The 52,100-nt window shown below is 40.2% G+C and overlaps 7 protein-coding genes across 8 annotated transcripts in view; all 7 read left to right on the forward strand.

The window, feature by feature from the left end:
• The first annotated feature begins 325 nt into the window (after positions 1-325).
• On the forward strand, positions 326-11,467 carry scel (sciellin). The gene is made up of 25 exons (XM_069663750.1): positions 326-388; positions 1,663-1,699; positions 2,016-2,082; positions 3,067-3,129; positions 3,213-3,284; positions 3,377-3,409; positions 3,624-3,653; positions 3,881-3,952; positions 4,042-4,107; positions 5,291-5,362; positions 5,442-5,510; positions 5,595-5,651; positions 7,163-7,231; positions 7,320-7,373; positions 7,456-7,494; positions 7,580-7,648; positions 7,732-7,791; positions 7,899-7,946; positions 8,313-8,381; positions 8,492-8,545; positions 8,655-8,717; positions 8,802-8,873; positions 9,695-9,803; positions 10,767-10,869; positions 10,987-11,467. The coding sequence occupies exons 2-25, from the start codon at positions 1,684-1,686 to the stop codon at positions 11,001-11,003; spliced, it is 1,443 nt and encodes a 480-aa protein (XP_069519851.1). The 5' UTR covers positions 326-388; positions 1,663-1,683; the 3' UTR covers positions 11,004-11,467.
• A 1,359-nt stretch (positions 11,468-12,826) lies between these two features.
• On the forward strand, positions 12,827-27,503 carry slain1a (SLAIN motif family, member 1a). Its single transcript, XM_069663038.1, has 9 exons — positions 12,827-13,332; positions 16,021-16,157; positions 19,633-19,749; positions 21,731-21,841; positions 22,080-22,229; positions 24,270-24,602; positions 25,836-26,024; positions 26,155-26,491; positions 26,653-27,503. The coding sequence occupies exons 1-9, from the start codon at positions 12,878-12,880 to the stop codon at positions 26,726-26,728; spliced, it is 1,905 nt and encodes a 634-aa protein (XP_069519139.1). The 5' UTR covers positions 12,827-12,877; the 3' UTR covers positions 26,729-27,503.
• A 300-nt stretch (positions 27,504-27,803) lies between these two features.
• LOC138592887 (p53-induced death domain-containing protein 1) lies at positions 27,804-29,023 on the forward strand. Of its 2 annotated transcripts, XM_069663784.1 has the most exons (4): positions 27,804-28,097; positions 28,191-28,260; positions 28,348-28,511; positions 28,778-29,023. In XM_069663784.1, exons 2-4 carry the CDS (start codon positions 28,195-28,197, stop codon positions 29,010-29,012), a joined length of 465 nt encoding a protein of 154 aa, XP_069519885.1. In that variant the 5' UTR covers positions 27,804-28,097; positions 28,191-28,194; the 3' UTR covers positions 29,013-29,023. The 2 variants fall into 2 exon arrangements, with proteins under 2 accessions (XP_069519885.1, XP_069519884.1); XM_069663783.1 differs by having other exon boundaries at positions 27,804-28,260.
• A 738-nt stretch (positions 29,024-29,761) lies between these two features.
• On the forward strand, positions 29,762-33,551 carry kbtbd7 (kelch repeat and BTB (POZ) domain containing 7). Its single transcript, XM_069663215.1, has one exon. It carries the CDS (start codon positions 30,127-30,129, stop codon positions 31,987-31,989), a length of 1,863 nt encoding a protein of 620 aa, XP_069519316.1. The 5' UTR covers positions 29,762-30,126; the 3' UTR covers positions 31,990-33,551.
• A 1,147-nt stretch (positions 33,552-34,698) lies between these two features.
• LOC138592277 (ras-related protein Rab-33B) lies at positions 34,699-36,999 on the forward strand. Its single transcript, XM_069663023.1, has 2 exons — positions 34,699-34,962; positions 35,713-36,999. The coding sequence occupies exons 1-2, from the start codon at positions 34,705-34,707 to the stop codon at positions 36,157-36,159; spliced, it is 705 nt and encodes a 234-aa protein (XP_069519124.1). The 5' UTR covers positions 34,699-34,704; the 3' UTR covers positions 36,160-36,999.
• Positions 37,000-37,789: 790 nt separating this feature from the next.
• Positions 37,790-45,130, forward strand: katnal1 (katanin p60 subunit A-like 1). The gene is made up of 11 exons (XM_069663263.1): positions 37,790-37,871; positions 38,453-38,626; positions 38,921-39,081; positions 39,424-39,583; positions 39,668-39,795; positions 39,890-39,995; positions 42,878-43,036; positions 43,118-43,244; positions 43,487-43,621; positions 43,743-43,869; positions 44,203-45,130. The coding sequence occupies exons 1-11, from the start codon at positions 37,866-37,868 to the stop codon at positions 44,399-44,401; spliced, it is 1,482 nt and encodes a 493-aa protein (XP_069519364.1). The 5' UTR covers positions 37,790-37,865; the 3' UTR covers positions 44,402-45,130.
• A 4,196-nt stretch (positions 45,131-49,326) lies between these two features.
• LOC138592461 (tetraspanin-7-like) overlaps positions 49,327-52,100 on the forward strand; it is a 12,865-nt gene continuing 10,091 nt past the window's right edge. Inside the window, exon 1 of the mRNA XM_069663276.1 lies at positions 49,327-49,453. Within this exon, the coding sequence (XP_069519377.1) occupies positions 49,388-49,453 (66 nt within the window). The 5' untranslated portion in view covers positions 49,327-49,387. The remainder of the gene's footprint in view (positions 49,454-52,100) is intronic.

Genomic DNA, 52,100 nt, shown 5'->3' on the forward strand with positions numbered 1-52,100 from the left:
CTTAAATGATGTTCCATTACTGAGGCCACTGAAGGTTAAAGAAATGCAAAACCCCACACCCACATCGCATCGCTGCTTCCTCACGTCTAAAGTTGAACGGCAGGTCTTTCGGCTCTCCACCCAATTCCTTCCTTTTTTTTTGTTCAACCTACTCACAGAAAGCCTAATTAATAACAACAGCTGATGACGGACAGAGAAAGATCTAGAGCAGGAGGAAGAGAGAGAGAGTATTCTTTGATTGTTGTCAGAAGCCACACCCTTGGGTGGCCTTGGAATCTCCTCCCTTAAGGTTAAAAGGCAGAAGGAATCACAAGGGTGTGATTGTACTCTGCAGAGTGACAGGTGTTACCCAGTGACAGTTTACTCTAATCGTCCGGCTTCTGTAGAGGTAGGTGCCTCGTCTCTTTTCTCCGTCAGTATAAAGACTAGAAGTGCTTTGAAAGAAATGTGTTGAATGCCTGTGTGAGTCTGAGTCCTTGTGACAAAATGTTTTGCGTAATGGTCTTGGGACAATGTTCATTAGGACAATGTAATGATGTACGTTTTCAGCAGCTTTAGTGTGAGAAATAAATGCCTTCCTCATGCACTGATTCATTACAGACAGGGTCTTAGATTTTAGTTTGAAGCTGTTATCTCTTATTGCTTAACGTGAACCTTATACCAAGAGAAATGATGTCAAACATTAATGAAGTGCTAACTGTCCTGACATGGTAGACTTTTCAGTCCAAGCAGCAAACTATTGTCATCTTGTCTGCTAAATGGTTTAAAGATGATAATACAATTTTTAAAGCATCTTGTAGAGGGACAAAAAAGGACTTATTTCAGATTTCAATGTGTAGATTTGGATGTTAACTGTTAATTTATGTTCCTTTTTTTAAGCTAAAAATGTGTGGACTCTGAAACAACAGATTAAACTTCTTCTTTTTGACATAAAACTAATTTCAACGTTTAAGAAAGCCCCAAAACAACCTCTCTTTTAACTCTTTACCTCTCAACATGTTTTACACAAAGCGATGACAGAGAACTATTTCACACAAGCCAAAATATCTCAGACAAACCCGACTTAAAACACTCCGGTTTTGGATTGACAGCACTAATCAGGGTGTATACTGTGTGACTGAAAGTTTGACATATGTTGCAGTAACAGAGCTGTGCATGTCTGCCTTAAGGCTTCTGATATGGAAGTCCTTGTGTTAGAGTGTTCCTGGGTCGACAGGGCACAAGCTTTATCACCGATAGCTAATGGCACGACACAAGTAAGCCCCTCTGTTTTGCTGACAATGGTGTGTTTGGAGAAGGTGTGTTGTGGAGGGTGGGTGTGACATGTCGGTACAGATCAAGACAAACCAGTTTAGAGCATTAATCTGTCAAGCGGTTCAGCAGAAATTTTGTCGATTTCCTCGGCCTCGGCGACAAACCCAGCATGACATTTTCATAAAAGCAACCTGAGCAGCCTAAGAGTGTGAATGTACAAGAGTACTGTAGATAAAAAGTGTTCTTTAGCTTTTGGGTTGAGTTTACATGTGCTCTGACATGATGTTAAATTTTAACCCAGAACATGTGCTGTATTTGAAAGCTCTCAGCCCACAGTGCCCCCTAGTGGTTAACTTACTGTACTGTAGCTTCATTATGTGATGAATTTCCTTCTTGTTCTACTTCCAGACTTACAGGCAAAGTTGCAAAATGAGCAGGTTTTCAAGTAAGTATTAAAATAATCAAATACAAAAAAATGACTCTGAATCAGCACATAGTATACTACATTTTTTAGATATATTCAAATGTGTAAACGGGTCATGAAATTTGTCAGCATATAAAAATGTTCAATGTATGAAGGCAACCTTCACGCTTTCTTTTTAACACACTTCTTAAGCTAATTGTACAGGCAAAACAATATGTTTTTTAATGCATAATGGCTGTTTTGTATTAAAGTGATTGAATATACCTGCTTAAAAGATGTGTAACTGCCTTGAATATGCGAGCTGCAGACACTTACGTTTTTTGTCTTGTGTTTGCAGACAAATCAAGTCTCCTGAAGGACAACAGCTGGATCCGAAGAGATGAAGAGGAAGAAGAAGATGTCGAGTAAGTCATGTAAACATAATGGACAAACTTGTTGTTCGAATCTCCGTTCCTTGTTATAGGAGAACAGTCTAGTACTGCACTACTGAGGTGTCTGATCCAGGAGTGACGCGTTTCGCAATCTCGTGTTCAGTCCTCGGTGCAACTTACTTGTGAACAAACCTGCACTTTTCCAGTCAATCCCCTCACGGGATCACACACCTGACCGAGACAATGATTTTCCTGTCTCTTATACCTGAACTTTAGCATCACAGCGACACCCTCGGTACATGCAAAAAAACACATTTAAAAACATTTTGCTAAAAGATATAATCTCGAAGGCCTCAATTTTGTTCTACTTTGCGACACCTTATGGCGATAAACACTGTACACTTCCCACATAACCAGACATCTACAGTCGGCTCCCTTTGTTACGGTTGTAACTCTTGATTGTCCTCGCCAACGGTCGTTTAAGTTTTTAGACTGTTTGCCTTCATCTGAGCGTCGAATTTGTTTCTTTTTCTTTGGATTTTCACTTATTGTTGAAGTTGTATCTGTAGTCGTCGATCTTTTCTTTCTTTGTTCAGCCATAGTAGATTACTGTTTACTCGCAACACTTGCAGAGAGCGGAAAAGCAGCCGCTTAGCTCCGCCTACCCTCTCTGGCAGACCAACCACTGCTGGGTGAAGGAAAACACGTCACTAACTGGGCGCCGCTTGTGAGAATTTCCGCGAATGTCGCCACAGACACCCATTCCGTAATAATACTACATAGTGCAAATGCAAAAGCTTCCATCAGTGGGCCAATGTATTACCTCATTCAGCAATAGATAGTGATTTAACAGACATTTATTTAAATGAAAATCTTCGAGATTATTACATTAAGAACTCCTAATTTGGCTCTTACATTCCTCTTATAACACTCCTCCTTCTACACGTCAAAGTGATGATTAATTCATGATCGTACGAGTTAATAAATGTTTTCCTTTTCCTTTTTTTCCTCCTTCAGCCGAGACCCAAACTTCGGCAAATCTATTCTGAGCCAGTACAAATCTGGTGAAACTCCTCAGGGGTAAAACAAATGTTTCATTTTTCCTCATATAAGTCAAATTAAATCCTTTTACATCATGTAATTAATTGTCTTTTTTCTTATAGTGTAGACACTGAAGAAGTCAAACCCCCCCAAACTAAACCAACGTCTTCATCTGTGCACGCTCTCTCCAAGAGGTATTATTTTTATTGACGTTATGTTACCTTTTTATAATAAATTAAAGTCATGCGAGCAGTTCATAACACGTGATTTTTTCTTGTCATTGCAGATTCGGCGGAAGTCAGGATGAGCTGAGTGGCAGGTTGGTACAGCATTTATACAGTCTAATCATTTTTTCATTTCAAAGCCTCTTTTTTTCTCTTTCGCCAAAACTGTGACTTTAAATAGTTTGTCTTCTCATGGCAGCACCCTGCCTTCCAAGACTACATCCACAGTCACCAACATTTTCATATTAACACAACTAATGGCACAATATCCACGGATATATTCTGAGTAATCTGCATCTTTTTTTGCAGCCCATATTCATCTGTGAAGTCTTCCACCACGTAAGCAAAGCTCTCATCTACTAAGCCTCACGCAAAAAGAAGCATAGAAAGAACAAAAAGAATGTGTTATTTTGTATGCATCATTGTACTACAGCATCACAACATCCAAGACTACCATCATAGAGGAAGCAAAGACGTGTTACACAAAAATTCTTGCAATAAACCAACAAGGAAAAGAACGACTTCTGAGTACCTTGTAAACATGTCTTTTGTTTCTCCTCCTTTAGCACCACAACCACCAAGGTCACCAAAGACGGCAAGACCACTGAGACCACCTTCACGACCACCGAGAGTCCAAAGTAAATAATACTTGAAATTAATATTACAGCATTAATCTTCCTGCAGATTGAGACCGTGTCAGATTGATGGCAACTGGATTTTCTTGCAGATCTCCTGTGATCAAAAGTCCCACCAGTACGTTCACCGAGCGGGTTCTCAGGGCCTCGAACAAAGGGTAAAAATAATCTACTATATCAGTCAGTGGTGGAAGAAGTACTTAGATCCTTTACTTAAGTGCTATTTAAACAGTGTAAAAAAATATACTCCATTACAAAAAACAAAGTCTGGCATTGAGTAAAAGTAGAAGTATAACCAAGCAAAACGTAAGTAACAGTATTCTGCAGGAACATTTATGCATCAGAACCAGAAGTGGAAAGTAACATGAAACGTATTTACCCAAGTACTGAACAAGAATCGATAGCCTGAAATCTTTTTATTTTATACTTATACCTACTATAGCTACACGTCTGATGGAAATATTTCACTTTATGCTATCACTTTATAGCATTATTTAAGCTAACAAACTTAACATAAATCAGTATTAATTAGTCTCAAACTTCAAGTACAAAATTTAACAGTTTAAATCCATTTAAATGAAATCATCTGAGAAGTCTGTGAAGCGAGATGGTTCTTTGGTGCAACCGCTAATAAATAAGACAAGAGTGAAATATGAAATATGACCCTTCACGAGCCTAAAGGATTGGGAACCATTTGTTTAATCTGTTACAAATTATTGTGTTTTCTAAGTAAATTCAAATGTTTCAATCCAAAATCTTTATCTAAAAAAAGTACTGTAGCTGTCACATAAATGCAATACTTGAAAAGTATAACGAAGTGCAAGTACTTCAAACTGTACCTAAAGTGGTAATCTCGAAGATCTCAGTTTGTTCTCTTTGGCGACATCTATGGCGATAAACGGTAATTGCGGGAGCACACTTCCCAGATATCCAGACAGTGTTGCATGTGTGACGTTCACGGTTGGCTTCAGTTGTGACTCTTGATTTTCCTAGCTGACGGTCTCTTTCCTTTTTAGACTGTTTGCCTTCATCTGAGCGTCAAATTTGTTTCTTTTTCTTTGGATTTTCACTTATTGTTGAAGCTGTATCTGTAGTCATCCATCTTGTCTTTGTTTGTTCAGCCATAGTAGATTACTGTTTACTCGCAACACTTGCAGAGACCGGAAAAGTGGGTCATAGGCTCAATCACCATTGTGTTACCTCATTCGGCATTCGGCAATAGATAGTGACCTAACAGACCTTTATTTAAATGAAAATCTTCGAGGTTATCACTTTAATAACAGGACTGTATTAGATGTATTTAAAACTGAATTATAATTGATGTTACATGTTTTCACATAGGCAACAATACGCACCCTTCTCACCTACCAAAACAACCAAAGTGACGGAGACAACTGTTACCACCAATAAAGAGTAAGGTAGAATACAAAACTATAAAAACGAACACAAGGTTTTAAATCTATTCCTTACTTATAATTTAATTTCTGTGCAGCCCGGAGGACAAGCTTTTCGACACACTCATCCCCAAGTCTGTCAAGTACGATATCCCACCGATAGACAGGTGACTTTAAAATATATTATATTGATCATGACAGCAGGCATCAGTAACTATTTACTGTATTAAAGTGTATTTTCTTCTTCAAAGCAAAACAACCGTCACCACAACTGAGACTGTGCCGGTGAAAAGCAGCCCCGACACCGAGTGAGTTCCATCTCATAGTGGGAGTCATGTGGTGGAGATGTGTACTGTCTTTTTTTTTACACAAACACATCCATATAAGTTGTGCAAGCACCTTATTAAAACCTATATTATTTATATTATATTATGACCTCGAGTTTCCATAGGAAATATGACTAGGGCAAAGGAGGAAGTCGTGTAGCGCTGTACAGAAAAACGTGACTTTCACCAAGAAGACATGTGTTTACAACTCTCATGTCTACCTAAATCAAAATTACGTCACATACCTGATAAAACTCCCCCCCCCCCCCTTACCTAACCAAGTAATTTTGTCTGCAAAAAAAACCACAAGACTTTCAATAAGAGACTATTTTCTATGTTCTGTGTGTAGCAAAAACAAAGTAACTAACATTAATTTGAACCCAAACCTCCTCCTTTTCCTAAACAGAAGCTGTTAATTGAGTGCCAACACATAACCAAACTGTAACCATCTGCTTACCAAACTGTAACCATTTTAAATAAAACCCCAAGATTTTCACCCAGACTAGTGACTGGTGAGACAAGTCTTGTCCCGTTGGTAGCTAAATCAAACTAACATCAGTTACGTAACATAACTTAGGTAATAAAACTAATGTACTTACTTTAACCTGATCCATCTGGACCTAAACCTAACCAACTGTTTCACAACCTTTACCATCTATTCCACCTGTCGTTTGGCCGCGTCTGTCACTAATACTCTCCAACAGTCATTTATGTCATTTTGGGAGTCTTTGACAATCAGCAGTCAAATGAAAGTATGATTTTTCATTGATGATATTAAATTGGTAAGTGGTCATATCCAAATGTATTTTATTGCCAACAAATCCCATCGAAATACAAAAATCCAACAGTTGACATTGTGGTTTATTTTAAGTCCATCACACAAACAATATCCTCCTGCCATGAATGTTCAGTAGAGCACTGAACGTGTATTAGTCCACTACTGAAAATAGTCCCCAATGAATGTAACATTCACTCATGTATGGGTTATATTTGCTTAAAACTACAATGCCCAACTGCTTAAGGAAATGACTGAGCTTCTTTAACAAATAAAATTTATATTTAAACCTTGAATGGGAACCAATCGGCCTGGGGCTTGGAGTGACAGAGGCAATGTAGAGATGGATCAGCACATTGTTGCTTTCATGGGATTTGTTGCCAAAAAACTATTGCTGGCCTTCTCCTTTAAAACTTTGACTTCATTAAGGTTCCTCTATATACTGTCAGGTCAATGAGCCATTGCATAATGAATCCTTATCACCTCCTCTAGAGACACGTGCTAATTTTAGGCCCAGTTGGCCTGTAGGTGTGCGACTGGTGCCCCTTACAGCCAAAGAGCCAGGAAAGAAATGTATATATCATCACTTGTAGAATGATTATCCTACCAGTACTGGTTTCTTTTTTCCTTTAAGTAAGACTATGTAACTTATAACATAAAAAATACCTCAATATATATATTTTTTAAAGACTTACAATCTAACCTGTGTTTTGTGCAGTGCGGAGGACAAACTGTTCGACACACTCATCCCCTCATCCACCAGAGATGATTACTCACCCACTGACAGGTGATATTTTCATTCACCAAGCCTGGAAAATGAATTTTATTGATCATGATTCCAGGAAAATCCATAACAAATATTTTCTCCTCTACAGCAAAACAACCATCTCCAGCACTGAGACTGTGACCGTGAGAAGCAGCATTAATGGGTGAGTTACTGCAGGACCATTTTAACGCAGTGACATTTAAATCCAGACAGTCGGATAATAAATATTTTGCTGTGTTTTTCAGAGATGTGAAAACTTCAACCACAACAAGGACTTCCTCTACGTAAGATAAACCTTTATTAATCGGGAGTCAGAGGGTTGCACTCATAATCACCAGGCAGTTTAATAAAATGAAATTGTCTTTACAGGCCTGAAGATGATCTTTACAGCACCCTCCTGCCTAGAGCCATCACATCCGGCCTGAATTCTCCTATCAGGTTTGATGCTCAGCAAATATAATCAAACAAAACACACAACCATTTAATAATCCTGTCAGTTAAACGTGACATTGTTGTTGCAGCAGTGACCGCAGCAGCAGCATCACAAAGAGGGAGATCATCACAGTGGAGAGCAGCAGAGGGTGAGTGCTGGAAATGAATGAGTGAAAATATGCAAAATAATTGCGTCTCAGAGTGTACAGTACAGTCATCCCAGTTTCCTCTGACATTGTCTTTTTTTGCCATTTAGAGTGGAAAGCCCGACTCTGTCTTCCCCATCCTCCACCCGCAAAACCAGGTGAACATGCTGACGACTGTGCAGTAAACTTTAAAGAGATAGAGACTTAAAAGGACACTCTAAAGAAAGTCTACGTTTAAGGCCTTAAAAATACAAAAGAACAAACAGTATTTGAATTCTGTTACCATTACTTCAATTTTAAGAAAAGGAATAGGACCAAACAATCCATACTTAGCCTGTATTTAAATTTCTATCTTAATGCTAAATGTAGTTAGCTTGTAGGCTTTTCTATGAGCGCCTAAGCTAGCAGCGTTTTCAGAGTTGTATTGACTTCCAGTTGTTTTTAGTTTCGTTATAAAAATCCAAATGAATAGCTTACAATCTCCAGTCGACACCAACTTACTCCTATGCCTCTTTGACCTACAGCTACAGCTCGTACGCTGATGACATTCCCTCCACTCGCACCACCTCCTACACTGTCAGTACCAAGCCCAGGTAAATATAAATGATCAAACCTCTTGCAGGGATGTCTCTGCCGATGAGAAGTTGATAAAGATTACTGCACTCTTTCTTATATCACTAATCTGATCTGTGTTTCAAAACAGTGACGACTATGACAGCGACCGCAAAAGCTTCTCTTACACCAGACCAGACTCCAGGTAGGAAGCAGAGCAAATAAGAATCAATTTCCTTTTTGTTTTTTTTGAGTAAACTGTAAAATATTCTAAATCTCACATATGATCTGTGGTTCATTTTGTCTTTGTATAGTTATGAGTACAGCAGTATCAACAGCCCCTCTTCCTACACCTCGACAACATACAGGAGCAGCAGGTATTCGATGATATGAGATATGTCTGGGTTTAGTATTGGTGACTCTGTTACTTGTACAAGCTGATAACTGTGTGACTCTCACAGCAGGTCGGACGACAGCCTGTCAGATCCTATCTACTCCAAATCCTCCAAGAGTCTGTATTCATCGTCTGACAGGTAGGACAAGTCTGACTTTGGAAGCAGTAGTTTGACTAAACATAATAGAAATCTAAACCTGTATGTGAGACTGTATAGCAGGTGCTGCTGTGCTTTGTGCTAACTGTAAGCATGCTATCAGGCTAACAGTGACAATGCTAACATGCTGATGTTTAGCGGGTATAATGCTTACTATAATCACTATCTTATTTTAGCATGTTAGCATGCTAACTGCTAATTAGCACAAACTACATTTTTGGCCGTGTGTGAATTTCATGAATTCTGCTAGTTTTTGGTGTAAAATCAAAGCAATGGACACATTTTAATTTTGAACAGAGGGTGGTGCTAATTCATTGCAGTTTGTCCTGAACCAGGCAGGACCAAATTTCATTGCATCCCAGGAAGTAGATGTCAAGACATTTAACTTAAACCATGAACCTCAGGATGACCCTTGAGTGAAAGTAATGGGACCTCAAAGTCTTGTTCCAGTCCTTCTAATAGTTTTAATATTTTACTAAAGGCAAAAGATTTAAACCTGAACACCAAAGTAATAGAGATTCAAGGGAACCATTAATATATGTGCAAAATTACCTGATAGTTAAATAATGTTGTGATAGTTCAGTCTGCACCAAAGTGGTGGACATATCTACCAACAGACAGACACTGTCATCCCTATAGCTAGAACATGATTAGAAAATAATAACTCAATGTCCAATCATTAGCTTATTCATTTTCAATCCAAAGTTGCTAATACCACCATCAAGATTGAACGTGAAATGAATATTTATGATGATATCCTTTAATATACTATTCAAATATTCATCAACTTCTGTCCCACACAGGACGGTGCATGAGAAAGACCTGTGCACAGTCTGCCGTCGGCCCTTCACCGGTGAGGCCAAGATGGTCCTGGAGGACATAAAGATCAACTGCCACGCTACCTGCTTCAAAGTGAGCCGATAATTTTATCCTTTTATACAAGATAGCAACAAGTAGTGGTTGAAGAAGAAGCTTTTTTATGCTCTCAAATAAAAGTATCACAGTGTCAAAATGCTCTATTAAAAATGTATTTATTAAAAGCATTTTAGTGTATTTTAATGTGCTAATTATATTGTTTGTAGGTTAATCTGTGATAATATATCATATTATAGTTTATATGTTAAATCTTAAAGCCCATGCAGACACAAAATCCAACCACATGTTTTTTCACTTTTGTTAATCAGACCTCTTCTCCCTCACTTTTCAATTAGTGCCTATTGAGGTTCGAAAACTTACCCCATATGTAGTGGGTGACAGTAAGTCAGGAGAGGTTTTACAAAAAGATGGGAGCATGCATGCAAAATACCAGGGGTCCATTTCATAAAAGGGATTTGTATTGCACTGTGTAACTGCACTGTAGCATCTTTTTTCTTCTCAATAAGAAATGAACTCTTGCAGTATGAATGCAGCAAAGTAGGTCAAACAATCCTCTGCACCCTTTAACAAAAGCAGCTTATTGGAATCCAGCCATAATTGATTCTAATACTTACTGTGACATGTCAAAACATCCTCTGTGAAATTTGTATTAGTGCACAGAGTGTAGGGACATTATGTCATTCCTGGCATTGCTTCATGCAACTTACCAGTCTAATCAGTTGGATAATTGAAAACACCTGCGTAGGTGTTAAGAGCCTTTAATCTGCAAAGTAATAAATACCTCCAGCTGTCAAATACATAAAGTGTGGTGGATATTTTCCATCTGAAATGTATGGTAGTAGAATTATACACCTGCAAAAATGGAAATGCGTAAGTAAAATACCTCAAAACTGTAATTAAGAACAATACTTTAGTCAACAAGATGCTACCAGGAACTGTGCAGCTGACTGCTCAGCGTGTATCTCTGTCCTCATGCGAGTGTTTGTTTGTGTTTTGCAGTGTCAGGTGTGTAACAACACTCTGGCACATCTGAAAGCTGGAGACAGCATGTGGGTCTACAAACAAACGGTGCACTGTGACAACTGCTTTGAGAACACCAGAGGTAAAAATGAACTTCTCTCTCTTTTTCTTTTGTCTAAATGTTTTTTTCTTCAATTTGTTTGCTGAAAATGTTAAACACCTTGAGTTAAACATGTAATATTACATTTTTTCCCAACAGAAAAGTGGCAACGCTGAGTTTCTCCAAGGCCTCCAAATGAAATATATTAAGCAGCCATAAGAACATGTGCTTAAAGATCAAATATATTACTTTTTATCAATATGTTTTGGGTGACATGGGATCTACTGTACTTATGTTTTTTCAAGCTACTAAAGCTTTGTCTGTATTGTTTAATGAATGACAGTTACATTATGAACAGAACTTTTTTAGTAACATGCATGCTAGTTGTCAACCTTTGTATCTAACACTTTGACATATTTAGATAGCACTTCTTATATTCTGTTAACCTGCAACTTTCAGGGGGATGTTTGTGTGTACTATCATAAGAGATATTGCAAAATATAGGGCCGGGGGCTTTTTCTTTGTGCAATAAAGCAAATCAATATATTTTAACCTGTGGGAATTGGTATATTTTTGTTCTGAAGTTCCCCTGCTCTTTTTTAAATCATTTTTTACTTTTTGCTTACTTGTCTGTATGAAGAGTGATGATCTAAGTGATATTCTGCAATTAATACTAAATAGATCATTATTTTTGATGAATAAAAATATTAATATTGATTTTTTTTTTTCCTATAAATTCTCACATATTATTTAGAGTTCACTAATGTGCAAATAAGTTGTTGGAGAAATATTCAGCACTCATCAAAAACAATCAAGTTAACAGAATTTAGTGTAGCATCACTCTACCATTATTGTCATAAATAAGCGGGGAATATTATATACATTAATCTTTATAAATTAAGATATAGGCTTATTTAAATTTTTAATATGTTCATGGAGAATTGTATGTTTCAAAGTTAGCAGCATTAATAATGCTTTTAAAGTGAGAGGGAACTATGTGACTATGCTAACCTTAATGCTAGCTAGTACCAACTTTTATAAAATGTAATTTACCTTTAGTACTTATTATTAACAGTAGCATATTTCTTATGGCCAGTTTATGTAGTAAGGTAGGTTAGCTACCAGTTAGCACAGCTAGCTATGCGTTGCAGTTAATGGGTGTAAATATTGAGTAACTTATAATTTCTGAGCAAGAAGTTTGTTAGATGACATGAGCTTTATTTTCAGAAAAAAAAAATCTCCAAAAAAGAGGCTAAATAAAACTTATAAGCTAAGTTAGCTGACTTTTATTAGCTGCTAACTCGTTGCTTGCTGCTTTCAATGGGTACCAGTTTGTTTGGACTAATTTGTATACCTTTCATAATTTAAAGCTGCTGTGAGGAGCTTTTGGTTTGTGTTGATTTTAGTGCCCCCTGTGGACAAAGCCATACCTCTTATCTCTTTGCCGATTTTGTCCTGTACATGCTAAAGTTGTGGTTTTTTTTAACAAAAAATCTCATCCTGCTTTCTTTAACAGTAATTTGTATCACACAATTTAAATGTCTACCCTGGAAAATGTAAACAAAAGCAACGTGCAGTTAATAGCTTTGTCTGACACCTACCCCTGCCAGCAGTTTCAGGCAATACAAATAACTATATAGAAATAATCAGTCTTGCCGCTGATGGTCTGCTTTGCTTTTATAGGTCATTTAAAGTAATCACAATTAATTTCAGTCTGTTTCATAACCAGCAAAAAACTCCTCACAGGAGCTTTAAAAACGTCAAAGAAACATACACTTTTTATGGGCACTAATGTGTGCGTTAAAAGAGTCCATAATTAATACTTCCTCAGCAGTGGTGTGATGGGAGTTGGACTCCATGCTGCTGACCAATCAGATGAAGGCTGTGCAATCATCCCAGAAGCAGCAGCAGCATCAGTGTGTGTATCTGTGAGTGTGTGAGCGTGTGTAGCAGCTCTAAACGGGGGAATCTGGACACCCTCTCTGAATTGAATAGGACCCTCTGCAGGCAGGCCGTGCTTATTTGCCCCTCTCAATGTGCTTTTTACCAAATGGAAGCAGAGGTGTTGAACCCCCAGATGATGGCAGACGTCAATGGCAACAATAAAATCACGAACGCGGAGCTGGAGGTGTTAAAGCTTCAGGAATTGGTCCGAAAATTGGAGAAGCAAAACGAACAATTGCGGACTAGAGCTAACGCTGTAAACAATTGCTCCGTCGGCCCTCATCTCCAGACCTCGTTGTCGTGTCTGCACGTTGGTACGTCGTGTCCGAGTGACAATTTCTCCAGTAAATATGACATTTCAAGTCCAACACAGTCGCATCCGTGTGCCCCCGCCGGACCCAGGGGTTCACTGGAGGAGCCGTTCGCCTATTTTCAGCCCAGCTCGTCGTCTCCTGACGCGGCTGGGGAGGACAGCGGCGCCGATGGAGAAACAACTGTTTTGGATGAGGTTGATATTTTGGACCTGAACATCGTGCTCCCTATAGGAGAGCCTGATAGCTGGTAACTACTCTGTTTATATCAACCACTTCACTGTAGCTACATATGTGTGGATTTACAGCATCATTATCTGACTATTGTGTTATCCTGACCCTAATGGATGCCTCTTAAACCACTGGATTGCAATTAGCCACAGTTTTGTGACATGATGTGAAATTCTACCCTACCATGTATCCCATTATTGATTTCACTATTGATTCCTCTCCTGCTGGTGTAGACTTGCAGACACCTTGTAAACAGACTCTGTGACTCTTTCTAGGAGAGGAAAAAAGAACAAAAACAAATTTGACACAAGCTTCCCAGAATGCATTGTGCATGCAGCATAGGTATTTATTCAGCGAAAGACAGCACTGAGATGAAATTAGAAACAATGACCCCCTTGAGCCTGTGATCAAACAGCTCGGCTTAGTGTATAGTGTTTAGCCCCAGGCTGAACTACTTTGAAGCTTTGTATCTGCTGACTTAGGTAGCTCACACTGACATGCTGACTACTGAACCGTCTCCAGCTTTATGTATCTGAAGTGATGATGCGGAAAATGTAGCACACATCGGAATGCAGTGTCGGTATATCATCTCTCCATTTCACATAGCTAATTGACCCTGGGTCAGTGTAACACCATGGCCCACATGCAAAGTAAGAGGTCAGCGCTGCTTGTTTCATATTTGTCTACTTGGACAAAGAAGTGACACATCAACCTGTAGTTGGGTTGATCTTTAGAGATAACAGCATTGTAGCATACACACCTTTATATTTGCTTTATTAGTGTATTTTATAATTGTGTCCTTATAAGCAGAATTCAGAACCAGATAGCTTGTTTGAACCTCTTTATAAACTCCATTTTGTTGGGTTTTTTTGTCTCGCTGCTGTACACATATCTTGGGCTGCAATCACAAATTATATTTAGTTGACTTTAGGTTATTTCCTTGATTAATTTGGTTCATAAAATGTCCAAGAAGACTTCTTCGAAGTCACAGTTTAGATGACCAACAGACCAAAACCCCAAATTTATATGGTAGCAAATCCTCAAAAATTAGAAGCTGTATCCAGAGAATATTTGGCTTTTTTAGTTGGAAGATCACCAAACCTAAAAATCGACTATCCAAATGTGGCTTATTAATCTTCTGCAGATTGTTTTGTCTATTAATTGACTAAGCTTTTCCCTGCTACACGTGTCTGTCTCCCATGATAAGAAGAGGTACCATCACTAACCCTCAGCACGTACTCACATGCTATACATCACTGCACTGAATGAAGCTGTTACTTGCCACTTGAATTTTTATAGTACACTGCTGGTTTCATAGCTTATGTTGTTGCCTTCAAAATGGCAATTGCTTTTTGTGGAAATTTTGAACTTTTATTGTGTATCTGCAGCTTGATTTTATGAACCCCCACTGCACTATAAGCAGTGAGAATGTCCTTACCTGTCTGGGTCACTCATGTGAAAAATATTGCGCCTGTAAAACTCAGCCGTACAGATCTATAAAGATATAGAGAAGCAACACTGTACAACACGCATTGTAAAATAACACAATTTACGATATTCACACGACAGCCATTTAACCTTTGATGTCATACTCAAAAGCTGTAATAGTGTTATGCATTATTACAGGTTTGCAAATCATAAGTAGGAAATCTGACCAGCTTTTATCATTACATTGCTTCTTGATTAATTAGCAACTGAAAAGGCAAAGTAAAGTGAAAATCAGTAGGGACAAATTAGGCCATATTTCAAGCATATTTGATAACACATTTGATACAAATAGCTAAGTCGTGCAGCTGACTTTAGCATTCAACCAACTTTAAGCTAACATTACCATTAGCTAGGGATTTACGCCTTTCCTTTTGTAAAGTGTAACAATGTCAAACAGCAGTATTGCCAAGGAAGTGGTTGAATGCTAACTGTAGCTGTTGTCTTGCAGTAGCTAACTCATAACATTAGATAGCTAACATGACTGTTATCTAGCTATCTTTATAGTTAGCTAACTAACATTACCGTTAGCTTGGAATTTACACCTTTCCTATTGTATAGTGTAACAATATCAAACGCCTGTGTTGCCAAGGAAGTGATTGAATGCTAACTGTAGCTTTTGTCTTGCAGTAGCTAAGTCATAACATTGTATAGCTAACATAACTGTTATCCAGCTATCTTTATGGTTAGCTAGCTAACATTACCATTAGCTAGGTATATAAGCCTTTCTTATTGTGTAGTGTGACAGTATCAAACGCCAGTGTTGCCAAGGAAATGGTTGAATGCTTACTTTAGCTGTTGTCTTGCAGTAGGTAAGTCATAACATTAGATAGCTAACATAACTGTATCTAGCTACCTTTACGGTTAGCTAACTAACATTACCGTTAGCTTGGAATTTACGCCTTTCCTATTGTGTAGTGTAACAGTGTCAAACGGCAGTGTTGCCAAGGAAGTGGTTAGCTGTTAGCAGAAGTTAAGTCATTAAATATGTTGGTTTAACTTAAGATATGGCCAGAAAAGACAATGGAATTTGATTTTCCACAGATTTTTCAGTTGCTTAACAATCACAAAGTGGTAAAATCGAATGTATAGGTGTAAAACTGGAACATAGCAATTTAATAGCTTCTCATCCTGACTGGAAATGGCTACAGAGGGAATATGGTGAAGTGGCTACATTGTGAAGGTGTCAGGACTTAACTGTGGGTTGTGTTATGCACTCCAGGTTGTACGTGAGCGCTAAAGCCAGGCTGCAGGGTGAGAGTTTCCTCAGCCCTCTCCAGTGGTGCAGGCAGGTACTGGACCACCCGGGGCCTGAGGTGGAGCTGGCCAAGATGACCCTCTGTCACAGACTGGACCAAGGTACAGTGTATTTACTACTCTCAGATTAACAGCCTTCATCTGCTTCCACATCTGGACATCTGTCCCTCTGGCTGCTGACATGTGATCATAAGCCGTGACACACTTCGCCCACAAAATGTCTCCACGTGCAACGGGATTTCAGCAGCAGTTTCTGAGCCGTGGGAGCGTTTCTCTGCACCCAGCTCAGTTGTTACTAACCATTTGACCGTTTAACTCGCTCTCATTAAATTTATGGGTTTTTAAGTACCTCAGCAAGCTTCCCACAGAGTGATTTTCTGTCTGTGGTAGCAGAGTTGGAAGGACTCCCATTTACACCTATCACCATCTCCAGAGGACGGTGAAGATTAGTTTAAAGGATTTGTTACTCGGCTGTTATTAAAACACGATTCCATTTGGAGGAACTCATGCTGTGCTGTTGGATAGCATTACACCGTGTTAAGTGGGAAAGCAGTACAGAGAGGATTATAAAGCTGTTGTAGAAGAATCACCATTATACTGCAGCAAAAACATGGTTCTACACTGAAGTGTTTTTAGCTTCAAATTAGTGGTGTGAAGATTGTGTCTTTTTCATACTTCAATCACAACCTAGCCGGAGCCTGCAGTTGGTTAGCTTAGCTTAGGATAAACACTGGAAACTTTATTAGAAAGTTTATTAACCAGTAGTCATCCCCTTAAAGCCACAAATAGTCTTTACCTTTTGGGTTTTGTAGCTTTACAAGTGCTGGTTGGTGGATTTTGCTGCTGTCTGAAAGAGCCAGACTAGCTTTTTTCACCTGCTTCATGTCTTTATGCTAAGCTAAGCTACCTGGCTGCTAGCTCTAGATTTATTTGGAACAGACAGACATAAAAGTAGCATTTATCTTATCTCATAACTCTGCACAGGACAGCAAATAAGTGTATTTCTTTATGTTATTATATAGCTTCCTCAAAAACTGTAGCATCTTAGCCTGAAAAGTAAAACAACGTACCGTGCATCATTCCTTGGTCTAGCGTTAAGTTGTACATGTACTGCTCAAAGTCCAATGATCTTGTCTGCACAAGAGTAAATTACAGTAGTCAGCAAAGTTCACAATAAATCTAGCATTTGTAATGATACTTAATAGTAGCAAAAAACTGCCTGTCCATCCTGCAACACCGGACACCTGATACATCATTTATTGATCACAGCGCAAAGGTGACACACCAGCACAACTTGGTGTATTTACACGGACCTCTCTTTAGGAAATGGCTTTTACACAGTATACTTATGCTCACTGGTGTCCTGGCTATGAGTCTTGAAGCTAATGGAACATTTACAGTGTTTGTACAGGATTTCTAAAACAAGGATATGATGCTAATATGCGCTTACACACAACCAGGATACTACAAAACCCCCTTCCCAACCAGTGTGCAACTGAGTCACGTTTGCTGCCAGACCCACTTTTAGATTTTGTGTATCACAGTTTTCTACACTCGTGCACGGACGGGGATATGGTTGCCATGGAAACCGTGCTTATAGTAAGTTGGTTTCTGAGGCAGAATTGACCAGCACTCGCTCAAACTCGCCTTCACAAGAGGCTCTTGTGCTGCTGCATGCATTGGGAATATACAGTGTGCATGTGTCTGTGTGTTTGCTTTGATTTTGAAATTGCAAAAGAGCATTCTGAGATCAATTATCCTCGTGTTGTGGGTGTCTTGTGTCCAAACTGTGCGTATTTGTTAGTGTTTGTTTGGATGTTCATTAGTGTGTGGGTTCAAGGTCCTCTTCTTCCTCTGAAGCCGTATTCAGTGAAGGTTGGCTCTCCTCCTCTGGGTCATGAATACATCCTTGTCTCAGAGCTGCACTAGCTGTTGTTTGTGTAACTTGCTGTGAATGCTGGTTTTATCCAGTAGTGGTTGAGCCTAATTGTGTCGGGAATGCCAAAAGCTCCACTTTGTCAGGTGTGTGCCTCTCTGACTATCAATTAGAGGGGATGGACTCAGTGTTTACAAACTGAACACACATTATCTAACGTCAGTCGTGTCTCTGAAAGCCAAAATTACTCACTGCTAGCCTGCAATTATTGAAGAAAAAAAACACTTTCTTAAAAGGCATACTTTATTCACAGCTTATAAGTTGTAGGAGGTAATGTGCTTTGCATAAGCCAATTATAAGGATGTTATATGAGCTGACTGACAGAGCATTGCAACCCAAAATCAATGTGTGTTTTAAAAGTATGGAAGCCCAGAATGGACATGGTTGCAATCATTTTTTAATGCCATTTTTCTCACAATACCAAGGCTTGTTTTCTCGTGATAATGTGTCTGCATCTTAAGAAAACAAAAGGCTACTTTCTCAAGATTACTTGATAATTTATCAAGAGAAAAAAACATTTATTTTCTTCCTTAAAGACCAGCTCCAGTCATGTTTTAAGACATATAAAATCATTAAGAAACCACCCCCTTCGACACGAAAACAAAACATGTCTCTGCTATCGTTTAGTGGCAACTTGCTGAAACTTAGCTAGCTTGAAATATAGTAATTAGTAATAATAACGTTAACGCTAGTAGTCAATAGTGAGTTCGCAAACATTGGTTGCCATAGGTTGCACATAATGATATGCATAGCGTCACCCCGTCCATTAACGGGATTGGCTCCTTAGGTTTGTGACGTCTCAAACCTGCGAATCTGAAAACGTGCTGTTCAGCCTGTACTTAGTACACTGCAGTTTAAAAGCAGACAGGCGCAGCCATGGAGATGACTGCTGATGTTGTCCCTGATATGTCTTGTAGCACATGAAAAAAAACCACACGGAGAAACAAGGTTAAACACTTGATTTTCACTGGAGGGGGTCTTTAAGATCTTTACATAGAGAACTCAAAAATAAGGTTCTGGTTCGTATGATCATGCCTGATTTCAGCCTTCATATTACTGTCATTATTAATGTACTGACTGAACCACCTGTTGTTTATTGTAATTAAAGGTTGATTAACTTGTTGTCTTGTGATAAAAAGTTTTTCTCAAGCAAAAAAATGTAGTCATGATCTCGAGATAACACTAAACATAAGTGCAAGCACGTCAGATCCTGGCTTCCATATTAAACGTATTGATGGTGTTTTAACATGAAATCAATACAGCAGAAAAATCAAATTTAAGCAGTACATATGAAACCTGAACACCCAAAGTGGACTGTAGTAAATCTAATTCTGATTTTGGGAATGGGATGAAGCCGACATGTTCAATCCCTGCTTATCCTGAGATCCCTCCAAAAACAAAGTTTAGCCCAATAAGCCGCGGCGGTAAGCTAAACCTTGTCTTACTGTATCAGCCTCTGCTGCCCGAGCCGTGACCCAATCATTTAAAACATCAATACTGATCTGTCAAAAGCAGATTAGCATCAGATCAGAGTGTGGAGATATAAACGGTGTACTGTATGTGTGTGGTTGTGTATAAATGTGTCTGTGTGTCACTAGCAAAGCCATCGGACTAACATCCTTCCCTTCATCTCGTGTCCAGTTAAGCGGAGGCGGGGAGTCTCCTCCGTCCGTCCATACAGCTGCATCGAGGGGCTCTCCACCCTCAGCTGCCCCGTCCTGCCTTACTCTAAATCTGCTGCACTAATCGAATCCCCAGGTAACACAAACATATGCTTCACATGCATGTCACTCCTGCTAACACAGACCTGCTGTATTCTGATAGGCTTTGAGGATTATAGATTATATATTTCAGAGATTACGGATGGCAAAGTTTCAGTATTTGCCTCACAGAGCTACACGCTAATTCCATAAATGCTAAAATTGATTATCTGCACATCACATATCTGAAGATGGCTGCCTATTATTGTTGTTATATGAGCATTTAACAGTTTTTCTCAATTGTTTGACATGTAATGATCATCTTTACCTAGCGTAGCATCGAAGCCAAGCTTGGTTCAGTTCAGACCAAAATGTCCAAAAATATTAGATTTATTGCCTTGAATATTCTTCGGACATACATGGTCCCAAGAGGATAAGTCTTAATGACTTAGGTGATCCTTTTTTCTTCCTCTGGTGCCATGAGCAGATCAAATCTTTTTATAATCTCAAAAATATCTCCACATCTACGAGCAATTTGGATGGTTGTCAATGGATGCATAATTTTGAATTAGGTGAACTCTTGACTTTTTCTTTTGTGCAACATTTAGTTGCCCACAAGCGGTTTTAAAGTGGTAATCTCGAAGATCTCAGTTTCGTTGTTTTTGGCGGCACCATGACGATAAACGCTAAATGCGGGAGCACACTTCCCAGATATCCAAACAGTGTCGCTCCATTTGGCTCTGGTTCCTTTATTTTCCTCACTGACGGTCGCTTTCCTTTTTAGACTGTCTTCCTTCATCTGAGCGTCCAATTTGTTTCTTTTTTTCACTTATTTTCACTTATTTTTGAAGTTGTATCTGTAGTCATCGATCATCGACCGGAAAAGCAGCCGCTTAGCTCCGCCTACCCTCTCTGACAGACCAACCACTGCTGGGTGATGGAAAACGTGTCACTAACTGGGCGCCACTTGTGATTTTTTCCGCAGAAGTCGCCACAGACGCCCAGTGGGCTTTCATCAGTGGGCCACAGGCTCAATCACCATTATGTTACCTCATTCAGCAATAGATAGTGACTTAACAGTTATTTGAAAATCTTTGAGATTATTACTTTAAGTAAAATTTCTTCACAACTTTTCTATGAATTGCCATGAACTTTGGTATAATATTCCCATCCCACAGGCCTTTGTGTTTAGTGCAAATTAGCGACATGCTAACATTTATCATGATGAGCATGGTCAACATTTGGCCGCTAAATGCTTACAAGTCAGCGCTAATTAAGGGCATGTTAGCATATTGAAGTTAGCATTTAGCTCAGAGCAATGCTGGGCTGATCACAGCCTCACAGAGTCACTAACAAAGATGTAGACTGAACCAAGGTACTGCTGTCTTATTTTTAGAGCGCAATTCTCCACAATCACTCAGTAACACTCAGTCACACCATGAAACATTTCCAGTACAGTCACAGTCTGACCAGTTGCTGCTGAACCGTGCAGATTTAATTTTCCTCACTAGATGAAAAGCTGCCTGTGTGGGGACTCACTTCTGTAACCTTCAGGCTTCTGCTGCCCTCGTCCCAAAATCTAACATCAAAGCAAAACAACAGGAGTGTACAAAGAAGGTTACTTATTAGCTTACAGGTTGGGCAAACATTTTAAGGCTATTGAACTAAAGATGTAACAATCTTCATTGCTCATTTTCAAACTCTTTAACCTGTAAGTCATTGCTCCATTTGAAATCCAAAGTAATAACAACACAGAGCCAAAAGCATCTGTTGCTGCCATAACCCAGATCCTTAAACAACCTGTTACTTGCAGTTTACAATCAGATTACAGCAAAATCTTAAGAAGGAAGGATTATCAGGTCGCACTCTGCGACAGATGGAGACAGAAGCAAGCTCAAACTCCTACAGGAAAATAAACCTTCAGCTTGTTCATCCATATTTTATATTTACACAAATGTCAGAGAATCAAGGTTAAGCTTTGATTTGCACGTTAGCCTGGTTATCATCATGATTAAATATCCTCTATCTTTCTCTCCAAGCCCCGTTGCTGTCCCCCAGTCCGTCTTTTCTCCCGCCGACTCTCCCGCTCAGGCCCAGCTGCAGCCTCGGCGACAGAGCACCCACCTTCCTATCCAACTCCGCTCTCCACAGTAAGACCTCCCTGACAATATGTCCTCTCTGCTCTGTCATTTATTTCTGCGGTTTCATCCTGCGTGAGTCACCATCCATCTGTATTAGTTAACTACACGACACACCAATTGAAGAAATGTCTTGTCTGTGCGTTCAATACTTAGATAACATGCACTTTGTTCAAATAACTGCTTCCCTTGGCTGTAGAAATTGACATATCTTGGTGAGAGTGATGAGGATCTTCTGTTTGTTTTATAGACGTGGGTCGCCGGCATGCGGCCATCAGCCCCCAGTCTTCCCTGGACAGTGAGGTGGGTGTGTCAGAGATAGAGGATGACACCATCTCTATGAGCTACAAACTGCAGGACATGACAGACGTGGAGGTCATGGCACGACTTCAGGAGGAGAGTGAGTATTTGAATGCCTCTAAGGCGTTACGGGGGGGAAGGGAAATAAAATATACCCCTCATGAAACAGGACCTGTTATGTTGGTGCTCGATTCCTGGCTCCTCCTTACACGTCAGAGTCATGAGCAGAATACTGATCGTCCAATTACACCAAATCTGCATGTGGCCAGGGCTGCTACTAACGATTATCTGCTTTATCCATTAATCTATAGATTAAACGTTTGATCTGTATAATGTTGGCAAATTGGGAGAAATTGACTTGCCTTTAAACTACGCGGCATTAATGTTGATAAATCACAATGTTAGGAAGTTTATCTGCGGTAATATTACGTATGGAGCTGTGAATCATGGTTGGCCTCCTTTACACACACTGTTAGATCAGGAGGTTGAAGATGAAATGAATAAATTAGATCTTTTGAAATGTTTATTGCAGCAGCAGAACTCAGCTTGTGTTTGGCGTCTCAGCTCCGACCTCATCACTCCTCGCAGATTTATTTTACATGCAGAAATTTTACATGCAGCTCCTTAGCCGGAGAGTATGAGCGGAGCAGAGGGAGAGACCGGAAATGTTGCAGCTTAAATAGACCGCCGAATTGGGAGGAAGTGTTTGTCAGCGGATTGTGGAGAATGGCGCCATTGTCAAGTGAGAAATCAGCGCAGCTCGAGTTGCCTGCCTGATCCAGCTCATAAGCAGCGCTCCATTAAGCTGTTATGTTATGGATGTTATTCCAATTATATGATATTGCTCTGATAGCTGAACATCCAACTGACTTATGGTCAAAAATGTGATGTGTAATCTGATTGGGAGGATTACCTGGTTACCTCAAGTCTCATTAAATCCAGTAAATTATCATGTTTATGCTAGAAGTTCAAAATGAGTCATTTTTACATATATTTGGAGTTTAGCAAGGAGACAATGTCACAACTTGGGAAATGGATGTTTTATTGCAAGTTTCTTCTCAGATCAGAATCAGCTTGATTGGCAGGTGTGTACACACAAGGAATTTGACTCCGGTTTAACTTCCCTCTCTATGTACAAGCAGTAAACATTAAATATATACCGATACCAGTATCGGGTATCGGATGGTGCTTGAGCTTAAGTACTCGTAAAACTACGATGAGTAGTGAGGAACATCTGATGAAAATGAAACTTTTAAAGTCATTATGAGAACTGTAATGATTTTATTAAGTACTCGTATCGGTACCCAAATGTAAGTACTGAAAAAAGTGGTATCAGTGCATCCCTATTAGATATCAAACTAAAATCCACAAGCCTACCTTAAACATCAAATATTAAACTAATATGTACAAACTACGTGAGACAATAGTGCAATGATGAGGAGTGCAAAGGATGCTGAAATTATATGATAAAAATGTTTTAATTATGTTACCAAAACATTGCATATAAAAAAATTTGCATATTTAAAGATTATATAGATTCTACATACACAGATTTTGATTCAGTGGAGCTCTGCTAGCTGGCAGGCGTCTTTTACAGCTGACACATTTGCATTTCTCATATTTAACACCTTCATAACAGTGTTTGTAAGTGTGATCTGATACTTGAAAACATCATTTTAGTTTACATAATTTTGTTGGCATAGTTTTTATATATATTACGTAACCTACAGTGTATGCTTAGTTTTTTCTTAAGATCCAAAATAATACAAGTAAGAAACATCCAGTAATCCATCCTTTCTATCGGTTATCTATACCTCCTATGGTGTTCAGGGTTGGGGGGCAGGGCTGAAAAGCCTGACATTGAATACTTATATGGCTGATGTATGGCTAAACTAAGATATGAAGATGGATGTTTGACCTTTGCACACTTAAAGTTGAGCTTGCAGTGATATCTATGTAAGTGTTGATAAATTATGCATCAGATTTCAGAGAAAAAACACTTTCCTGTATCAGTCTGAACTGCAGATTCACCACCTGAATAATGGATGACAGGCGGCTCCAGAATGAAATGTATCGTATACTATATGAGGCTCAGGTTCATGTCTTCCACAGATTTAAGCATCGATCTGTCCCCCTGCAGGTCTCCGACAGGACTACGCCTCTACCTCAGCCACAGTCAGCCGTCGCAGCTCCAGCTTCTCACTGCACACCCTCAGGCGCAGTGAGATGGATCTGGAGGAGGAGGACGAGGAGGACGACGTGTACGACCAGCTCCCTCCTCCTCAGCCTCGGCTCTTCCGCACAGGGTCTATGCAGCAGCGGGGCAGCCTGCCCCACTCCCACACCTTCTCCAGTATCAGAGACTGCAGACGCAGCTCCCTCACCCCTCAGTTCTCTCTCAGTGGACTCTCACAGTACTCGGGACCCTCCAGCCTGACCACAGAAACACACACAGGGTACAGGAACAGCACAGGTGAGTCCGTAATGAAGCCCTTCTCCTCTCCTCTCGAAAACATACAACATGATTACAAGGGTTTGGATTCTGTGGGTGAGATTAATATGAATGTCCCAATTCAGACTGAAAGCATCTTGACAGAATTACCCACATTCAAGACGTCCCAAAATTTCAGACCAGACAATTTCTGTGTGAGCCAAGAAGGATTTAGAGAGAGCTGTCGGTTACAGGATTTACCGAACATCCTCAGTTCGGGTCAGTGTGTCAGTCTGCTTATTTCTATCAGTTGCATGACTTACTGATGTAAAAGAAATAGATTTAGATGCCTTAGTTTGGAGTGCATTGGAATTTTTTCTCCATATTAGGACTGTCACTTGCTATGAGTTAAATAAAAAAAATTTACTTTGATTTGTACCACTCACGTCTGTACAGTAAATATTAAAGGGCCAGTTTGCTGATTTTCAACCTCAGTCCTATCATGCTATTATTGGGAGCTAATTCCATTATGGTAGGAAAAAAATGCAGTTTCGCTCTGTGCCTTTGGAGGACGCTATCCACTTCTCCAATGGGCCCTGGAAAACCTTTGCCAGACGAAGTAAAACGCACCATATGGCGGAGGCCAGGGAGCTTGCTAAACTACATTTCCTCAATCTAGGACGCCCGCCTCCGATGTCATGTCTCGTTCAAAATCATCAGGTTTGAAATGTAGACTGCAGACCCGAAGATTTGTCAGACGATCCACCGGTATATTCGTATTTCGGATTCTGTTCCGCTCTGAGCCGTTGCCTGCAGCGAAAACGGTAGTATTTCACTCTAACGTCTCTTGCTGGGCAGTTCCTTTCAGAGGGAGGGACGCAATGCATGCTGGGTTTTGTAGGAATATAGAATGGGTGAAACCAAGTTCAACTTTCTCTACAGCTATGGCGCCAATTTCAAATATTATTGCTTCTATCGCTTACAGAGAACACCAGCTTTGACTGACTTTGAGTGGCTTTTTCTAGGGGCGGATTGCTCCTTTAAACTACCCTGAGAAGCTGGTACTCTTAGCCTAGGATAAAGACTAGTAACAGAGGGAAACACCAAGCCTGGTTCTAACAAAATCTGCTGATAAGCACCTCCAAAGCTCACAAGTTTGAACTTTATATCTTTCTTTAATTCCCCCTTTGTACTCCTCAAGATGTAAAACCATTCCTTTAATGTTTAAAATGTTACTGAAAACCACTGATTTGATTTGTTGATATGGTTGCATAGACAAGCTACGGAGAAGCATGCCCAACCTGATCCGAGCTCCCAGCATGCCCAGTGTTCCCAGTATTCCATGCCTGGCTTCCCCCATCAACCCGCCCTCACACGGCCCCTCCTCCTTGCCAACAATCTCCTCCCTCCGGAGCAGCCAGAGCTTTGACTCATCCAATGGGCTCGCACGACTCCAGTCCTCCAGTAAGACTCTTCTATGAATAAATCAGTGATACACGGCTCATTTTTATTTATGAGTGAATGTAGAGCACTGTTATCTGAAAGGATGGCGTTTCTGTCTCTGATGTTGGTCTTACTTTAACCTGTGTTTCAGTTCCTTCTCCAGGCCAGCTCAGTCAGAGGGTCCAAAGCGTCGGGAACTTCCCCACCACCCCTCGAAATCCTCTAAAAGCAACAGCCTACGTGAGCCCCACAGTGCAGCAAGGCCCCACCACCACCTCCATGTCCACCTCCATCAGTCTACACTCCATCCCCAGCAGTATTGCGCTGCCTCAGCCCCTCAAACCCAGCAGCAGCAGTTTGGTACCGCAGCCCCTAAAAGCCAGCGTCAACCAGGCGGCCATCCCTCGCAGCTCCCTTCCCCGTCCTGCCTCCTTTGTGGGGACAAGTGGAGTTCCACGCCCGAGCAAAATCAGCCAACCTACACGCAGGTAAGAGATTTTTGCATGATCTGTCACAGAGCTGGTGTTTAAAGATTTACACTGATTCTCCTCAGGGAAGTTACTTTGGAAGGACAAGCTAAATAAATCAATCTGGTTATGATAGTTGATGGGATGATGTGTCTTTTATTTTTATTCCTTCCTTCCTGCAGTTTGCTGACTCCTCCAAAGAGCATGGCTGCCCTGAGCGCCCTGAGGGACGGCAGCTGGAAAGACGGCTGCTACTAAAACCAGAAGAAGTTAAAGAGGTGCACAGGGTAACTCTGCATGGGGCCAGTCTTGGGCTGTGACCCAAGAGAGAGTGACTGTTAACATTTCTAAGAGGCACTACTCTTCGCTAAAGGATGAAGAAGAGACTGAGGACAGTATGGGTCCAGCAGGCTGGATCTGTAACTTAACACCTGCTGTTACACAGACTGACACACTTTGAACCAACCTGGCAATATTCTGATAATCAGCTGTTTAATGTGAACTGGATCTCCTTTGATATGTTGTTTTTTGATTTGTCGTTGTGGATAGTTAAGGCTTTCATTCAACAGGATGAAAATTTCTCTCCAGCTGAAAGATGAAGGGAAAAATCTCACGCTTTTGTACATGCTTTGAATGATTTCATATGACTAATTCTGCATTTATTTGTCAGACTGTGGTGTCGGATAAGAAGTTGAACCTGGAATTTTGTTACATCCTGTGCCTGTTAGAAAATAGCGTAACTTATGTCACTTATATTTATTGGCTGGACCTCGCAGCACTTTTAATCAAACTTATGATTAACACTTTAAAATAAACGACCTGATTTGTTTCTTAAGTACAATATGACATTTGTCAAAGTAAGTGTTCACACATTATCTTTTGGCTACCTTCCTTTCTTCATCGTTTACATACGAGCTGAGATTTTTAATGTTCTTTGATAAACATAACCGCTGCAATGATATTGCACATGATGCTTTGTACGGACGACAAGAATTTAAAGAGGAGGTGAATTTTTAGAGTGAATAAAAGCCTTTCAAAATATTTGGTGATTTTTACCGTCCGTCTTGAATATAGTTCAAGGAGTCAGTGATGCTAATGATCAACTGCTGATGGCATTGTTACGACACTGTGCACAGTGACAAGCTATTATTGTAATTTGTCAGTTATTAATGTACTCATTTGAAGTTTCTTTTGTAGCCTCACATTCAAATTTTGAAGCCTAAGACCATCCACTCTAATTGCCCGTGTTAATTAAAACAATTAACATAATGGTGGCTTTAAGGCGAAATGCGTCCAGCAAAGTGAAACCTAAAAAATACATGCAACTAAAACAGAACAGCATGAATCACTTGCATACTCTGCAAATGGACATTTCCATGCAACCAAGCTCAATAACTAATAAGTCATATTGATTTGTCTCAATATATTATTAACTGCGTGTGTCCAACTCTAATTTTAGCACAGTTGTTTACCTGGTAGCAGGCGTGGGTGGTTTAGCCTGACAACTGTTAGCTCCACAGGAGACCCTGAAGCTGGAGTGACTAATGTTTAACAGATTAGTATGTTGATGAGGAGTCTCCCCAGTAACACTCCAACCACGCTCACTTTTGGCATACTGTACCTTCAGGTAAGTGAATGACATCGCTGCCAGTAATTGTTTATCATATTGCAGATATCTTTGCAGAGAAGCATTTTTGACTGTGTTTTTATGCTAAATTAGGTTCATGAAAACAGCGACTTGCACTGCTGATCTTTTGGAATTTGATACAATGCCCAACAAAGCCCAAGAGGTAAACTGTTTTCATTTTTACTTTAATGTATCTTCCAAGTATTCTTCATTCATTTGCCTCTTAATTTGATGTAATACATCATTTTAGGATGCTGTAATTAACCTGAAGACACTGCAGGAGATTTCCAGGCAGCTTGGTTTTGAGTGGACGGTTTTGGCGTTTGAGCTCGGCTTCAGCAGAACTGAAATAAGACGTTTCCACACCAAATCTACGGAGAAGATCGTCCAGGCTAGGACCATGCTGGAAAGCTGGTACACAGCATATTTGTGTACATGTGTGTGCAACTTGACTGCAGATGCTTTGAGTTTAATTGTCACTATGCTCACATAATACTTCAAAATGGTGCACACGGTTGTTTCTTGAATTAACAGCACATTATTAATATAAGGATGATTATATGTCTGTCCCAGTGATCTCAGATTTAAAACACTGTCAAGAATAGATCTTTTGAAACAACTGCCTTCTGGACAGTTTTAAATAGGTGTTCAGGACTTTATAAACCATTTTTTCCTCACAGGTATGAGAAGTCGTGGGACATGCCCAATAAGACCAAAGTTCTGCAGGATGGGCTGGAGCGAGCAGGCAGACGGGACCTGGCTGAGAGGCTGCGCTGCCTCCACTGGGGCCACCAGAAGCTGAGCCAGAGGGTCGAGCTGCCCTCTGCCTTCCCCTTCATAATCACAGTCCATAAGACCATCCAAAACAAGGATGCGCTGCGCAGGATCAACGACCTCAACCGTAAATACACTTAAAGCTGGGTAGAAATGATCATGTCCAAAGTACTCAGTTTACAAATATAGGTAATCTGAAATAAGTGTACTGAATGCCACTGAAACACAAATGTTAAACATGGACCATGTATATAAACACACCCACCTATTGTTTTCTATGAAATTAAAGCTTTGCCAATAAAGATGAAAGACATATTTTTGGACCCATCTTGTTGTCTTGATTAACAATACAGAACTAACATCTATTCACTGTTGTTCATTATTATTATCATTATTATTATTATTATTGATATCGATATTATTATCATTAGAATTATTACTGTCTCATTTTAAAGTTCAAATGTGTAACACATCCTTAGCCTACAAAATAAAATATGGGGCAAAAAATTCTAATATTATCAATTATGCATACCGGTAAATAATTTTAAAGCAATTCCCGGTCAACCAAACTAATTCGACCCAGTTTCAAAAACCAATCACATTGACGGATTTCTTAGCAAGGTTGTGTGACCGAGAAGGAGCCAGAGCGGAAGTCAGGAAAGTTTGCCTTCAAATTAAGATAAAACATGATTATAAGTTCTAATTTAAACATGCTTATTTAAGTATTTTAAGTGGTAAATGTGAGGAATTGTATATAAATTATTCAAAAGCCTTTTTAAATGAAAATAGAATGAAAAAGGAGAATTCTGTTTAACACTTTTACATTGTACAGGGCTTTATTTTGGCATGTTTTTCCGGAAATTAAGTTCTTACCCCGGTCAACTGACACCGTTATTTTGCGAGAGCCCTGGCTGTCTCCTACACTCAAAACATGACAGCTTTGGTCAGAAAAATCAAAGAAAATTGACACTACCGTTACAGCGACTCTTGAGGTAAAATTTATGGAGTATGCCTTTTTCAAACTCTTCATTTTTATCATTTGGGGAACGAGAGCTGTTGGCTTTCATACACACAGGCGACCGCTCAGCTGTTAAATCGCTGGTAATGTATTTTTCACAGCATACTTTTGCTTTCCTCTTGTAAACGGAGGTGTCATTATCAGCTCACAGACCGAGAATGTTAAACGCATGACAGCGAGTTATTTGAACCCTACGCCGACGTGAAAAGCATAAAATTGCTCCCTGAAGTAGCAGCAATGGCTTCGGCACTGAGTTGCTTCAGTGGTCCTGAGGTATTGGAGGACGTGAATCACGCTCGGGGGTTGATAAAAGAGTTGAAGTTGATGTATGACTGTCGGCTGCTCGGGGACGTCACTATCGGAGTTCAGTGTGAAGAGGAGCATAATGGAGAGTCAACCAGAGGTGACATTGAACAACTTTTCCTGTGCAGCCGCAACGTCCTCGCAGCTGCCAGCCCCTACTTCAAAAGCATGTTCACCGGGGGGTTAAACGAGAGCATGCAGGAGAGAGTGGTCATCCGCGGGGTGGACGCTGAGTCTATGTCCGTCATCGTCGACTATTGCTACACAGGGAGAGTGACCATTACAGAGAGCAACGTGCAGAAACTGTATGCAGCTGCTAACATGCTTCAGCTCGAGTACATCAGGAACGCTTGCTCCAGTTTCATGACAAGGAGGCTGGACGTCTCCAACTGTGTGGGGATCCTGAAGTTTGCAGACACCTATGCCAACCCTGAATTAAAGGAGAATGCAGAAAATTTCATTGCCAGGAACTTCAGCCAGGTGTGTAACGGAGGGGAGCTATGTGAACTCGAATTGGTGCAGCTAAAGGAGCTGTTGTCTCTGAATACTTTGGATGTGGACTGTGAGAGGAAGGTGTGTACAGCGGCTCTGGAGTGGATAGAGGCCAATGCACCGCAGAAAAGGGAGGATGCATTACAGGCGCTGAAGTGTGTGCGCTGGAACTTGTTTACAGAGAAGGACAAGTGTTACCTGGAGGGCCTAATGGCCAGGCCTTTAATTGAGAAATACCTCGCCTCTTTCTTTGAAAGGTCTGCAGAGGACCCCTGCGGAGTGTCTGCAACTCTGGACGCACCCAAACACAGAATAGGTGTGAGTGCAAAAGAAATGATTCTCTTCTTCGGCCTACCCAACGACAACATAATGTGCTGTGATCCTTACTCAGAGGATCTGTATTTCATGGCTCCTCCTTTAGAAGATCTCAGCAGTCAGGATTACAAACGCTCCACCATGGAGTCTTTAATCGCTTGTGCCACACCTGAAAACAACTTGTACCTTGCCTCTCACCTCTCTAAACATTTTTGGCTGTACAACCCTGTGCTCAACAGCTGGCAGGAGCTGGCAGAGAGGCCGCTAGGGAGGATACACTCTGGGATGGGCTACCTAAACGGTCATGTGTACCTTCTGGGTGGGAGAAATCCAGTGACGGATGCCAGGCTGAAGGATGTGGAGTGCTACAGCGTGCAGAGGAACCAGTGGACGTTTGTGGCTCCTCTGCCTCATTCTTTAGGTAAAATGCAGGTGGTGGCACTAAATGACCACCTGTATGTTGTGAACAAAAGGAGAATGCTTTGCTATGATCCCAAGAGGAACCGCTGGCGTCACTGTGGGTCACTGAGGAGAGACAAGCTTCACAAGGCCTGTGTCTTCCAGGACCAGATCGTGTGTGTGTGTGACATCCCTGTGGTGAAAGCCTACAGCCCTGCCAAAGGGGAATGGAAGAGGCTGGGCGACATTCCCATCGACAGCCGAGCCTTGAATTACCAGGTGATCCAGCACAACAGCAAGCTGCTGCTCCTCACTCAGACTTTACTGCAACACAACAAAAACAGGGTCCTCATCCACGAATACGACCAAGCTAGAGACACGTGGAAGAACGTCATGGCAGTGTATGTGTCCACGCTGGGGCCCGTGTGTGTTTCAACACGCGTGTATCCGGCATGCCTTCGTTCAGCTCACAGCTTCTCTACAGAGGAGGATGACGACAGCGGCTCCAGTGCAGACTGGGACTTCGACGGGTTGACAGACCCAGACTCTGACTCGGGCAGCTCGAGCTCTTTCTCAGATGAGAACTGGTAGTGAAGTGTGTCAAAGAAAAGTTTAACTTATTATGATTTAATGGATTTTTTTTACAGGGTTCTCTCTGCTAGAAGAGGTCGCAGATCCAGATTCAATTTAGTCCATCAAAATCTTCTTTCTTTCATGTCACTTTGCCAGTCAGCAGTATCATTAATTATTCAAATAGAGTTGGGTTTAGTGATGTTTTTTTTACATAATGAAAACAAAAACCAATAGGGAAAGAATCTTAATCATGTCCGCCAGAGTCTAGTTTAGACACTAACTCAAGACAAATGCATGAACTGAAACTGATCAAAAATAGCTTTCCCTATAGACTGAAGGATCTCATAATTTTTCACATTAAAAAGGGCAGCTGAATCTGGAGGACTCTAAACATATAGTATTAAACCTCCATAAAATTGGGGAAACTGCTGACACACTGAAATACTGGATCCTACACTTCCCATAATGCAGTGGTTTGCAAGCTGAGTCTTTGAAGTAATGATGCAGGAGAGCAGAACAAGGGTGCTTTTCATTACGTTAACTTGTGCTTTCTCACGTCCTCTCTCCTGGACACCAATCACTCTTTTTCCACACAGTTTAGCTCAGCGCTTACTCTGTAGTGTCTGTGAAAGGATCTAAAGGTTGTAAAAGGGGACACACTAACATGGTAAGATTAAATAAAATATAGGATTATATGGAATCAGTTAATTACTAAATGTTTTGGTATCGCACGCATGACAAAAAAATCAACATACAATTGTTCTCTCACAGCTAAGTGGTATATTATTGTGCAGGTAATAGCGTAAGTACACATATATGCCTTAGTTATGACAAATAACACATGATCCATACATAAGATTATTAGATTAGAAGAATTATTAGAAGGACGAAATAAAAAATATGGAAACTGTAATAATGATACTAATACTCAGCTACTTTAAACAATTATATTAAAATGAATAAAAGTCCTTTGACATTGTTCAGCTCCTCCATTCTTGCGTCTTGTCATGCCTTACTCACATTCATGCTGTCCGGAGGAAAGGCGCGAGGAAGACGCACGTTAGCGTAATAAAAAGCATTCCAAATTGGGATTAACCTAATGTTTAATGTACCTTTTTACAGCAGAGACGTTTGAACTTGTCCAGCACAGGTGTTACCAATAAGATGATTAATGGCTGGAACTGAGCCATCGTTAACATTATGACGTCCACCTGGTCTCTTTCTGCCATGAAAAGTCCAAATGTTTGTGGGTAAAAAAGGAATGCTCTGATACTACCAAGGCATTATTTTTCCATCAATCTACTAATTAATGAATCGACTAATTGTTGTACGTCTAACGCCATTTGAGTCATTTCTTCAGGCTTGACCGTGCTCCTGCACAGCTACAAAAGACATACAGTATAAATAGAAACTGCAGTAGTAGGTCCCATGAGGAGTAACTTGACTTTGGAGGACGCTGTAATGCTTGACGCTTGTGTTAAAAATGAAAAGAGGTTTGTGCTAATAGCATTTAATTAAGCTTGAATACATGAGCTTATGATCGGTGTTAAATCAGTCGCTTTTGGGACATCGGGCAGCTCAAGTGCTTCATGTGTATGACTTGAGACACTGCTGGTCATTCACAGGGCTTTAAAAATGTGCTGATCCTTTATTTATGTTGTTGATGCACATCATGACATCATATACGGCCAGTGTTGTGAAAACAAACAGTATGGAAGGTTGAAGCCAATGCACTGTATGCTCACTCAGGTTAAGGCTTCAGAAAAAGCCTGTTTGCCATGATTGACTTTTTGTTTTTGATATAGTAAAATAGATGGTTTTGGTGATGAATTATGCATTTTATGAAGTTTATTTTTTTGAAACATTGAGTGTATGTGGACGATTTATCTGCATGTAATGAAACTGCCCCTAACCCAAACACTCAGTTGCCAGTTCATTAGCTGCGTTGAAACACATAGAAACGTTTCTGATGTGTCTACTGCACTGATCAATATACTGTATAATGCAACACCACAAGAAGTGAAAAATAAGTGGAATGAAAATGATATTATTGCAGAGTTGTTGTACAAAACAGAATAAGATAAGCTATTTGTTCATAATAAACCGGTAAATGAGTGTTATTGTCACTGTTGTCTCGCTAAATGATGGATAATTGAAGTGTTAAATTATTATTTGTGTGTATGACAGAAAGAGAAAGGTTGGTTCTGGATTATAAAGTTCTGTATTAGTGTATGTGTCAAATAAACATCAGTGTCCCATGCAGAGAAGCGATTGTTGGTGTATTTTTTTCAGTCAGAACTTTATTCAACATATACAGAACACACACTTTACATCAATATTGTCTTAAACAGGATAAATCAAATGTATACTTTGGAAGGAGGTGTTATTGACACCTTTTCACATCACATTATACTATTTCCTTGCATTAATCACAAAAGACCAGAGGGCATGGCATAGAAGACGAGCAAAGAATTCTAGCAGTTCCTGGATTTTTATGTTTTTTGTGGGGGAAATTCTGTGTAAGTAAATGAAATCATTTTTAACCTAATTATCCATAAAATATTTTTAAATATAATATCGTTATTATTCCTCATTAATCATTTGTTAGGGGAACATTTGTGTTTACTGTAAAAAATTGGCTGTAGTTTGGTTCTGTTACAGTGACGTCGACCCTTCTTTCGAATTCTCGCGATGTTTCAGTGCCGTTACATCCAGACCGCGAGAAGATGAGCGATGGCAATAGACAACAAACCTGGGGACGGATTTGACACCGTTTTCAGTCAAAACGACTCTTTGGAGCTTTCATCTCATCACGACTATGAAACTACACGGGCTCGTATTTTCAAGATAATAGTCATAGGAGATTCAAATGTGGGAAAGACGTGTTTGACTTATAGATTCTGCGGGGGCACTTTCCTGAAAAACCCAGAGGCAACGATCGGGGTCGATTTCAGAGAGAGGACGCTGGAGCTCGATGGGGAGATTATCAAGGTGAGAGAGAACCCACAAAAATACATCTATACTTTAATATCGCATGCCAATTTTTTCACATGATTAACACAGCCGTCTGCCCGAGCTACGGGTTCATCGGTGGACACAGAGGAGAGACTGACCTGTAGGCTGTTTACACACATTAAAGGCAGTGCATGATGATGGAACCACTGTGAAACACAGGCCTGCCTCTTTAAAATGACTTGCAGATAGGCTACAAGTCTTATCATCTTCTGTTCGGATAGATTACCACTTTATAGGAGCTGCAATCCCATAAGAAAACATGAGTGAAACAAGTCTCCAGCTCTGTGGACCTAGAATTTTCTGATAATGAATACTTTCCTGCAGGATTTCCTCCTTTCAGGATATTGCATATATAGTGCTGAAAATGATCCCAACAAATGCACAATTTTCTCCTGTTTGAGCTGCATTTGCTAAAGTATTCAGTGCCAAGCTGTTTTGGAAAATTACTACTCCCTTTTTATACAATTAATCCTTAAATCTCTGACTCATTGTCAAAGATTTAAATCTTTATTAGGAGGAAATGGGTTTTGGAGCGTGCTACAGACGGGTAGGGAAGTCAAAAAGTATAAAAAAATTTGATCACGTGATTGCTTAAGTTTATTTTGGGAAGGTTGACCCAAGATAAACTAACGGTAAAGAAAGAAATAAGAAAGACCTGCATTATTACTCTAGCCTTATCTTTTGAATATTATTTAGTCACATAAATATCTGTTTCTGTTGTGTCAGTTGCAGATCTGGGACACGGCAGGTCAGGAGCGTTTCAGGAAGAGCATGGTGGAGCACTACTACCGTAGCGTCCATGCTGTCATCTTCGTGTACGACGTGACCAGCCTCTCCTCCTTCGAGAGCATCCCTGAGTGGATCGAGGAGTGCAAACGACACTGTGTGGGACCCCTTGTGCCGCGCATCATGGTGGGAAACAAGTGTGACCTGAGGGACCGCCGGGAGGTCCCAACGTCAGCTGCGCAGTGTGTCGCCGACAGCTACAACTTCCCACTGTTTGAGACTTCAGCCAAGGACCCTGCAGAGAAGGAACATGTAGACGCCATCTTTCTGACTTTGGCTTATAGACTGAAGAGCCACAAACCCCTGAGACTGAAGCAGCCGAGTGAGAGCAACCTCAGGCAGATGTGGAACCAGAGGGAGCAGGAGTCAGGAATGTGTCAGTGCTGAGGTCACCTTCATCCTGTGTGGATGTATGGAAGGTCAACACAGCGTTCAGGAACAAAAATGCTGCTGAGGGAAGCTGTGATTCTCCCTAATGCTGAGACTGAAAACAGAAAAGCCTCTTAAGATCATGAGATAGAAAGAAAGAAGCTTCCTGTTGTTTTACCTTTTCTCTGCCTAATGCAGAGCACAGCTGACAGTATGGGCCTATAACTTTGCACAATATTAAATCAACAACATTTCAATGAAATGCATGCATGAATGGATATGGAGGTATGCCAAAAATGTGTAGCTCAAATTGCACAGAAAAATCACATTGAGTAAAAACAATAATAGCAGAGTGCACCTTAGTGTACAGTCAAAATATATGCAATCAGCTGTCAAGTAGCACTACAATTATCTACACTATTCAATGCAGACAGTGAATAAAATGAACAAAATATTCAGTGTAAGTAAAGGGGACCAATTCCGAAAGTCGAAACTGTGAAGAAAACTGTTATTTTATCTTAGAATTGTTTTAAAGTTGTGTTATGGTTTTTAAAAAAAATGTAAATGCAGCATGAGGTATGGTGCTATAGCTGAATGTGCATTTCTCAAAGATGAATTTGAACATAACCAGTTCTGTGTCGACTCATTTGCCTGCACAGATCTTTTGAAGAGACCTTACTAATGAAAAATGTAGCTGTCTTTGAGAAAAATCCACATAAGTCACTTGAAAAGCATTCGACTATACAAGCTCAGCTGTCTTTGACAATTAAAATGAAGGAGGGTAGGACTGCTACTTCTGTTGCATGTGTACAATAATGCGAACACTTTCCAACAATATGAAGATGTGTTACAATATTAAGCTGCAAATCAATAAAATAAGTTTTATTGGTACAATTATTGTTTCCTGTTCTTGTCCCTTTCTAAACACCACAAGATCTCTTTCCTATTTAAGATAAAGAGATAAGACAACACTTACACATCCCCCCCTCTCACACACATACACTAAAGGTTTTATCCATAAACTGATGAAAAAAGTATGGTTTTTAATCTGCTCTTACACAGAGTGCTTTTGCTTTTTGTTTTCTGTATTTTTTAAAATCACAATCACTAATACTCATTATATAATAAATTACAAAATAAATATTATTTTTAACTTTATGTTATTGATTACCATATTTTGTAATGTTCAGCCAAAATGGACGAGGAATTATTTGAAGAAACATGGGGACTTAAACCTATTTGCAATACCATTAAAAACGAATGAAGCTCATGTGATATAATTAAAAGCCCCTGAACAGCTAAAAACATAACTTTGTGATGAGATCGTTTGCTCAACTTCACCCTAATTTGCAATATTTTACTGTATTTGAGCGACGACCAGTGGCCAACTGTTACACTAGTTCTCATGATGTGTTTGCAGAATCCTGTAAACTAGCAATTTCTCTGGTGAAGAAAACAACCATTTTTCGCCACTAGTTAGTTACGAAACATTGCTAAAAATGCAACTTCATCAAGGTGCAATTACATTTTCTTCGGCGTCAATAGCTTTTTCAGCGAGTAACTCAAACTCTTCAGTAGCTCTCCGTATTATTATATTTACCAGATTGCCCTGAATGCAGCACAGTCGTCAGTATTCTTCACGCGGCGTCTCTTTGCGGCCATGGTAACACTTCCCTCAATACTGGACCCCTGATTCAAAAATACAACACAAGCAAGTGCTTTTCATGCAGGTAAGGTAATTATTTTCGAATTTTACGTTAAATATAAGAACATAGTTGAGGTTGTTGGTCGGTTTCTTTTGTCGACATGCATATTTAACGTATGCCCAGAGGATTAAGTCGCGTTTACGTTATTTATTGCCGCAAGACTCGTTTGTTGTCTGTCTGTGGCCTAGCAGCAAGCTAGCATAGGCTAACGTCTGCAAGATGACAGGGTGGAGACAAGCAAAGAAGCGATTTAGTCAATTTAGTCAAGTGAATTGTCGGCGATTAACATTAAAAATCACAGTCATCTACATCAGCTTGCTCAAATAACTTGCTTAACGTGCTTTGAGGGTTGTAAGTTAGCAGTATTGTTATACCTGATAGCAGTTGACTTGATAGGGCTGCACCATACTGTTTTAAGTAGACTTACAGTTGTTTAAAAACCTAGTTTTAAAACGTCTTTACTCGCAAACAAGTTATTGTTTCAGTACTCAGTCAAAGCTTGAATGGTGATTGATTGATTTTAATGTATTATTGTGTTATGCTTAGACAGTATGCCCAGCCCAAAACAGGCTTACAAGACACCATTATTTTCCCTTATCACACAGCTGTTATCCAGCATGAATTTGGCAGACATATGTGACAACGCCAAGAAGGGTCGTGAGTATGCTTTGCTGGGGAACTATGACTCCTCCATTGTGTACTACCAGGGCGTCATTCAACAGATCCACAAGCACTGCCAGTCCCTCAGAGACCCTGCACTTAAAGTCAAATGGCAACAGGTGAGTTGACTGACCCCACCTTGATATTAAACCATCATCACAGGGTAGTGTGTCTGCAGTTCAACATTGCTTGACTCTCAGTACCGCTTAGTCACTCAGTTCAATTCACAATTTAACAACAATTCAACTCAATTTAATTAGCCAAAATGGACATCCAGATGCCCTTCTGGACATGAATCTTTACTAAAAATCCTTTTTATGGTTTACCACAGATATCAATACATTTCAACAATTATATTCAGTACAATGTTCTGCGATGCCATGCTGACACTCTCCTCCTTTGTGTGTGATTAGGTCAGGCAGGAACTGACTGAGGAGTATGAGCAGGTGAAAGGCATCATGGGAACGCTAGAAAGCTTTAAGTCAGAGAAGCCAGTTGACATTCTGGCCCCTCAGACTGAGGAGAGACCTGAGGATCCAGCAGTTTGGCCCCCTCCCACTGCTGCAGAGCACAGGTGAGTCTTTTTTGTATTGCCTTCAAAAAAGACAAAAGAATGTAACAAAAAACCCTATGAGGAAGCAATATGAAGTTCAAAGAGACAAAAGATACATATTTTGCATAATCTGTTTCATCTCTACCAGCACAGTGCAACTTACCATGTTGTCTGGCCATTAAAGTGGACATATGAAACGTCCACAGATAACTAGCAGAGCTGTTTTAAAGTTAATGTTACTATGCGAGAACTCAAAATGTATTACCATTATTTCCCTGTTGCAAAATATCTAATGTTTCTCTGTGCATGTGCTTCCCACTATTGCTCATATGTAATGTTTTATCCCTGTGTGTGTGTCTTAAGGAATCCTGTTGCAGTGAAGCGTCCCAACAGTGGGATGAAGCAGCAGAGAAAGGAGTCCCCTGGTCTGCAGCATCGAGGGGCAGGGCCAGGAGGTCGCAGCCAGGCCAACTCTAAACCAGAGCGGCCAGGTTACAGAGGCCCAAAGGCCAAAGATGATAAGGTCGTGACAACTGCGGTTAATTTTTGGTTGCGTTGTCCGGTGCATAGCAGAGGTCCTTAATAAACTCTTCCTTTTCTACATCAGGGGAAAAAAGGGGCTGGAGATGTACCAGGCGATGTAGAGCAGAGGAAGTTTGATGGCACAGGACACGACAGCGACCTGGTAGACTCACTGGAGAGAGATATCGTGTCCCGTAACCCTAACATACACTGGTATGGCAGATTCTTTCATTATCCCAGATATCTTCTGCTCCCAGAGGAAGCTTTTTTGTGGCACTGCTGACTGAGTTCTCCTAATGACCTGTAGGGATGACATTGCTGATCTGGAAGACGCTAAGAAGCTGCTGAGAGAAGCCGTGGTGCTGCCCATGTGGATGCCTGACTTCTTCAAGGGAATACGTCGCCCCTGGAAGGTCAGTGCTCACTTACAACACTTTTTCTGCTCTCAAACTTAAGATACACTTTGCATTTGCATAGCTGCTGATCTTTTGACAGGCCTGCATTATGCCTTACAGTGTAAAATTGTAGACCACCCACCATATTTAGTTTTGCCGCCCATTGCACTGGCTAAACCTAAGTTGTAATCGAAAGTTAGAGATTAAATTCAAAGCTGATATATTTTAAATACTTATTTTTACACTAAACTTCCCACTTGGTTCCGTTGTTGTTGAAGAGAGCGTAGTCTCACAAACTGCTGCTTTCAGGTTGTGTAAGAGAGAAGCCAATACTGCTGTAAATTGTGACATCAATTAGGCGACCTATTTTGCTTCCCTGCTAGTCGAATAGTTTAGGCGCTTGCTACAAAATCGCAACGTCCACAGTGAATTAAGATCACATTTGTGCTCTCGTCTCATCCAAGTAAGAAGAAGTTATACTTTATTAATCCCCAAGGGGAAATTCAGTTTTCTCACTCGTTTATTATGAACATGCTACACACATAAAGGCCCCAAATACACACATGCACAAACAGAACCCTATGGACGTGCATTAATGGAGAGATGTCAGAGTGTGGGGGCTGCGCATGGACATGCGCCCCAAGCAGTTGGGGGGGATTCGGTGCCATCTACCCAACAGTACCCAACAATTTTTTGAATCCTCTCTTTCTCACACACGTATCTCTAACAGAAACATTATGCGATTACAACGACTTTAAAATGGATGCTTTGATACGTTTGCATCACCAGTATCTTTCGTTAATAGGCCTGCTTCCTCATTTTGCCTCTCAGTATGACTCTGCTTAATGACCACTTAGAGGGGAGTTTCCTTCTGTACCAGCCTCTGTTGATCTTCATCATGTGAGGCTCCTAACCCCCGGGCCCATCATGTGAGGATCAATAAGTTATTGGTTTTATTACAGAAACACAGGGCCTTTATTGAAGCCTCTTTTCAAATAACTGAGAGCTCATTTAAATGAAGTATTAATAAATAGCACAAAGATATTTTGAGCTGCTGATTGGTTTATCAGCACACATGTAGGCTGTTGATTTTTGTTTAATTAAAGATGAGATTTTTAAATCTGGTTCATCAGTAATAAATCCTGCAGGGGAGCCATCCCACTCCCACCTGCGCCTACTGGGATTCTGATCAATGCATCAGTGCTTCGTATTGAAAATAAGTCTGCCCTGTACTGCAAGGAATATAACACACACAATTAAAGAATAATCTACATGGTGTGTTGCTGTTCCTTTCTGTGTTGCAGAACCAAGATGCAAAGATGTCAAACAGAGTGGCTGCATTAGTCGTTATGCTAACAGAATTGATGTGCATTGAGGATGACAGCTTTGATTTAATATCACTGACATTTAAACAAAGTGTGTACAAAACAGATTAAATGAGAAGTGAGAAGGGGACAGTGACAAAACGTATCTGATTATGGGGAGCGTTCAGTTTAGTGGAAGATAATTTATTTGCATGCTTGGCTAAGCCCAATAATAACAGCCTCTCATATTTCTTAATATCAAAGTTCAGCCTGTGCTCATCCAGCGATGATGATGGTGAACACCAGCATTATCCTGAGTCAACAATGGTCGTGTTGTGTTGGCTTCCATGTTTTCCTTTCATCCCTCTAATTAAGTGCAGCGCTGACATTTACAGCAACACGTTGACTAAACGGCTGCAAATTTGTTTTTTTGGCATTTGCTCTCAGTCAAGGAACAACAAAGATCATCACTTAGCAACGCATTCAGGCAGAGTAGTTCAGTGGAGAAGTTTGCTGCTAGTTTAGAGAAACACTTAAAGATTAATGACTTATGTTGATCCTAGCATCAGACTGTAGTTAACACAAAAGTAAAAGCTTGATAGTAACTTTAGATTCAGATCATCTGATTTAAAAAAAAAAAGGGGGATATAAAGAATCTTTAATCATACTTTACACAACAGAGCATTTGCTTCCTCTTGCTTGCTCTGTTGTAAACACACACACACACACGCAGGTTAACAGGTAGATTATTCAGTTATCTAGTACCTCAGTGTACCAATTAAGCAAAAAAAAGTCAATGATAAACACATTTTTCTTGTTGTTAGTTAGCAAATCTCTTCACTCTCCTATTTATCAGCCCTGTTGGTCTAACTGCTGTGCTTCATTACTTGTTTGGTGCTAATAAATGTAAATGAAAGCCAGAGTTTGCAGCAGTTAATTCCTAAAAAAACATCAGTAACTGCTCTTCCTCCTTCCTGGTCAGCTTACACTCTCATTTATAATTAATGAATGTGAAAGCTGACATACAGGGGTTTAAATGAAAAGGATGATTCGCTGCGGTCCAGAGGCATTAAACAACTCTGAGGAAGAGATATTTGCTCTTCTGACCTGTGCAAATGTTTGAAATTGCTTTCATTTAATTGCATGATACATGTTTGGCCAGGTTCCAGACCTCTCTGAATACTCACTCGCATATCAATGTTTGGTCAACAATTCTTTGAATTAATTAAAGGAAGGAAGGAAGGAAGAGAAAACACCATTTCCTCAACATTTTATCAGGCTACTCAGCTAATTTTATCAGGCTAATACACGCTCTCTAAGCTCCTGAAGTTTGACAATTTAACAAATATTTCTTGACTGAATATACATGACTAAATAAGCAACAGTCAAAGTGAAAAGTTGGAAACAAAACCTCATAAACAAACAGATTAGTGAGCGCAGAGAAACGCCCCCCCTTTTCTGCAAATAAAGGCGTGAACCAACTCTGCACATGTAGTCTGCACATGTAGCCAGCACCTGGTCAGTACAGTCAGTAAAGTTAGAATTGGTAGTCATGACATGTTTACGTGTCTTACAACGTGCAACTTTTTCATACAGGGTGTGTTAATGGTCGGCCCTCCTGGGACTGGGAAGACCATGTTAGCCAAAGCGGTGGCCACAGAATGTGGGACTACTTTCTTCAACGTGTCCTCCTCCACTCTCACCTCCAAGTACAGGGGCGAGTCAGAAAAACTGGTTCGTCTGCTCTTTGAAATGGTAAGTTTATGTATGTGTGTGTTGTCTGTTGAGAACCTTTAAAACCTGGAGCTGTAAACAAACTCTTTTTTTTATGCTCAGGCCCGGTTCTATGCCCCTACAACCATCTTCATTGACGAGATTGATTCGATATGCGGCAGACGAGGAACGTCTGATGAACATGAAGCCAGCCGCAGGGTCAAATCAGAGCTTCTGGTTCAGATGGATGGTGAGTGGAATAGAAATGTGGGAAGGTGCGGGTGTGAATTGAGAGCATACATCTTACCCTCAGGGCCTGCACAGCACAGATGCAGTCAAGTTTTTCTTATTGCATTTGTTGATTTGAATATGAAATCTGCTGTGTGATATGTATCACTAAAATAGGATAGATTTCAAGATCGTATGACGCACAAAAAGTACAGAAGTAAACATTTTCTGTAATGGTGGGTTTATGTGTGTTTTTGTGACCAGGTGTGGGCGGAGCTCTTGAGAACGATGATCCTTCTAAGATGGTGATGGTCCTCGCTGCCACCAACTTCCCCTGGGACATCGATGAGGCGTTACGACGACGGCTGGAGAAGCGGATTTACATCCCCCTGCCCACAGGTGACCTCATCACCTGCAGAGTGTTCACAACTAACTAGACAGACTGTCACTGTTGTGATCTAATTAAGGCCGCACACAGCAGTCCTAGTGTCTCATTAATGTTGTTTATTTTGCGTTCCAGCTGTGGGTCGTGTGGAGCTTCTAAAGATCAACCTGAGGGAGGTGGAGGTGGCTGCTGACGTGGACCTGGACCTCATCGCTGAGAAGATTGAGGGCTACTCTGGAGCAGACATCACGAACGTCTGCAGGTTAGCAGAACTTTTGCACACATTTAGGTAGACAGGTTGACAGGTGTGTAGGAGAAGCGCATTGGCCCATCAACCTGGAAACAAAAAATAATAATTTTTGTTGCACAGCTTCTTATCTCTGGCTCTGACCTGGATATGTGTTTGTGTTTCTCATCCACACACAGCCTGTAGCCTGCAGGATTTTAGCCAGTTATTTCTTAGTGATGGCAGTCTTGACAGCAGTAAAACTACAAAAGAAATACCCTTTGAAATATATTTAAAGGTGTATATTTATCAAATTAGAAGTGTTACATGTGTGTGCTTTCTCTGCTCCTGTCTTTACACAAACAATAGGGATGCATCCATGATGGCAATGCGTCGTCGAATCCAAGGCCTGACCCCAGAGGAGATCCGAGCTTTGTCCAAAGACGAGCTGCAGATGCCTGTGACCATGGAGGACTTCACCCTCACGCTCAAGAAGATCTCCAAGTCCGTCTCTGCTGCAGACCTGGAAAAATACGAAGGCTGGATGGCTGAGTTTGGGTCGGTGTAAAGAAAAGGTGCAGTTAAGACCTTAAGGGGGCCAGAACATTCAAAGGAGGACTCGCAGCTTTGAGAACGATGAAATCCATGAGGAGTGTGGAATTGAGAATGTGTACTAGGGGCTGAGTGAACCCAGCAGCACATTAGCTTGTGTGTCTTCATTCATGCCCTTTCACATATTCTCCCCTTACAGTTTTCTCGACACAATTGTTCGTGTCCGTGATCAACCATCCAGCTGCTGACTGACTTAAGTGACTTGAGAAAGAATAGGGAACTTTTAATGTAAACGTAGCCTGGAGCACACAGGTAGACCAGGGAATGCACTAATTTTACTTACACTTCAGGCCTCTTGCAAGAACACTTATGATTGTAGATTGCCCGCTCTCAACTGATATGTGCCAGCTCTTACTTTGCGTTAGTGAGGATTGAGCTTTTGGATAATCAACAACACAATTGTGGTCATTCTAAGCTTAATCCAAAAGGCACCTGGACTTGGTTGAAATTCTTGAAGACGTTTCACCTCTCATCTGAAAGGCTTCCTCAGTTCTAACTGACTGATGGACAGACCTAGAAATATAAGCCTCCACTAACAACTCCCAGTGACACTGGGTTCACAGCTCAGGCTAGCAACTAACCCCTGATTACACATCTATTAGCATACTAATGACCTACAGAGGCTTATATTTCTAGCTCTGTCCACCAGTCAGTTAGAACTGAAGAAGCCTTTCAGATGAGAGGTGAAACGTCTTCAAGAATTTCAACCAAGTCCAGTTGCCTTTTGGATTAAGCTTAGAATCACCAAGGCCTGGATGACTGAGAACCTTCACAGACATGTTGCTTTACAATTGTGGGCAAGTTTCTTTCAAAAAATCTGTAACCAAATAGTGAAAAAGAAGAATTTCACAGCACCGAGCTTCACATCAACCCCTGCATAATCTGTGAGTGGCCTTATCAGGAGAACAGAAGCATCTGGAAAATTGCTAATGCTAATAGATCAGACATTAATCATTTTGCATTAAGTTAGTTTCGGTTTATTTTATCAGATGAAGGTCTTATAATTCAGACTGACTTGCACAACATATCTGGACCAGTGCTGAATTCCTTTCAAGTGCAAGAAAACTTGGGATGCAACAAGTTTCCCCTTAGACGTGGCACTAAAGAACAAATATGTTGGTACTTGTGTTTTTTGCAAGAGGCCTTTGTCTTAAAGAATTGTACGTCTGAGCACTTTTAATGTGATGTAATGTATCTCCCCAGGGAGCCTGTACTACTGACTGAACACACTTGAAAAACCACAATGTCTGTGATGTACTGACTGATTGTGTTTTTTTTTTTTCTTTTAATATTTGTCTTCAGTTTTAGTAGCGGTCCTGTAGGATACAGTTAATTGTCGTCTCAGTATATATTTATATACGTGGGCTCGGGTCTTTAACCTTTGGATGTATTTTTGTTGTATAATTCTTACTGGTTTTATGGTCATTTTTAAGCTGTCTCAAATGTTCAGGGCAAATAATAAACTACTAAAAGCTCCATTGACTTTGTGCAACAAGTTCCCAGTAATATTTTGGTAATCTCTTTATTATTCCTGCACTATTAACTTGTCATGAAAATCTTCTTAATTTGTTAATCAGCTTTTAAATGAAATCTCACCAGAATACTACCATGATGCTGAGGCTAATGAAATGTTTTTAGCATGACAATGAACTCTTGATGAAAATCCAACTTGCGTGCAACGACTAACCCTGTCCTTTTACTAGATTTTTCCAGAGCTTTCAACCATATCAGACCATCTACATCTGCAGCGCTTAGCAGGCGCGCTCTGCTGGACAAACTGTATGTAATACCATTTTTATAGCATCCCGAGCATTGTTTTCTGTACTATATGTTCTGTCAAAAGAGTTTTCATTTCCAAGTACATATGATGATACTAGGGATGCACGATATGGGATTTTTATACCGATATTTCACAACCCTTTTTGCCGATTGCTGATTTCGATACCGATATATTAGGCACATGTTTTTATTCCACCTTATTGCAGAGAACACCAAGTCTCCCCTGTAGTGGAATTAATATCATGCCACTCTTATTATAGTGGCCAAAAACTGCCATACTGCAGACATCTCACGGAAGAGGCGTGGTGCAAGCATTTTTAGGGACTCATCAAGCATTTAGGCGTAATTAAAATGTTATTTTATCATCGGAAAATATCAGCAGGAAAATGACATGTTCTCATGTTCGAGCCATGATCTGCAGATCCCGTTCACGTGCTGATAATATAAGTCAAGTCAAGTCAAGTTTATTTATATAGCACATTTAAAAACAACCAGAGATTGACCAAAGTGCTGTACAAGTTAAAATAAACGGCACACCAAAACAACAAAAGCAACAATATATAACAACAGAAAAAATACGAAGCAATAATATGTGTTTAAAACACTAGAAACACTAAGAGCAACCAAAGGCCATAGAAAACATGTACGTTTTGAGTTTTATCTTAAAAGAGTCAATGGAGGCACGGTCTCCCTTACCCACTAGCCTTGATCTTGGAACCGCTAAAAACAGTTGCTCTGAGGATCTGAGGGGCCTAGTGGTAGAGTAGGGGCAAAGGAGCTCTGAGATATACGGGGGTGCCAGCCCATGTGTGGCCTTAAAAACAATTAAAAGAACCTTAAAATCAATCCTGTATTCAACAGGCAGCCAATGCAGGGATGCTAGTGTCGCTTTAATGCTGTCTCTTCTTAAACCAGTTAGAAGTCTCGCTGCAGAATTCTGCACCAGCTGCAGGCGAGACAAAGAGGACTGGCCAACACCCAGGTACAGTGAGTTGCAGTAATCTAGTCTTGAGGAGATTAATGCAGTGATGACGGTTTTCATGTCGTTGAGAGAGCGGATGGATTTGAGTTTGGCAATGTCCCTTAGCTGAAAATAGCAACCTTTCACCACAGAGTTGATCTATTTGTCAAATTTTAGTTCCGAGTCAAAGATGACCCCGAGATTCCTGGCCTGGGTATGGAGGTTTGATGACAATGGCCGTAGGTGGCTGGCTATACTACCTGTGGTGCTGGGGGGACCAAAAACAATCACTTCTGTCTTGTTGTCATTAAGCTGAAGACAGTTTTTTGCCATCCAGCATTTCACGTCCTGGATGCAAGAAAGAATGGATGTGATGGAATGTATATTTGCGTATAATGCATCCCTAAGCCAATACCAATATATCTGCGATAGGCCCATATAGGAGTGATATATCAGTCGGGCTCTCGATAAAAGCTCAGGAGTATATTGCTCTTGAGTTGGGATTATTTTGTTAAATTACTAAACTATTGTTTTGACATTTTAACCATTTGATGTCAGCTGTGACGTGAGATAAATGAAAAAATAGACACGAAATTATACATTCCTAACAGTATGATCAGTATTTATGCTGTAGGGTAATTTAGAGACTCACTCTGAATGCAGTCTTTCAGCACTCTGTTTCCACTTTCACATGCATTATTCGATCCAGGGGCTTTTTCCTGGAATCCCAGTGGTGAACAGCCGTGTCTTTTGAAAGGGCCGAACAATAAATTGGTTAGGAAGGGATAAAATTGGTCTCTGAATGTTTTATCCATTGTCTGGTTTAGAAAGCTCTCTTGAGTCCGTCGGGCAGCCGCAGTGCTTTATAATGCTGAAGTGTGAAAGTGTCAGCGCACCAAACTGCTCTGCTGAATGAAGACATAAAATAACTCCTTATTTCCTCCATGTTTTTAGATTACCAGAAACATTTATATTGACATCCGTCTGTTGTATCCTCCTAGTTGAACATTCTGGCTTTGCCTTGGTTTGTAGCAGGGCCTAAATGATACAGTTTTGTTTTCCCAGTACTGTTTGTAGGTATTTTGTGAGATGCAGTGCTACTTCAGTGTAAACTCCATGATCTTAATGGGAAGATTGGCCAGGCTCTGGAGGACCTGGAGAAGGATCCCAACTGGAGAGTGAGATGGACCCTTGGTTTGAAACTGTGTTGTGGTGACTTTAGCAACATAAGGATGAGTTTTTAACTGTGAGACCAGAGAGACAGGAGTGCTGGTCTGGTAGATAGTTGTAAATTGAAATAAAACATACATTTAATTCGACTTTGGGGGATCAATAAGGTTGATAGTCACATCCTCTTCACATTAGATGTGCAATTGTCTTTGGTATGAGACTGATTGGTAAGTCCAAACTGTTGATACACATTGGGTTCAAAGATGGATATGAACCGTGTACATCCTCGCTGTCTCTTTTATGATGTTAATTTTGTTCCTCTCTTTTCCAGAACAGTCCATTGGAGGAGTCTTCCGGATTATTTTAAGGCTAAAATGACAGATTCTGTGATGCTGGAGGAGGATTTTCCTCAACCTGGCAACCCAAATTAATCAATGAACATTAATAAATTATTCATTTATCATGAATAAAGCCATTGATTAATGCGTATGAACCCGTTATAAAGGCCAATGTGCACCCTCTGTCTTTACAGCAGGACTACACATAAGTTGCCTACATTAAAATGTCTAATACAATAGTATTATATATTCTGAAATGGGTCATCATGTACTTTTATTCGCCTATTATTATTAGCCTTATTCCAATTAAGTTATATGCTTCTATTTTTGTATTTCTCCACCGAGTAGTCTTCCACCTCTGTAAAAGGCAATAATAAACAACATCACACAAAAGGGTATACATAATGTGCCCATGAATAATGCAATAGGTTACTTGACATACAAGAGGAAGAAGAGGATATTTACATGCATAAATGGTGCAGGGTTTATATTTGATACAGACAATACATTTATTTCCACAATGATCTAAACTATGATTTTGACGCTAAATAAAAATGCCATTGACTGTAATGTAAGCTGCTGGCGGGTGTGATGCGTTGCTCCAGTGACGCTGTGTGGCTGCATCGGCGCATGGTTGCAGCGCAGAGCAGTTTTTTTCCGTTATCACTACAGTGGGTCTAACGTTCGCTCCAGAATGGAGACTAAACCGGTCATCACCTGCCTTAAAACGCTCCTCATCGTCTATTCCTTCGTGTTTTGGGTAAGTGGCCTTTCGTTATCTCTCTTTCGTTTTTAATAACTCTACAGAAAATGATCACAATCCATTGTAAGGCACCGCTGTGTTTTTGTGATGAAGGGGTGGACACACCGCCAGCATCATCGACGGAATCATGCTGTTGTTTCATATAGGATAATCATCGACAGCGCTAGCTTAACGCCTTTAGCGCCATTAGCGTTTTCAGATAAGAATTTTATCGTTTTCTGTTTCATAAGTTGTGTTAAGGTTACACATATTGTGGCTGCTGGCTGGGCGTCAGTGTTGTGAGGACACACACACAACACACATAGCATCATGGTTATCAGTTAGCGCTGTGGAGGATGTTAACATCACCGCCTGATGAAACCGACGTTACGGGCCTAGTGTGTTTGATAAGGCCCGTTTAAAGCCCATTTTCTGACCACATAGTGAACATTTTTGGGGTCGGTGCATAGATTCTTAAAGGGACCTTGCACCCTTTTGTATATACTCCTATACAGATACAACAACACCCCTGTAAACAAATTAATCCTTCTGGGAAAACTATTTCCAATAATACGTACTCTTTTAATAGTAATAATATTAATTCATCTTCTTTTTTTACACTATCTATCTATAGAAAAATGTGTTAAGTCCCTTAAACTGATTGAAAAACTTAATTGTATTGTATTGAAAGTAGGGCTGCACTACACAGCTATTTTTCACTTAAATGTAAGACAAGGAAAAGCAGAAACTCCACATGTAAGAGAAGCTGAGAGTATTTGGCGTTTTTGTTATTGGCGTAAATATTTGGTAGCCTATAAACCTCCAGCAAACCCATTGATTCCTGTCCAGAAAGGCGTATAATGTAATTAAATGCAGTAGTAGTGCTGCAGTGAATACCTGCTTTAAATGCAGAACCTGGTCAGTCATCTTAAATCTTAAAGTTGTATTGTTGTTACAATTCATTTAGCAGATGTTTTGTCCAAAGTGATGTACATCTGAGAGTTAATACAACACAAGCAACAATCAAAGCTCGTATTGTACGTACGAGAGGGCTTTAACTAACAATACATTTGTAAAATCGATGACTCTGCAAAATTTTTTGTTGTTTTCAATCACAAAATAGTTCCAAAACACTATTTAAATGTCCGTGTTCAGACGAGGAGAAGAAGAAAATCCTCTAACTGGAGATCCAGAGAGGTTGGCGTTTTTGCCAATAACCTAAATGATAAGTGGCTCCCAGTATAGCCATTGATTCCAGTACTGTATATTTTAAGTGCCTAAACTGATTGTCCAGAAACTTGAACCACGTAATGTTATTAAAATGCCATGGTACTGCACTACTACAAAGGCTGTTGATTCCAAATTCATAAGATGCACTGTTGGGTGATACATCATTATATTGAAGGTAGGGCTGAAACTCTTTGAAATCTAAATTGATCTGCCAAAAGTTTGTAGGTTGTAGATTAGAAAGTAAAATGCAATTAAAATGTCTATTTTTGTCTTACCAGCAGCTCACTCTTTAGAATAATGTATGACAAGAAAAAGCTGTTAATCCTCATGTTGGAGAAGCTAGAAGCAGAGAGGTTGACATTTTTGCGACTGACTTAAAAGATTACTCCCAGTAAACCCACTGATTCCTGTGGGAAGAATATAGAAAAGTGCATTACACTGAATGTCAAGAAAAACAGAGACACTTTAGCCATGCAATGTAACTGAAATAAAATAGTCACGCCTTAATACTGTTGATAAAAACTGTACTTTAAATGTTCAGTTGAAGGCTGTACTTTGTTTTAGCGTTGTACTGGAACTCTCTCCCCAACACCTCAGAAACTCTCCCTCACTTCCTTCCTTTAAACCACACTCAAAACCCTTCTATTTAAATCTGTTTTTAACCTATGATCTCATTTTTTAACTTTCTCTTACCTTTATATACATATTTTATTTCTATATCTTTGATTGTTTTGGTTTTTAATGTATTTGCTATTGTTGCTTCTGTTCTTTCTTTCATGTAAAGTGCCTTTGAGTACCTTTTAAAGCTCTATATAACTAAAATACATTATTATTATTATTAGCCTATAGAACAATGCATTCATGGCTGGACTCCAACAAATAGTTAATTTTAAATTACAAGAGGTTGCATTAGAGGTCACATTATATTTAAGCTTATAAAGTGACCTTTGATTATAAGGGTAGCTGCTAGTGTTTCTTCGTCCACAGAGAGGAATAAGTGGTAGTTGGGCTTAAAACTCCCAATCTCCTAACAATTATGATGCAACGTTTAAACCTATAAGGTCAGTGTCAGACAAACAGCCATGTGAACAAAAAGCAGACTATTAAATGACAGCCCCACCTTTTCATTTTAATGACGACGACATCTTTGCAGGACTTTGCAAATCCTCACGTAACACCAAACGGTTTCAGAACATTTCTGCCATGGGCTTAAGCTGCAAAGCCCCGCACTGGTTTGTATTCATAAAAAAGCTGCATTCACAACGCTAAGCAAATAGTATAAAACAACACTCATTTGAACAATAGATTCTGCCCTTATTTTCGCTTTCAGAAAGGCTCTTTGTAAGTCTCCTCAGGATGTGAGGCAGCAGATCACTCAGGAAGCACGATAAATCATCATGAGATTAACTTGAGGAGTGGAATAGTATCTCTTATT

Source organism: Semicossyphus pulcher, unplaced genomic scaffold (assembly GCF_022749685.1).
Source record: "Semicossyphus pulcher isolate SPU_LCO1_2020_fin unplaced genomic scaffold, fSemPul1.0.p SCAF_15, whole genome shotgun sequence".
NCBI classification, from domain to species: Eukaryota; Metazoa; Chordata; class Actinopteri; order Labriformes; family Labridae; genus Semicossyphus; species Semicossyphus pulcher.

Coding starts and splice junctions, on each gene's coding strand:
- scel (XM_069663750.1), top strand. Junction 5,363..5,441: donor ACTGTTACCACCAATAAAGA/GTAAGGTAGAAT, acceptor ATTTCTGTGCAG/CCCGGAGGACAAGCTTTTCG. Junction 8,874..9,694: donor CTGTATTCATCGTCTGACAG/GTAGGACAAGTC, acceptor TGTCCCACACAG/GACGGTGCATGAGAAAGACC.
- slain1a (XM_069663038.1), top strand. CDS start 12,878: ATGGAAGCAGAGGTGTTGAACCCCCAGATGATGGCAGACGTCAATGGC. Junction 22,230..24,269: donor GGCACGACTTCAGGAGGAGA/GTGAGTATTTGA, acceptor GTCCCCCTGCAG/GTCTCCGACAGGACTACGCC. Junction 24,603..25,835: donor AGGGTACAGGAACAGCACAG/GTGAGTCCGTAA, acceptor ATGGTTGCATAG/ACAAGCTACGGAGAAGCATG.
- LOC138592887 (XM_069663783.1), top strand. CDS start 28,195: ATGAAAACAGCGACTTGCACTGCTGATCTTTTGGAATTTGATACAATG. Junction 28,261..28,347: donor TGCCCAACAAAGCCCAAGAG/GTAAACTGTTTT, acceptor ACATCATTTTAG/GATGCTGTAATTAACCTGAA. Junction 28,512..28,777: donor AGGACCATGCTGGAAAGCTG/GTACACAGCATA, acceptor TTTTCCTCACAG/GTATGAGAAGTCGTGGGACA.
- kbtbd7 (XM_069663215.1), top strand. CDS start 30,127: ATGGCTTCGGCACTGAGTTGCTTCAGTGGTCCTGAGGTATTGGAGGAC.
- LOC138592277 (XM_069663023.1), top strand. CDS start 34,705: ATGGCAATAGACAACAAACCTGGGGACGGATTTGACACCGTTTTCAGT. Junction 34,963..35,712: donor TCGATGGGGAGATTATCAAG/GTGAGAGAGAAC, acceptor CTGTTGTGTCAG/TTGCAGATCTGGGACACGGC.
- katnal1 (XM_069663263.1), top strand. Junction 38,627..38,920: donor TTAAAGTCAAATGGCAACAG/GTGAGTTGACTG, acceptor GTGTGTGATTAG/GTCAGGCAGGAACTGACTGA. Junction 43,037..43,117: donor TTCGTCTGCTCTTTGAAATG/GTAAGTTTATGT, acceptor TTTTATGCTCAG/GCCCGGTTCTATGCCCCTAC.